Source organism: Hypanus sabinus, chromosome 2 (genome assembly GCF_030144855.1).
Source record: "Hypanus sabinus isolate sHypSab1 chromosome 2, sHypSab1.hap1, whole genome shotgun sequence".
In the NCBI taxonomy this organism is placed as follows: Eukaryota; Metazoa; Chordata; class Chondrichthyes; order Myliobatiformes; family Dasyatidae; genus Hypanus; species Hypanus sabinus.
In genome coordinates, this window is record NC_082707.1 from 14,891,569 (window position 1) to 14,963,657 (window position 72,089).

At 43.5% G+C, this 72,089-nt stretch overlaps 2 protein-coding genes and 1 pseudogene across 2 annotated transcripts in view; 1 reads left to right on the forward strand and 2 right to left on the reverse strand.

Annotated features, from left to right (window-relative positions):
* Positions 1–3,185, forward strand: part of LOC132404255 (extracellular calcium-sensing receptor-like) — a 16,745-nt gene extending 13,560 nt beyond the window's left edge. The window contains exons 3-6 of the mRNA XM_059988379.1: positions 185–1,018; positions 1,125–1,352; positions 2,076–2,199; positions 2,281–3,185. Coding sequence (XP_059844362.1) covers positions 185–1,018; positions 1,125–1,352; positions 2,076–2,199; positions 2,281–3,185 — 2,091 coding nt within the window. The remainder of the gene's footprint in view (positions 1–184; positions 1,019–1,124; positions 1,353–2,075; positions 2,200–2,280) is intronic.
* A 16,397-nt stretch (positions 3,186–19,582) lies between these two features.
* On the reverse strand, positions 19,583–37,533 carry LOC132405870 (extracellular calcium-sensing receptor-like; annotated as a pseudogene).
* Positions 37,534–65,206: 27,673 nt separating this feature from the next.
* The window catches only part of LOC132404260 (extracellular calcium-sensing receptor-like), a 21,480-nt gene continuing 14,597 nt past the window's right edge, over positions 65,207–72,089 (reverse strand). The window contains exons 3-6 of the mRNA XM_059988393.1: positions 67,337–68,167; positions 67,015–67,242; positions 66,200–66,323; positions 65,207–66,111 (exon numbers count right to left, since the gene is read on the reverse strand). Coding sequence (XP_059844376.1) covers positions 65,207–66,111; positions 66,200–66,323; positions 67,015–67,242; positions 67,337–68,167 — 2,088 coding nt within the window. The remainder of the gene's footprint in view (positions 66,112–66,199; positions 66,324–67,014; positions 67,243–67,336; positions 68,168–72,089) is intronic.

Consider the following 72,089-nt stretch of genomic DNA (forward strand, 5'->3'; position numbering starts at 1 on the left):
ATGTTGCTTGTCATGAAGGTTACGGCCGAAAGGCCTGTAGCTGCACAGTGCAACACTATGACTGTTACTATATCGAATAAGCCAGTTGTGGCACTCGTTAGTTGTTGGACCTCGCCTGGCCATTTTCCCACCGAGCCCAAACTAATTTCGCTGTTCTTCTATTTCCCTTGTGCTTTCTGACCAGGTTAGCTATTTCTCCACTTGTGCCTGTCTCAGCAATCGGCGAGAATTTCCTTCTTTCTTTCGAACGATCCCAAGCGATTACTTTCAGACCAAAGCACTGGCGCAACTTGTCAAGCGTTTTGGATGGACATGGATTGGAACGGTCAGAAGCGACAACGATTACGGAAACTTTGGGATGCAGGCCTTCACTGAGACGGTTCAGGAGCTTGGGGTTTGCATTGCCTTCTCCGAGTCTTTCCACAGGAGGTATTCAAGAGAAAGGTTACTTCATATTATCCGCGTTATTCGGAGAGCATCCACGAAAGTCGTGGTGGCCTTTCTCACTCAGGCGGATATGGCAGCTTTATTGAACGAAATTGCTCGACAAAACATTTCTGGTATCCAGTGGGTGGGCACTGAAGCGTGGATCGCTACTTCGCTTCTGTCTCCAGAGGAGAACAAAAGGTTTGTAACTGGGGCCATCGGGGTTGCCGTGCGTAATGTGAATATCCCAGGGTTCAAAGATTTTTTAACGAGTCTTCATCCGTCTGCCTATCCCGGTAATCCTTTAGTTGAAGAATTTTGGGAAAAGACCTTCGGCTGCAGCCTGAAACGAATAGGCAACACGGCAAACACAACGGCCACCTTTCAGCCTCGTCAATGTACAGGAACCGAGAGTCTAAGAACTGTGTCTAACACCTACACGGACACATCGCAGCTGCGGGTGACAAATAAAGTTTATGAGGCGACTTATGCTATAGCTCATGCACTTCACAATATGTTTTTGTGTAAAAGTGGCGAAGGTCCATTTGTCAATCAGTCATGCGCAAACATGTCAAATATTCAGCCATGGCAGGTACGTAGAACAGACAAAGTAATTCAAACACAGTCCAATCGTTTTTTCTATGTAAATTATTGATTGATCAATGTCATGTTCCATCGTCTGTGTCTTCCTCTGGTAGGTTTTGCATTACATGCAGTCGCTAAATTTCACAACGAAGTCGGGGGAAAGGGTAAATTTCGACAAAAACGGGGACTCGTTGGCTATGTACGACATTGTGAACTGGCAGGTGAATAGCGAGGGGAATGCAACTGTATTGATAGTCGGAAATTATGACGGATCAGCGCCTTCAGGTGAACAAGTCATTATAAATGAAGAATCGATTGTTTGGACTGGTGGCCACAGACAGGTAATGTATGAAAGTGTGGCTGTAGTGTGAACAAAATAACTTCGAAATTAAGTGCCAACCTTCTTTCGGTAAGCTACTCACATTGTTGATAAAGTAAGTGAACGACAGAACTAAAGCTGGTTTCTATCTTATATTAAATTTCCAACGTATACATCTTCGTTTTAAGAACTAGTTCACTCTCTCTGTCTCTCTTTATTTTGTCTCTTTCTCTCTTGCACACACAGACACAGACCCACTCTCTGCCTATCAATATATCTATCTCTCTTCCTCTCCGCTTTTAGAACCTCCTGTTGTCAGTCATGTGTTTTCGATGCCATGTTCTATTCTCAACGATGCTGTTATACATTTATACGTTTCCTGAATTACTGGCGGAAGCATGAAGACACGTGCGTTACTGATTTCTCTGGATACCGCCGTCAATGCACAATCAGCCAAGGTAGAGAACTTCAGAGACCTAGAGTCGGACAATAGCGACCGAACAAAGATTTGACCCACAAATCCGAGCCCTTTCCGCATAACAGACGTATGGAACTATCTATTAAATGTTGTTATTCCAACTGCCGCAACCACTTCCACCGAAAGCTTGTCCAATATACCCACCACTTCGATAAGGAGAGTTGCCCATCTGGTCTTTTTATAAATCTTTCCTTTCTCGACTTTCTGAACTCTCAGCTCAACTATGCCCTTTAGTTTTTACAGTGATATTTCTTTGTCTGCGACAAGGTCCCTCTGGCCGTTTGTTCCAACAGCTGTTTTCCTGGAACAAGAAAAGCAGCTCGCAAAGGACAGCCTATTTGTTGCTTTGATTGCATCCCATGCGCCCAAGGGGCGATCAGTAACACCACAGGTATGGAGGAATAATAACTTAATTGTTCAAGTATTCGCAGGTGTCTCCGGTCCGCTTATTAAATCAACTTTACCTTTGAAGATTCAATTGTATGTATTAGGTGCCCAAGCGATTCCTGGCCCAACGAGCGACAGGACCTATGCATACAGAAGAAGGTTGACTTTCTCTCGTTTGCCGAGATGATGGGGACTGCTCTCACCACGTTAGCGTTGATCGGAAGTTGCATCACTGCCACGATAGGCTGCGTTTTCTTTCTTCACAAAGACACCCCGATCGTGAAGGCCAACAATTCGGAACTCAGCTTCCTTCTTCTCCTCGCACTGAGCCTTTGCTTCCTCTGTTCAATCACATTCATTGGCGAGCCATCTGCGTGGTCCTGTATGCTGCGCCACACCATGTTTGGCGTTACTTTTGTCCTCTGCGTCTCCTGTGTTTTGGGCAAGACTATTGTTGTGGTGCTGGCATTTCAGGCAACACGACCCGGCAATAATGTAGTCAAATGTTTTGGGCCCCTACAACAACGCCTGATCGTCTTTCTTCTTACACTGCTGCAGTGCTTAATATGTACCGTCTGGCTCATCAAATCCCCACCACGCCCTGTCAAAAACATGGACTATTCGAACGAAGTGATCCTTCTGAAATGTGATGTGGGATCTGAAGTGGCATTTTACTGCGTCCTGGGTTATATAAGCTGCCTGTCATTGGTTTGTTTTGCCGTTGCCTTTTTGGCACGGAATTTGCCGGGCAATTTCAACGAAGCGAAGTACATTACATTTAGCATGATAATTTTTTGTGCTGTTTGGATATCGTTCATTCCAGCTTATGTCAGTTCTCCCGGGAAATTCACTGTGGCGGTGGAAGTGTTTGCCATTTTGGTTTCCAGCTTTGGCTTACTGTTCTGTATATTTGCGCCTAAATGTTACATCATATTGTTAAAGCCGGAAAGAAATTCAAAGAAGCATATGATGGGGAAAGTATATTCTTAAAAAAATCATGTTGTGTTTTAATTGGTTTATTATTGCCATATACGTCGAGTTACAATGAAAAGCTTGACTTGCATGCTGTTCATACAGACCAAATCATTGAGGTAGGAAAATTTAACACAACACAAATGGAGAATAAAGTGTAAAAGTAATATAAAAAACGGCAGTGTTGTTAACCAATGAAGTTCAAGTTCATAAAGTGGTTAATGAAAAGTCTGTGCCGCACATTTTTTTTGATAAAGAAAACTTCGAACATAAAATCTTGTCCACTATAGCTACTTTGTTCTCCTTTATGGAAGCTCCTGCCATCGAGGAGTGTAATCAGGAAATACTGATGATCTACTTTGAATGAACTGGTGGTGTGACTGTGTAATAACTATGTTTCAACTCGTCCCGAATTAAAAGAAGCCCTATGTTTCCTTCTTGAAGCATGGACCCGTGGTTCAAACGTTGAGAATATAATGTTTTGAACGAAGGGGTAAGTGATGCTCATCGAAGAGTATTTCTCGAATTATCTTACATTTATTATGGTACCGAAAAAAAATACACGGTCCTGCATGACAACCAATGCAAACAGATCTCTCCCGCAAAGGGCAGGAATAACATGTACCATCTGTGGCTATGCAGCGGTGATAAAGGCTGTAAAAATGGACTGTTGAACTCAGAATCTACTTCATTTAGATCTTTCACCGTATTGTCTACCTGCATTGCACTTTCTCTGTAGCTGCTGCACTTTGTTCTACATTCTGTTATTGCTTTAATAATGACAAAGAGAGACTTTGAGGAAAGAGAAGCAGAATAAGGGGTGTAAAGGTATTAAGGTAGAAAGGCTAAAGGGTGTGTACTTCAATGCAAGAAGCATCAGGAAAAAAGGTGATGAACTGAGAGCTTGGATACATACACGGAATTATGATGTAGTGGCCACTACAGATACTTGGCTGGCACCAGGGCAGGAATGGATTCTCAATTTTCCTGGATTTCAGTGCTTTATAAGGGATAGAGAGGGGGAGAAAGGGGAGGAGGGGTGGCATTACTGGTCAGGGATACTATTACAGCTACAGAAAGGGTGGGTAATGTAGCAGGATCCTCTTTTGAGTCAGTATGGGTAGAAGTCAGGAACAAGAAGGGAGCAGTTACTCTATTGGGGGTATTCTATAGGCCCTCTGGTTGCAGCAAAGATACCGAGAAGCAGATTGGGAGGCAGATTTTGGAAAGCTGCAAAAATAACAGGGTTGTTATCATGGGTGACTTTACCTTCCCTAATATTGATTGGCACATGATTAGTTCCAGTGGTTTAGACGGTACAGAGTTTGTTAAGTGTGTCCAGGACGGATTCCTGTCACAGTATGTTGACAGGCCAATTAGTGGAAATGCCATACTGGATCTAGTATTAGGTAACGAACCGGGTCAGGTCAGAGATCTCTCAGTGGGTGAGCTTCTGGGGGACAGCGATCACCGTTCCCTGGCCTTTAGCATTATCATAGAAAAGGATAGAAACAGAGAAGACAGGAACATTTTTAATTGGGGAAGGACAAAATATGAGGCTATAAGGCTAGAATTTGAGGGCATGAATTGGGATGATGTTTTTGTAGGAAAATGTACTGCGAACATGTGGTCAATGTTTAAGGATCTCTTGCAGGATGTTAGGGATAAATTTGTCCCGGCGAGGAAGATAAGGAAGGAACAATGGTTGACAAGTGAGATGGAAAACCAAGTCAGGTGGCAGCATACATGAGGTTTAGGAAACAAGCATCAGATGGGTCTATTGAGGAATATAGGGTAGCAAGAAAGGAGCTTAAGAAGGGGCAGAGAAGAGCAAGAAGGGGACATGAGAAGGCCTTAGCGAGTAGGGTAAAGGAAAACCCCTAGGCATTCTTCAATTATGTGAAGAACAAAAGGATGACAGGATTGAAGGTAGGACCGATTACAGATAAAAGTGGGAAGATGTGCCCGGAGGCTGTGGAAGTGAGCGAGGTTTTCAATGAATACTTCTCTTCGGTATTCACCAATGAGAGGGAACTTGATGACGGTGAGAACCATATGACAACAGACAATAGACAATAGACTATAGGTGCCGAAGTAGACGATTCGGCCCTTCGAGCCTGCACCGCCATTTTGAGATCATGGCTGATCACCTACTATCAATACCCGGTTCCTGCCTTGTTCCCATATCCCTTGATTCCCCTATCCATAAGTTACCTATTTAGCTCCTTCTTGAAAGCATCCAGAGAATTGGCCTCCATTGCCTTCCGAGGCAGTGCATTCCAGACCCCCACAACTCTCTGGGAGAAGAAGTTTTCCCTTAACTTTGTCCTAAATGACCTACCCCTTATTCTCAAACCATGCCCTCTGGTACTGGACTCTCCCATCATCTGGAACATATTTTCTGCCTCTATCTTGTCCAATCCCTTAATAATCTTATATGTTGCAATCAGGTCCACTCTCAATCTCCTTAATTCCAGCGTGTACAAGCCCAGTATCTCTAACCTCTCTGCGTAAGACAGTCCGGACATCCCAGGAATATGAGTGAGGATGATGTTCTGGAGCATGTTGATGTTAAGGGAGAGGAGGTGTTGGAGTTGTTAAAATACACTAGGAAGGATAAGACCACGGAGCCTGACCGAATATTCCCCAGGTTGCTCCACGAGGCGAGGGAAGAGATTGCAGAGACTCTGGATGGAATCTTTATGTCCTCGTTGTCCACTTGAATGGTACCGGAGGACTGGAGAGAGACGAATGTTGTCCCCTTGTTCAAAAAAGCTAGTAGGTATAGTTCGGCTAATGATAGACCTGTTAGTCCTACATCTGTGGTGGGAAAGATGTGGGAGAAGATTCTTAGTGATAGGATCTATAGGCATTTAGAGAATCATGGTCTGATCAGGGACAGTCAGCATGGCTTTATGAAGAGCATATCGTGTCTAACAAGCCTGATAGAGTTCCTTGAGGAGGTGAGCAGGCATATAGATGAGGCTAGTGCAGTGGATGTGATCTACATGGATTTTAGTAAGGCATTTGACAAGGTTCCACACAGTAGGCTTATTCAGAAAGTCAGAAGGCATGGGATCCGGGGAAGTTTGGCCAGGCGGATTCAGAATTGGCTTGCCTGCAGAAGGCAGAGGGTCGTGGTGGGGGGAATACATTCAGATTGGAGGGTTGTGACTAGTGGTGTCCCACAAGGATCTGTTCTGGGACCTCTACGTTTCGTGATTTTATTGACAATTTTTATTGACGGGGTAGAAGGGTGGGTTGGCAAGTTTGCGGACGACACAAAAGTTGGTGGTGTTGTACATAGTGTAGAGGAGTGTCGAAGATTGCAGAGAGATATTGATAGGATGCAGAAGAGGGCTGAGAAATGGCATATGGAGTTCAAAACGGAGAAGTGTGACGTGGTACATTTTGAAAGGACAAACTCCAAGGCAGAGTGCAAAGTAAATGGCAGGATACTTGGTAGTGTGGAGGAACAGAGGGACCTCGGGGTACATGTCCACAGATCCCTGAAAGTTGCCTCACAGGTAGTTAGGGTAGTTAAGAAAGCTTATGGGGTCTTAGCTTTCAGAAGTCGAGGGATAGAGTTTAAGAGTCGCGGTGTAATGATGCAGTACTATAAAACTCTAGTTAGGCCACACTTGGAGTGCTGTGACCAGTTCTGGTCGCCTCACTATAGGAAGGATGTGGAAGCATTGGAAAGGGTACAAAAGAGATTTACCAGGATGCTGCATGGTTAGAGTGTATGGATTATGATCAGAGATTAAGGGAGCTTGGGCTTTATTCTCTGGAGAGAAGGAGGATGTGAGGAATTATGATAGAAGTGTACAAGATATTAAGAGGAATAGATAGAGTGGATAGCCAGCGCCTCTTCCCCAGGGCACAATTGCTCAGTACAAAAGGTCAGGGCTTTAGCGTAAGGGGAGGGAAGTTCAAGGGGGATATTAGAGGAAGGTTTTTTACTCAGAGAATGGTTGGTGCGTGGAATGCACTGCCTGAGTCAGTTAGAAGGCAGATACACTAGTGGAGTTTAATAGACTATTAGACAGGTATATGGAGGAATTTAAGGAGGGTTATTATATGGGCGGCAGGGTTTTACGGTCGGCACAACACTGAGGGCCGAAGGTCCTGTAATCTGCTGTACTATTCTATGTTCTAGTTCTATGTTTAGCTTAAATGCAGAGGTCTTGGTCTTGTCTGGAACCTCCCCTTGACATTACCACCATTTGTAACCTTACCAGTGTCTATGTTCCGGACGGCATCGTTCTCGGGATCTCAGGATGTCACCAGCCAACCTATCATGACAAGATGCGACATTTCGCAGAAGAATGCTGGAAATGTTTTGCACTATATGTGTGACAATAAAAATCCAATTCCAATTATCATGTAAATGCTATTGAATATTTTCTAAGCGACTCGACTGACATCACGCTGTTTCTGATATATAGTATCTGGAACTGTGTGCTGTACTCTGTAATGTGTTTCAGGTCTGCTATGTTCTCTCTTCTCTTAACTTCTTTAGAACAACCAATCAAAGAGATTTTACCATGTACCTAATTTACTATTTATTACCTTTTCTATTTTTAAACATTTTCGGAATCTTCAATGTATCCCCTTCCCATCCACACAATTCACAATAATCCGACATATAGTACACCTGACAGGAAGAACTCCGGCCCAGCAATAGCGTATATACAGCGTGTCGCTCTACATCTTCATATGTAAGATTAGGGTTTAATACACCCTCCCATCCCGCTATCTGTAATGATGTATATTCTCCCCGTGACTGCCTGGATTTCCTCTGGGTGTTTCCGCAAAGACGTTTTAGTTAAGGTTAATAATTGAGGGCATGCTATGTTGGTGCCGGAAACGTGACGAGACTTGCGGCCTCTCCCGAGCATATATTGCACATAAATGATGCAGTTCACCGCATATTTCCGTGTCACAAATAAACATAATTCTAAATCTTTAAAATACTAGAAGTACTGTCTTGCAGGTCCACGTCAATCCGTAATGCCACTTCATCCGTCATTTGGACAGACAAGTCCCAGTTTAATAGTTGAAAAAGCGGAGAGTCATCCGATAGGAGACCCGACCAATATATAGCCCACATCAAACAAGCAAAGCCTAAAAAGCTTCTGGAAATTCTCTAATACACTGAGGGATTTAAATTCATCTCTTCACATCTGGTTGTAATCACATTGCTTTCTATGAGAGATTACTGTCTGCAAGTGAGTCTCAGTTTTCTGCACTAGAATGGTAACTGTACAACAAGTGCAGTTATAACGAGTTTGGAGCATCCAGTGGACATGAGATGCATTCAAAGTACCTAAGTATTTTCTAAATGATTTTCAAAATAGCAAAGTAGGAAGTGAATAGATCACTTGTTAAAGTAAGATATATTTTATTTCTCTTCATGTTATTGTCCATATAACGCCGGCAAATTAATGATGTAGATGATTTTATTTCAGCTGTCTATTCTTCTATGCACCTCCAAGTGTGTCCTGGCCAAATGAAATGTAGTATTTACTGTGGACGAAGGAACCTGGGTACCAAGCACCCACAGGAGGTAATTCTATGACGGCAGATTCTGTTAGTTCGTGTTCAGCAAATCGACAAATTTCCTGCCTGAGAGTTCATGGTACGCTAATAGCAGGTGCTTAACTTTCTTGTCGGAACTGTCAAAAATGTTTAATTTATGATTTACTAGCGAAGCTTGTGTATAAGGCGCAATGTGCATGTGATGTAAGGTTTTCACTGTACCTGTACGTACATGGTACTTATGCAGATGATTATATTGACTTTGACGCGCGAAAAGAGGAACAGAGTGAATAGCAGATGAAGTCTGGGTGACAGATTCAACCCTGCCAGGAAAAGAAAGCAAGGTAATTATCTGAAGGGACAAAGGATAAGGGCTTTGGACAGAGGGTGGCTGAGAGGGACGAACTCGAACTCATTTGCTCAGAGTCCGTATAGACTCATTAGATGGATCCCATCCTTTATGATATTCCCATTCTGAGACAATCAGAACCCTGCTGCGCCACATTACTTCTTGCACTAATCAGCAAAAATGCCAGAGTTCGTCAAATCAGCTTGTATTCTCAAACGTTGAATCACAGCGAATCACTGAAGCAGTCTACCAGACGATGTGTTACTTCGCCGTTTAATCCAGCTCAGCTCAGAGCCTGGTCACAATGGTCCCCAATCCCAGATCTCGCCCTACAGCCGCACAGAAACCCAATACCCATTAATGATTTCAAACCTTCCTCAGTCCTGTCCCAGGGTGCTAACTGTGATAGTCGATAACCAGGAATAATGTTGATAGTAAGGGGGTATTCATGATAATTTGTGTGTTTAGCTGATAGCTTGTGATCTTGATCATGTAGGTGAATGGACTGAAAAATGGCAGCAAGCTTTCGAATTTGATGGGTATGAAGTGCTGTACGTCGGACACTCACAAGACTATATTGTGAATGGGACGGCATTGACAAGTTTTGTGGATTAGAGGGCTTTTGCAGTGCAAGTGCACAATAGGGGCTACGCAAGGTTGGCCGGGTGGCAAAGAAGTTCAAGGTTAATTGTCAGTCAATAATCCGTCTGGACAAAATGTGCTAAATATAATGCACGTAGCACACGAAGTAAACATAGCGCATACATGAACAAAATAATATTCGCAGAAGCTGAGTAGCATGCCCTGAAGATTGATAGTTCTGCAGACATGATTCTGGAAGAACAAATACGCAACAGTTTCTCAGTAGCGCTGGGTCAGTCGCAGAGCATGGTAATATAGCTTGTCTTCCTGAGGACGAACAATGGAGAGCAGCACCAATGGAAGAGCTGGCCAACAGGAGCCAGCTCCAACCCACTATGGATTCCAGCGCGTCGGCCGGAACTGTGTTCTTTCCTACACAACCCCAGTGCCACCTTTGCCCAGTCATTATAACAGGAGGCACCGCAGCATGAGAGCCTATCCCGCGCATCAACCGTGCTCACGCATGACCCCCGTCGTCTTTCTCGCCTTTAAACGAATTAAAATGACATGCACTAATTGTATTACCAGACCATCAGTGTCTTGCGATCATGAGGAAATCATGGCCGAGAGGTTGTGGAGAATCAACGGCAAGGAAGCATCGGCAAAATTAGAGGAAAATGCTTTCAAGTTTGACCTCCATATGATAATGGGTTTGGCGTTCCCTCTTTGGTCACCAGCCCTCGCGTTCCCCCCCCCCCCTCCGTCTCCCCCACTGGGCGAACTGTATTTGCTGACCCCCAAACAGAACACAGAATGAAAAACAAAAGGGCCGTCCAGTCTTCAAAAATCTGAAGTGGCAACGAAGCGAGAGTAAAACGGAACGGTGTATCAATAACAGAGAGGAGCGTACAACAGACCAAGGGACAAAGGGCCAGCTTAGTTGAGAACTAATCATCATCCAGGACTGTTGGCGATCAATCAAGTGTCTTAGATGATGAAGGGAGAGGAAGAGAAGAGAAAAATCCTGGACTGGCATGAGCAAAGAGAACATTCCCCATGAACTTCATGAGGCTGAGATTTAGTAATCTGACCGATTTTCGGTCTTTAACCGACCAAAACATCAATCTAGTTCTGGAATACCCTTGTTCACTTCCTGACCGTTCATCCCCTGCTTTTATGAGAAGATGGCTTTTGTGCATAACACTCATTTTGATCAGTTTTTCCCGGTACCTCCCCTCACCCTGAGGTCCAGCAGTATGACGAATATGTTGGATTAGAGATTTCTTTACTTAGGAACAGCTCGTCTTCAAATGTGAGATGATTGGGCGTTGTCTTGTGGGCTTCTAGGATGGCCCGGCAGTATTGATACATCAATAATGTATGAGGAGGAGGGTTTGTGAGGCCAGGAGACGGCTAACGCAAACCAGTATCTGCTGCAGTTTTCAGCAGCACCTTGGAGATCAGATAACCCGAACTGCAGACCGTGCAGTCACCGTCTCATCCGCTGTAAACGGTGGTTGGTCCGATAATCCATAAAACCATAAGATGATAAGACGTCGGAGATGAATCAGATCACTCAGATAATTGAATCTACTATACCACTCCATCATGGCGGATCTATCTCTCTCTCAAGCCGTTCTTCTGTCATATCCCCATGACCTTTGACGTCCCGACCAATCAAGAGACTATCAACTTCCGCCTTAAATAAACCAATTGACCTGGTCTCTGCGGGCGCATATGGCAACTAATTCCACAGATTCACTACCCACTGGCTAAAGAAATACCTTCTTATCTCTGTTCGAACAGAACTTCCCTGTGTTCTCAGGATGTGCAGGTTGGTTTAGACTCCGCCACTACAGGAAACATCTCTCCATATACACTATATTAGATCTTTAAACATTCGTTTGGTTTCAAGGATATTAACATTCTTTTAAACTCCAGCGAGTAAAGGTACAGGTCCATCAATCGCTCCTCATATGCCTTTCATTCCGGGAATCATTCTCATAAACTTCCTCTGAAATCTCTCCAATGTCAGCACATCCGTTGTTAAATAAGGGGCAGAGGATCTCTCGCAATACCCCAAATGAGACCTTACCATTGTCTTCTAAAGCCTGAGCATTACATCCTTGCTTTATATTTCAGTCCCTTAAAAATGGATGCCAACGTTGTATTTGCCTTCATCAACACCGTCTCAACCTGCAAATTGACTTTTATGGAATCCTGCAGGAGATCCGCCGAGGATGTTGAATTTCTCTTCGTTTTGAAACTAGTCTATGCTTTTCTTCCTTCTACCAAAGTGCATGACCTTATAATTCCCGACACTCTATTCCAGTTGCCACTTCTTTGTCCATTCTCCCAATCTGTCTGAGTCCTTCTCGAGCTTCCTTGCTTCCAAAACACTACGGACACACTCCCAGCGATCGCAGTGCTGTCTATATACGTGGACACCACGGTATAATTTGGGTCATCCAAATCATTGACGTACAATATAAAAAAAGGACATTCCAAAAATGACCCCTTGAAGACAGTAATAGTCACCGGCATCCAATTAGAAAAGGCTCTCTTTTTCACTACTCTTTGTTTCCTGCTAACCGGCCAATGTTCTATCAATGCTAGTGTATTGCCACTAATATATGCGTCCTTATTTTGTTAGGCAAGCTGACATGCAGCATTTTGTGAAAGGCCGTTTTAAAATTCAAGTATACAACATTCACCGATTCCATTTCGTCTATCCTGCTTGTTATTTCCTCAAGGAATTCCAACAGATTTATCAGGCAAGAATTTCTCTTAAAGAAATAATGCCGGCTTTGGCCTATTTTTTCATGTGCCTCCGTACCCCGAAACCACATCCTTAACAATCGACTCCAAAGTCTCACCAATACTGAAGTCAGGCTAACTAGCCTATAGTTTCGTTTCGTCTCCCGTCCTGCAGACTGGAGTGACAAATGCAAATCCTCGTCCTCCGAAACCATAGCACAATCTACAATTGTGGAATAAACTTTATTAATGCCTCCATATTGTCCTCAGCTAGGTTTTGTTTTTCAGAACGCTTGACTGTGCTCCATCCGGTCCCGATAATATTTAGCTTCAGAGCTTTCAGTGTCCCAAGGATCTTCTCTCTAGAAACAGCAACTGCACTTACCTTTCCACCCTGACACCTTCGAACTTCTGGCAAACAGTTAAAGTCTTCCAGAGAGGCAAAATGCTTATTCAGCTCGTTTGCCATTGCCTTTGCTCCATTACTACTGCTTCAGCTTCTCTCCTCCCATTTACTCTTTATATATCTGAAGAAAGTTTTGGTATCCTCTGTGATATTGTTACCTAGATTGCTTTCATATGGCATCTTTTCACCGCTTGTTGCTATCTTTTGGTTTCTAAAAATTCCCAGTCCATAGAAACATAAAAAACCTACAGCAAAATGCAGGCCCTTCGGCCCACAAAGTTGTGCCGAACATGTCCCTACCTTAGAACTTACTAGGCTTACCTATAGCCCTCTATTTTACTAAGCTCCATGTACCTATCTATAAGCTAACTAAAATACCCTACCGTATTCGCCTCCACCACCGTTGACGGCAGCACATTCTACACACTAGCCACTCTCTGAGTGAAAAACCTACCCCTGACATCTCCTCTGTACCTACACCCCAGCACATTAAACCTGTGTCCTCTTGTTGAAACCATTTCAAACCTGGGAAAGGGCCTCTGACGATCCATAGGATCAATGCCTATCATCATCTTGTACACCTCTATCAGGTCACCTCTCAAGCTCCTTCGCTCCAAGGAGAAAAGGCCGATTTCACTCAAACTATTCTCATAAGACATGTTACCCAATCCAGGCAAAATCTGTGTAAATCTCCTTTGCACCCTTTCTATGACTTCCACATCATTCTTACAGTGAGGCGACCAGAACTGAGGGCAGTACTCCAAGTGGGATCTGACTAGGATCTTATATAGGTACAACATTACCTCTCGGCTCCTAAGTCAATTCCACGTTTCACGAAGGCCAATACACCTTACGCCTTCAAAACCACAGAGTCAGCTTGCGCAGCTGCTTTGAGCATCCTACGGATTCGGACCCCAAGATCCCTCTGACCCTCCTCGCTGCCAAGAATCTTACCATTAATACTATATTATGCCATTATATTTGACCTGCCAAAATGAAGCACTTCACACTTATCTGGGCTGAACTCCATCTGCCACTTCTCAGCCCATGATTTGCATCCAATCAATGTCCCGCTGTAAACTCTCACAGCCCTCCAAACTATCCAGAGGTGTTACATAGAGGTGTTCTCTATCCTTTGTACCATCAGCAAACTTGCTAACCCATCCCTCCACTTCCTCATCCGGGTCATTTATATAAATCACGAGGAGTAAGGGTCCCAGAGCAGATATCCTAGGCCCTCCACTGGTGACCGAACTCCATGCTGAATATTACCCGACTACAACCACTCTTTGCCTTGGAAGACAAGCCAGCTCTGGATTCACAAATCAATGCCCCCTTGGATCCAAGACCTTCTTACTTTCTCAGTAAGCCTTGCATGGGGTACCTTATCGAATGCCTTGCTGAAATCCATATACACTACATCTACTGCTCTTCCTTCATCAATGTGTTTTGTAACATCCTCAATCAGGCTCGTAAGGCACGACCTTCCCTTTACAAAACTAGGCTGACTACTCCTAATCATATTATTACTCTCCAAATATTCATAAATCCTGCCTCTCAGGGTCTTCTCCATCAACTTACCAACCATTGAGGCAAAATTCACTGGCTTATAGTTTTCTGGGTTAACGTTACTCCCTTTTTTGAATAAAAGATCAGCATTCTCAACCCTCCAATCCCTCGGAACCTCTCCCGTCCCCATCGATAATACAAAGATCATCGCCAGAGGCTCAGCTATCCCCCTCTTGCCTTCCACAGTAATTTGGGCATATTTTGTCCGGATCCGGCAAGTGATCCAACTTGATGTTTTCCAAGAGCTCCAGCACACCCTCTTTCTTAATATCTACATGCTCAAGCTTTTTAGTCTGCTGCAAGTCATCACTATAATCACTAAGATAATTTTCTATTTTACTGAAGTAAAATATTCATGTATTACTCCTGCTATTTCCTCCGGTTCCGTTAACAATTTCACACAGTCACACATGATAGGTTATTTTCTTTCACGTCTTATCCACTTGCTCGTCACATAGTTGTAAAATGCCTTAGCGTTTTCCTTAATCCCGCCCGCCAAGGCCTTCTCATGGCCCTTTCTGGCTCTCCTGATTTACTTCTTTATTTCCTTCTTAGGCTCCTTCTTAGTAGCCTTAGAATCTTCTAGATCTCTTTCATTAACTAGCTCTCTGAACTTTTTGTAAGCTTTTCTTTTCTTCTTGACTAGATTTATTACAGACTTTGCTTACCACGGTTCCTGTAACCTACCGTAACTTCCCTGTCTCACTGGAACGTACATATACAGAACCCCTGAATATACCCTGAATATTTGCAACATTTTCCCGTACTTTTCCCTGAGAATAGCTGTTTTCAATTTAAGCCCACAATTTCCTGCCTGGTAGCCTGACCGTCGCCTTTGCTCCAATTAAGCTCTTTCTAACCTGTCTGTTCCTTTCTTTCTGCAATGCTAATCTAAAAGAGATAGAATTATGATCACTATCTCCAGTATGCTCTCCCACTAAGTGACCTGACACCTGACCTGGTTCTTTTCCCAATACAAAATCAAGTACAGCCTCTCTTCTTGTAGGCTTATCTGCATACTGTGTCAAGAAACCTTTCTAAATGCACCGAACAAACACAACCCATCTAACCCATTCTCTTTCGGGAGATTCCTGTCGATATTTGGGAAATTAAAATCTCCCATCACGACAACTCTGTTACTATTACATCCTCCAGGATTCGTTTCCTTATCTGCTCCTCGATATCCCTGCTAGTAGTTGGCGGTCTAAAAAAAACACCCGGTAATGTTAGTGACCTCTTATTGTTCCTAACCTCCAACCACAGAGACTCCGTATACAATCCCTGCATGGCGTCCGCCTTTTCTGCAGCCGTGACATTATCTCTGATGAACAGTGCCACGCCCCCACCTCTTTCCCCTCCCGCCCTGTCCTTTCTGAAACATCTAAAACCCAGCAACTGAAATAAGCAATCCTGTCCCTGAGCCATTCAAGTCTCTGTAATGGCAACCACATCGTATCTCCAAGTACTGATCCACGCTCTAAACTCATCCGATTTGTTCACAACACTCCTTGCATTAATTTAGACAGATCTCAATCCTTCAGTCTGAGAACGAACCTTCTCGCCAGCGGCCGGTTACCCCCTCTTGCACTCTTTGGAATCTTTCTCTATTTGTGAGCTGACCTCCTCTTCCCAAGTCTCTTCAGTTCGGTTCCTACCCTCCGACTATTCCAGTTTAAACTCTCCCCAGTAGACTTCGCAAACCTCCCCGCCAGGATATTGGTCCCCCTGGGATTTAGGTGCAACCCGTCCTTTTTGTACAGATCACAATTGCCCCAAAAGATGTCCCAATGATCCAGAAATCTGAATCGCTGCGCCTTGCTCTAAACCTTCAGTCACGCATTTATCCTCCACCTCATCCTATTTGTATTCTTACTGTCGCGTGCCACAGGCTGTAATCTCGAGATTACTACCTTTGCAGACCTGCTGCTCAACTGCCTTCCTAACTCTCTGTAGTCTTTAATCAGGACTTATTTCCTTTTCCTACCTATGTCATTGATACTAAAATGTACCACGACCCCTGGCTGTTCTCTCTCGCACCGCAGGATATCTTGGACACGATCGGAAACATCCCGGACCATGACACCTGGGAGGCAAACTACCATCGACTTTCTTTCCAGCATCCACAAAATCGGCCGTCTGACCCCCTAACTATAGAGTCCTATATCACTACTGCCTTCCTTACCTTTCTGAGCATACAGGGCCAGCGTCTGTGCCAAAGGTATGATCACTGCCGTTTTCCCCAGGTAGGCTGCACCCCGCCCCCAACAGTTATTGTCAAAGAGAACAGCCACAGGGGTAGTCTCTAGTACCTGGCTCATTGACTTCCCCCTCCTGACTACGACCCACCTGTCTGTCGCCTGTGGCCCCGTCATGACCATCTGCGTGTAAGACCTCTCTATCACCTTCTCGCTCTCCCTGACGAGGCGAAGTTCATCGAGCTGCATCTCCAGTTCCCTAACTGGATTCTTCAGGATTTGCAGCTCGAAACACCTGGTGCCGATTTGTCCATCCTGAAGGCTGGGAGTCTCCAGAACCCCCACATCTGACACTGAACACAGAAAACTGGCCTCACACGCATACTTCCTACCTCGCCTCGTCCCGTTACAGCCTAGGCCCGTTGAGCCAAAGCCCTACCACGCTGCTGCCTCTCACTCCGCTGCCCACTGGATATGGCGGCCTTCCTTTAAACCTTCAGCTCTCTACAGGCCGACGTCACGCGCCTGCACAGTCTCGCCTCTCTTTAACCCGAGTAGTAAAAGAACTCCCTCCTTCAGAAAAATCAGCAGTTCACATGCAGCCTTCTTGCTCCGGATCCTGTGACTACCCATTAATCTTTACTCGATTTTATGCCACCTCTTTTCCTTTTATGTTGGTTATGACTTCACTTGTCATCCACGTCTCTGGGATGCAGCGATCATGCGGCTTCCTAATTGCCCCCGGAATGTGCAGCAACTGCTGCTCAATAGTCATCCCTGCTAGTGCCCACTTGTAATCAAGTTTAGCCACTTCCCCTCTGATGAACTTCTAATTCCCTTCACTCCACTGTAATGTATTTACACTCGACTTCAGCTTCTCCTTCTGAAACAGCTGAGTTAATTCTATCATGTTACTATTACTGCTTCTGAAGCGTTCTTTTACCTTGAGGTCCGCAAATAAAATTCTGGTTATTACAGAACAGATGATTCCCCAGCAGGCTCAAACAGCTGTTGCTCTGAAAAATAAACATCATGTAGGCATTTTACAATTCCCCTTTCTTGGGATTGAGCACCCACCTGATTTCCCCAACCAATATGCAAATTCAAATCCCCCAAGACTATCGCAACATTGCCTTTCTGATATGCCTTTTTTTAACGTCCCGTTATAGTTTGTAGCCCACATCCCGGCTAGTATTCTGAGGCCTCTATATAACGCCCTTCAGTTTCTAACCCATTGCAGTTTCTAACCCATTGCAGTTTCTAACCCATTGCAGTTTCTTAACTCTACCCATTACGGCTTCCGATCTTGTCTCCTCTTTCTAAGGATTTAATTACATTTTTTTCCCCAGCAGAATCACGCCAATCTCTCTGCCAACTTGCCTGTCCTTTCGATAGAATGCGTATCCTTGAATGCTAAGCTCTCAGCTATGAACTTTCCTTCAACCCCGGCTCAGTAAAGCCCACAGCGTCGTACCAGACAATCTATAGCCGTGCAACAAGGTCGTTAAGGAAGAAGGGCCAAACTCGTTCTGGCTGACAGAAAGACGACAGTACCTCAGATAGCAGAATACGTGCGTGTGTTCATCATAGTGCACCGCATTGACCGGAAAATCTTTGGTCATATCACATATGCACATTCATCCTGATATCTTTATATTTCAAATGTCCAGAATGCCCTATACTTTTAAAACAAATAGCCCTGCCAATATCAATAAGCAATTCACTTCTACCTATGATCTCACTGATCTACCCCTTTTACCACTGACCCCACGCAGCAACCTAGCTCCTTTCTCCTCGCAAAATCACATAACGTCATAGAAACAGAATTTTCAAGAGAATATACTAATATAAAATTTAGAAGAAAATTCAGTGAGAACAAAGAAATAAAGAAGTCCATTTTGCTGTAAGATCATCAAAGCGACCACAGTGTTGGTAACCTGTTGTGGTTGGGGTTGTGCCGTTTGGTTCCAAACCGAAGGTTTTATAATTGACCTGGCAGTGTGGGACCGCAGGCATGATGGCACGTGCGGGTAGTTTGCATGACCATGCTGGTCATATAGCAGCGAGATGAGAAAACCTTTTGTCCTGTGTGGGCCTGTGGTGACTCACGGTTGAATGAAGCTGCTGCGCTTATTTAATATTCTCCTAAGCCAAAGCAACGCATTATCAAATGCTGCATTTAGAGGAAATTTGTTCTGTATCTATTATCACTTTAATGTTGCAGATGGAGGGGAAAATATGCCAAGGACGCAATTTTCGTTCAAATCTCCTTTGGTAACGAATATGCACGTTGTTCATTATACAATGAAGTCACTTTGGTGAGCTGTGAAATAAAGAAAGAAGATGGTGGTTGGTGTGTGGTTCTGTTCTCTAAAAGAAAAATTACAGACCCGGTGGAATCTGTCCCATTGTGACTGACCTTTAAAATATCAATTTTGTCCCGTCGTCTATTTGGTAAAATGATAATGCTAGTAAGTTTCCAATATAGCTGCTCACTATAAATCTATTGCCTTTCAGCCAATGCATTATCTTCTCAATATTTGATTCGCAGATCTACCCCCTAATAAATAAATCGAGTACGCTTTTTGATTGGGAACGAATTAAATAGATACTCTTTGCACTGTAACAAAATGAATGCCGGCAAAGTACAGAATCAATGTTCACTACTTACAATCCTCAATGGAAGCTACTTTGAAGAAGAGTAGGTTCACTAAACGGACAGGCTTTTACAGAGGAAGCGGTTGTATCAGAAGTACTCTGTATCAGCAAATTTACTCCGGAACCAAATATTCACAACGCTATGAATTTGTGCTTTAATGTTTACCTGCAATGCATTTCATCTGTCGCTTTTAAACTTTATTTGCATTGTCATTGCTTTATCTTGTTCTACCTCAATGCAATGTGTCGTGACGTGATTCGTATGAAGAGTATGCAAGACCAGCTTCAAATGTATTGAGGTACTTGTGACAATAATAAATAAGCACCAGATAATTAACATTAATGCCACTTGAAGCCTTCACGAAGACACATTCCCCATCAAATGTTTCTTCGTATTTCTCTCCGGCTTTAACAATATGATGTAACATTTAGGTGCAAAAATACAGAAAAGTAAGCCGAAACTGGAAGCCAAAATTGCGAACACTTCCACTGCCACAGTTAATTTCCCTGGAGAACTGACGTAAGCTGGAATGAAAGATATCCAAACAGCGCAGAATATCAGCATGCTAAATGTGATGTGAAATACACATCGTTGAAATTATCTGGCAAATTTCGTGCCAAAAAGGCAACGGTAAAGCAAACCAATGACAGGCAGCCAATGCAACTCAGGACTCAGTAAAATGCTACTTCGGACCCAATGTCACATTCGAAGAGAATCACTTCATTCGAATAAACCATGTTTTTGACAGGGAGAGGTGGGGATTTGATCAGCCAGACGGTACATATTAAACATTGTAGCAGTGTAAGAAGAAACACAGTCAGGCGCTGTTGTTGGGGACCAAACCACTTGGCCACATTATTACTGGGTAGCTTTGCCTGAAATGCCATCACCACAACAATGGTCTTGCCCAAAACACAGGAGACACAAAGGACGAAAGTAATACCAAACATGGTGTGGCGTAACATACAGGACCACGCGGACGGCTTGCCAATGAATGTGATTGAACAGAGCAAGCACAGGCTCAGTGCGAGGAGAAGAAGGAAGCTGAGTTCCGAATTGTTGGCCTTCACGATCGGAGTATTTTTGTGAAGTAAGAAAATGATGCCTATCGTAGTAGTGATGCAACTTCCGATCAGCGCCAGCGTGGTCAATACAATCCCCATCACCTCGGAAAATGAGAGAAAGTCAACCTGCTTCTGTATGCATTGGTCTTGCAGTTCGTTGGGCCAGAAATCGCTGGGGCACCTCATGCATTCAATTGAATCTTGAAGGAAGAAAGGGAAAGCTGATTTATAAGCGGTCTGGTGACGCCTGCGGCCACATGAACAATACATAAGTTATTTGTCCATACTTGTGGCGTTACAGATCTTACCTTCGGCGCACGGAATGCAATCAAAGCAACAAATAGGTTGTCCCTTGCGAGCTGCTTTTCTTGTTCCGGGGTAACAGTTGTTGGAACAAACTGCCCGGGGAACCTCGTAGCAAAGAACAAAAATGTATTAAAGTTTTTTTTTCTGAAAGAACATATCACTCGGTAGGACGGAAATCCTACTGGGTTTAATGTGTAGCGTCGACAAATTTAAAAGGAACCTGAAGGGCATTTTTTTCAATCAGAGAAAATATCTGTACCACTACCGGAACAGGTTTAATATGAGTTTCAACACAGAGTTTAATTGACTTGAGAGGCATTTACTTCATCCTGAGGTTTGCAGGTATTTGGTAACACTGGCAGAGGTAGAGGTTTAGGCTGGTGCAATAAAACTGTTTAGACGCTTGGATGGGTACATGGATTCACAGGATTATAGGGATGTGGACCGTGCGAGCAAATAAGTGAGCACCTTAGTCGGCACGGATGAGTGAGATCGAAGAGTCTATTTCTCTTATATATAACTGAATGGCTCGAAATATCAGTACGTTGTTAGATCTTACTCACTTTTGTATGCAGAGAATAAATCATCAGCAGACTCGTCGTGCATTTTGCTGGGTGTAATTCGTCCAAATTGTACGCGCATTTTTCCAATATTTCTCAACTAGGAAATATATGGACCCCCAGGTAATGACAGTGCTTCTGTATCACCGCATGCGCTATTGAACTGAATAGCATCAAATTATTGTAATTACTAACAGTGGAGAAATAAAGAAACAGAAATAAATCGAGAGAGCGAGAGAGAGAGAGAGAGAGAGAGAGAGAGAGAGAGAGAGAGAGAGAGAGAGAGAGAGAGAGAGAGAGGAGAGAGAGAGAGATGGAGAGAGGAGAGACAGACAGGGAGGGAGAGAGAGATAGAGAGAGGGAGATAGAGGTGGGGGTGCAGAAAGAGCGAAAGAGAGAGGCAGTGAGAGAGCCTGAGAGAGAGGGACAGAGAGTGAGAAAAGAAAGAGAGAGATAGAGAAAGGGAGCGAGAGAGAGGAAGAAGGACATAGAGAGAGCGTGAGTGAGTGCGTGCGAGAGAGCGAGAGAGGGAGAGCGAGGGAGATAGAGATAGATAGATAGATAGAGATAGAGAGAGAGAGAGAGAGAGAGAGAGAGAGAGAGAGAGAGAGGGAGAGAGAGAGAGGGAGAGAGGAGAGAGAGAGATGGAGAGAGGAGAGACAGACAGGGAGGGAGAGAGAGATAGAGAGAGGGAGATAGAGGTGGGGGTGCAGAAAGAGCGAAAGATAGAGGCAGTGAGAGAGCCTGAGAGAGACAGAGAGTGAGAAAAGAAAGCGAGAGATAGAGAAAGGGAGCGAGAGAGAGGAAGAAGGACATAGAGAGAGCGTGAGTGAGAGTGCGTGCGAGAGAGCGAGAGAGGGAGAGCGAGGGAGATAGAGATAGATAGATAGATAGATAGAGATAGAGAGAGAGAGAGAGAGAGAGAGAGAGAGAGAGAGAGAGAGAGAGAGAGAGAGAGAGAGAGAGAGAGAGAGAGACTGACTGGCGGACAGACTGAGGTAACGCGGAAAAACATAGTGCGCCCTCTGTCGGGATGAAGTCGTGAATGTACGGTGAGTTTTGAACTTAATTATGTTATGGACCTCGTTGTTAAGTAGAGCTATCTTGAACTTGGCCTTTCGTAACCTGGGGACCGCCTGTAGTTCAGCTGTATTGTGACATCACCAATCTCAGTCATGATGATATGTTACAGAAAGGAATTTAGCTGCTAAAAGCTAAAATTATATAGTGAAAATAGGAAACTCATTTTTACGTTTACCTCTGCGCGACCACCAGTCCACACTATTGATCCTTCATTTATTCTGAGTTGTTCAGCCGAAGGTGCAGATCCGTCATAATGTCCAACTATCGAGACTGCGTCATTCTGCTCGCTATTCAACTGCCAGTTCACAACATCGTACGTAGGCACCGAATCTCCGTTTCTGTTGAAATGTACCCTTTCCCCGACATTAGTTGTGAAATTTAGCGATTGCATGTAGTGCAAAACCTACTAGAGGTAGACACAGACGATAGAACATGACATTGGTCACCATTATTTTGCATAAACGTCGAATTTTAATTCGACTTCCTGAATAACTTGGTGAATTCTAGGTACCTGCCATGGTTGAAAATTTGAAATGTTTGCACAAGACTGATTGACAAATGGACCTTTTCCACTTTTACACGAAAACATATTATGAAGTGCATGAGCTATAGCATGTGTAGCCTCGTAAACTTTGTTGGTCACCCGCAGCTGAGATGCGTCCGTGTAGGTGTTAGACACAGTCTTCAGGGTCTCCGTTCCTGTGCATTGACGAGGCTGAGCGGAGGCCGTTGCGCCCCCTGTGTTATTGTATATTCTTTTAAGGCTACAGCCGAAGGTCTTTTCCCAAAATTCTTCAACTAAAAGATTACCGGGATAGACAGACGGGTGAAAATCCGTTAGGAAGTATTTGAAACCCGGGATATTCACTTTACGAATGGCGATTCGGATGGATCCAGTAACGAACCTTTTGTTCTCCTCTGGAAATAGAAGCGAAGTTGCTATCCACGCTTCACTGCCCACCCACTGGATGCCAGAAACGTTTTGTCGAACAATTTCATGCAATAAATTGTCCATGTCCGTTCGAGTGAGAAAAGTCACTACTACTTTCGTGGACGCTGTCCGAATAACGCGAGTAACATGAAGTAACCTTTCTCTCGAGTCCGATCTGGTGAAAGACTCGGAGAAGGCAATGCAAACCCTGAGCCGCTGAACCGTCTCAGTGAAGGCCTGCATCCCAAAGTTGCCGTAATCGTTGTCGCTCCTTACCGTTCCAATCCAAGTCCATCCAAACCGCCTGACGAGTTCGGCCAATGCTTTGGCTTGGAAGTAATCGCTTGGGATCGTTCGAAAGAAGGAGGGGAACTTTCGCCTGTTGCTGAAACAGGCACACGTGGCGAAATAACTAACCTGGTTAGAAACCACAAGGGAGGCAGAGAGAAAAAAGACAGCAACATTATTTCGGTGTCGGGGAATGATCCTCCTGCGAAGATCTGTAACTATGTTTACAGTGCTACACTGTAAAATCCATATTATTATAGTATATCATGGATACAGAATTGCCCTATACTAACCTATATGCCCATTAAGCTTTTCCCATTTACCTCTATTTGACCTATATCCCTCTCAGCTGTTCTATATAGGTACACAGTCATAGTGTGGTGCAGTATAGACACAGATCTTTCGGTCTAACAGCTTTATACTAACCTATATGACTTCTACCCTGCTGTTATTTACCTGCATTTGGCATACATGCCTTTAAACCATTTCAGTTTATGTACCTGTCCAGTTTCCTTTTAACATTTTTAATTGTACCTGAATCAAGCGCTTGATTCAGCTCATTCCAAACACCAGTTGTCCTACGTGTGAAATGGCTGCGCTCACGTTCCTTTGCAATATTTCTGTCTTATATTAAATCAATGCCTTCTAGACATTCATTTCTATACTCTGGGGAAATGGTGTGCAGTTACCCTATTTATGAGATTTAGCTTTTATACGGAGAATGTTGGAGATAATGTAAGACATTCAGAGAAAGATTTCGAGTTGACTTCTGGATCAATAAACGATAATCATATTTGCACGGCCGCTGTCAGTATTTGCTATTTTCAATTTTGAGTTTTCCTTTATCGAAAATAATTTGAAACATAGAACATAGACCTACAAAAACCTACAACAGACGGTAGGCCCTTTGTCTCAACGTGTACTTACTTCAGAAATTACCCATAGTCCTCTATTTTTCTGAGGTCCATGTACCTATACAGTAGCCTCTTAAAAGAACCTATTGCATCCGCATCCACCACCGTCGCCGGCAGCCAATTCCAGGCGCTCACCACTCTCCGTGCATACCCCTTGCAGTGCTCTGTAGCTACTTCCAAGCATCGTAAAACTGTGTCCTCTCGTGTTAGACATTTCAGCCCTGGGCAAAACCCTCTGACTACTCAAAAGATTAATGACTCTAATCATTTTATATATCTCTATCAGGTGACCTTTCATCCTCCACCGCTCCAAGGAGAAAAGCCAAGTTCATTCAGCCTATTTTCATGAGGCATGTTCACATTTCCAGGCAACATCCTTGTAAATCTTCTCTGCACCCTTTCAATGGTTTCTACATTCTTCCTGTAGTGAAGTGACCAGAAATAGACACAGTACTTCAACTGTATTCTGAGCAGGGTCCGACACAGCCTGTAACATTAACTCTCGGCTCTGAAGCTCAATCCCACTGTTGAGAAGGCCAAAGCACCGTATGTCTTCTCAACCACAGAGTCATCCTGCACAACAACTTTGAGTGTCTTATTGAGCAGGACCCCAAGATCCCTCCGATCCTCTATACTGCCAAGAGAATTGACATTAACGCTGCATTCGTCCATCAAATTTTATGTAGCACAATGAACCACCTCACGTATTTCTGGGTTAAACTCCATCTGCCTCTTCTCAGCCCAGATTTGCATCCTATCGATGTCTCCCTGACAGCCCTCTACACAACCCACAACATCCCCCAACTTTGTGTCAGCAGAAAATATACTAACCATCCCTGCACTACCTCATCCAGGTCACTTATAAAAATCAGGAGTAGAAGGGATTCCAGAACAGATTCCTAAGGCAGACCAACGGTCGCCAGATTCCTTGCAGAATATAACACGTCTACAACCAGTCTTTGCCTTTTATTTACAAGGCATTTCTGGATCCACCCCGTAATGTTCCCTTGGATCCCATGCCTCCTTACATTCTAAACAAGCCTTGCATGGGGTATCTTATGGAGTACCTAACCTTATCATTTGGGTTATAATTTAATTGTCTTTCGGAAACTGAGTAAAGTTCAAGTTTAATTTCAATTTCAAATCCTCCCGTTCCAGGTGCACTATAGATTACATACAATGCACACATAGCACATAAAATAATGTTACCACAAATACATTAACAAATAATTCGGTGCATTCATGATCCAAGTTTAAAAAAATGATTCAGTTACTGGTAGCCAGCCAGTGGTGGCATCAGCACTGGACTTCGAGGGTACGAATCCGTCCAACTCCCTGCACGGTTTAAATCCGTGCTGGCTTGAGCGTCCAACCAGCAACGCAGCCTCGTAAAAAAATACAAATGCTCAGTAAACGGCAAAAGTTCCGCCGGACGTACAACAAGGGGCGACAAGGAACAAAAACAATAAGGCTACTGGCGCCTCATGTCGATGAGAATTCGGTGGTTGCAGAATGTGCAATGAGAAGAAGCTTTTTCCCACCCTATCATTCATTTACTTAATGCTGCGGCATTTCCTGCCTGATGGTACGGTGACAAAGAGATGGAAGAGCAGATAGGAGCGTTCACTGATAAGACCGTAATCTTCCCACCAACTTCCCCGCACCTAAACCTCTTCTACTCATTCACCCAGCCCCCAGTGGCGTACATATTTGGAAGACACGGAAAGATAACACAGTCCAGCATCCTCCGCTCCCCAAGCAAAATACCATCGATCTTTCTCTGAAGCTAAGGAAAGCTAGATCACTAAGTGAAAGATTTCACCCAATACTCCACTATCCACCTGATGGCAACCCAAACTGAGGGAGTGTGGTGGCGGTGGAGAAACAAACACACACACACACACACACACACACACACACACACACACACACACACACACACACACACACACACACACACACATCCACACACACGTTTATAAGTTGATGCATACGTTTATTTGTATATGTATACAAATCATACATACGCATACACATATATAATGCACCAAGCTCCAACATCAGTAAATGTATGACGTTGGATTCTAATAATAATGTGGATCGACGGATAAAAGTTGGCCAGCAAACCGACAGCTTTCCTCCTTGAATCAGTTTATATCACATGAAGAGCAGATGCTTAACATTCTTGTAGGAATTCAGTATAAATTCTTTAATTTATGTTTCTCCTGTGAATGGTATTTATCAAGTGCTATGTGCTTATGATGTTGCTGAAGGTTTCCACTGAAGCTGTACGTACATGTACTTCTGTAGATGACAATAAAGATATGACACTGGCTTTGACGGTCGATTGTTATGGAGGAAGATTTATTTTCAGTAGTTGCTGCCCAACTAATTCATCAATACATAAGATCTTCTCTATAGCTTTTCCCAAAGGCAATGTTAAAGGAAACATGAGGGAACAGGAAACATGGTTCTGGGAATTAAGAATTAACTCCTTGAAGTTGGTGCAGGATAGTAAGACTGGCAGTGCATGTACCTTAGGTATTTATTATAGAATATAACACACAGGCTAGCCATTCAACTATTGAATCACTCGGAAGTAATAAACTAATATCTTGTATTGAAAAGCAATGTCGACGTTTCGTGCCGAGACCCTTCGTCAGACCTGACGAAGGGTCTCGGCCCGAAACGTCGACAGTGCTTCTCCTTATAGATGCTGCCTGGCCTGCTGTGCTCCACCTGCATTTTGTGTGTGTTGTTTGAATTTCCAGCACCTGCAGGTTTCCACGTGTTTGCTCTTGTATTGAAAATCGTGAAAAAGTTATTCACCACGATAAAATAAGAGTACCATGTTTTGAATCTAGAGCCGCTGTCCTACCTCTGGAGATTACCTATGACGGTTTGAGAAGAGAATAATAACAGTTAAGAATTGTCTTACCATGGGGACTCTGAAAGGACCTACTGACGCCGCAACCGCCAGGGACTGTGAGGATCCCGATTCCGCTACGATGGCAGGGACGGGTGAGCGTGGGGGACAGGACTGCTGCGTGCATGCTGCGTCCTGTCCGTTGAACAATTCGAAAGCCGCTTTCACTGAGAGGCGAGGTAGATCGCATGAATCATAAATTCTGTACCCCAGCGTAATATTTGGAAGTAGAACGGGACTCCTGTTTATTTCTTCAATCGCAAATATCATCGCCTGAAGAAAGCGGAATGGGCGAAATTCAAAACTGCAGAATAGAGATAAATGGCAAATTTTTGAATTGGGGAAAGGGTTTATCATTGTCACATGTGCATAGAAAGTATATTGGAGGCATGCAATAAGGTGTAAAGCCATGACGAGGTAACTGTGAGGTCAAGATTCCATTTTATTGTTCAATAGTCTCAGAACAGTGGTGAAGAAGTTGTCCTTGATGCTGGCGTTTCATGTTTTCGGACTTTTGAACTTCTGTCAGTTGCAAAATGAGAGAAGCGAATACATCTAGGTTCTATGTGGTCTTTGATTATATTGGTTATTGTACTGTGTAGACAGATTATATCGTATGGCTTTATGGTTTATTTTGAATGCTTTACGATTAGGACTAATGAACATCGATTAATTCTCTGCGGTGTTTTGTTTTTCAAGCAGACGTACTCGCCCAATGTACTAGGTGGACGATTTGTGGAATTAATAGAAGTTTGACAATCGAAAACAGCACTCTGAAAGCACATGCATTATTTTTCCCTCGGAAAATACCAGTTTGAAGCCAAAGCTGAACTGCCTCGTGAACAGCGAGTCAGCAGCATCTGTAGGGGGAAGCGGACATTCGATGTCTGGGGAGAAACCCTTAGATAGACTGTGTGGATTGTGTGGACTGCTACCGTTGTGGCCACAAACTCCCATGGTACGGCTCGTAAACAAACGTTTACATTTCGCCATGTAGCCTCATTCAACAGGTATTTAGCAAATTTGTAACATGAATTCAGTTTTATTTTCTAACATTTGTATCAATACTGTCAGGTTTTCAGACTACATCCATGGGTGATACAGCCCTGAGTTCTGCTCCTAAGCCACTAAAACAACAAATGTTTCAAACTCCAGTCAAAAACCTTTCAATTGTGATGTCAGGGAGCTGAAACACTCCATTTGGACACTGCAATCAAAACAAAGACTGCCTGATCGTTTAGTAAATTTAATTTGTAAAACTAATGTGAAATTCCACAGCTGGGTCAATACTGCTGGAAATATTAGCATTGACGATAGACATTTAGCAATGTTTTCCTGTCAGAAGATAAATTTATGTTGTCCTGTAATGCGATTTATTCAATTGCTATAACGAATCATTTTTACAATGACTCGGCACTAATCTTCGACTGTTTATTTTCGTTCATTAATGTTGTCTGACCAGCTGATTTCCTGCAGAATTTTGTGCGTCATGCTGAAGAATCGGTGTTGTTATTTTGAAATTAAGGATGAGGTGATTAGTTAGAAATATAATTTACTCGATTTGCCAAAATACCCCCAGAATGTAAAAGAGAACTTCCATCGTAGAACATATATTGACACTATATCTTTGAAGGATACATTTTTATGTTTCCTTATGTTATCATCACAATAAATACCATTATGGCCAGAATCTCTCCTAGGGGCCTAGGGGAATTAATAAGTTGAATCTAAATGGTAAACGATACATGGTCAATACGTGATTGAATCCTGGACTATAATGTTATAGGTAGTGAGCAACAGGCAGGCTACCTATAACATTATAGCAGAACACTATAACACGATAACAGAAACTGAATTTGATTGTGTCGCCTGAAATGCTATGCCTCTCCTGTCCTCCAACTGCTAAACTCAATAACAAAACTCAAAACTCCTATCCTCCAACTCAGTCACAAATCTGATAATGTTCGAAACGCTCAGTATCTGTGAAAGTGAATTTTGGTTAAAGTTACAGGGCGAAGGTCCTTCAATAGAACATTAAACAAAAGAAAATGAAAGCAGCTTTAACTTTTAAAGAAGTGATAAATCCGTTGCTCCACTCATGAAACTGACCTTTCACAATTGACAGCTCTCGGTCTGGTTTCAAATGAAAGATCCTTTATCGCTGTACGGGAGTGTAGACCAAAAATACCGCCGATATCGATGTCGCCTTCCTTTGATAAACTATACATATCAAACATTTCTCTTTTTTTACATAGCAGGCTGCCAGTTGACACCGCAACAGGTAACAATAAACCCCAAAACACCATGCAGCTCATATTTGGTTTCTTTCTGACACTTGCTGACAAAGGACAGCGCAATTTTATATTGGAACTCATGCTTGGGCAAGCAATGTTGTTTCTCCTGATTAGAGAAATGATGATCAGCGGGGAATAAATTGACACGTTATTGGAATTGGGGAAATAGAAAAAGACACGGTGTCACGCTATATGGTTGCAAATAGGAAAACATGATTACGACCCTGTTGATATTTTGGTAAAAGTAAATAAAAAGCAGTCGGAAGCAGCTGCAATCTGTTATTCATAGGGATGATAATAACCTTATCTCTTTGTTTACTTCTTCCTCCGCGCTGCGGGTGAACACAATGACCTCTATTAAAGGGAGCGAAACGATCGCTGATTCAGTTAAAAACTCAGAATAATGTTGTCGTGGTTAATGTGCATTCTGCAGAAATATGACGGATAGCACCTTAGTTGAAAGTATTTGTGGCGAATTCATGTTAATCATATATTTTTTGCTGGATTAAATGCGAAATTGATCCACAAGATTTTATTGTTTCCCTCAGAACTTTAACATCAATTCTCGACAGAAATTAAGAAGTCTGACCATCTGTAACTCTTTATTGGCTCCAAATATCACCTTCCAGCCTCTAACACCAACCAAATTTCTGTGTCCCCCATCACAGTACCAGGAGCCTAGCAAATGGATTGCCTTATCCCCTCCTATCTCCTGTCATTATTCCCACTTTTTCCTCGGCCATCTACTTATAATACCCTCCTCAACTGCCAACAGTTGCTCCACACATTAGTTTTCATTTCATCATGCTTGGAAATGTCTCCTCTATCTTTCTGTCCAGATGCAAAGTCGGGACCTGAAAAGTGGACTGTCTACTTCCCTGAGCAGGTACTGCCTGACCTGATGAGTTCGTTCAGTCTTTGTGTTGTTGCTTTAATCCACGGTATAGTTCCACGTGGCTGGGAGAAGCACGAATAGTGGACGGCGATATGTGTCTGAATCCCAGAAGATGCTGGACCCTTGTCTTTAAAGAGCGGCAGTGAACTACACTGAAAAAAAAACAACTGGAGCTTGAAGTGGAATTGAGAAAACACAGAGCAGTTGGGCTCACACAGGAATGGCATCTGACCAGCCTGTTTGGGGAAAGATAAAGAGTCCAACTCGACTTTTCTTTGACATAATTTGCGAGAGTTATATTCCTCAATAAAATATTAAGTCCCTCACTGGACGTGATCGATAACCGAACTCCACATCTGAAAGAACATATAAAACAGTATTACCAGTCACTTTTGCACAATTATAAATCGTCGGAGAGGTGACCAAAGTGAAATTGTAAAGAGCATCAAATTGTATTAAAAGCCCACGTTCAAGATTTCTTCCTATTTACTCCTGAAAAATTTTCCATGGATGTGCTGGCCGCAAGGCACCGGTGTTTTCATATCAGCGTTTTCTTTCTCTAGGCTGATTAGCGTCTTCTGCCCGAAGCAACTGGTTATGAGGCGCCAGTGGTCCCCATTTGCCCCTTCTCTTGTCAGGGGAAACAGTTCCGCTGGGCCTTGTAGCTAAGCCACACGTGAAGGCCAAGAGTTGGACTTGGTTACTAGAGGCTATTCGTGACGCTTCCCGTTTGGGGCACTCTATTTACCCACTATTACCTCCGGCTTTGATAACCTCGGGAACCTCCCAACCACTGAGCTCAGGCTAACTGGCCTATAGTTTCTCTTCTTCTGCCTCTTCCCCTTCTTGAAGAGCAAAGTGGTATTTGATTTTTTCCAGTCTTCCAGAACCATTTAAAATCTACTGACTATTGAAGACCATTACCAATACCTCCACGATCTGTTCAGCCACATCTTTCAGATTTCTGGGATGCACTGTACATATTTATGCAGTTAAACGAAAAAGCGGGGCTTGACTCTAACCTCAATCATAACCGTAACCCAACCCCTAAAGCTAATATTGCGAAATAATATTAGCGTAGTCCTTCAGTGGCAAGACGTACAGATTGATGGTGTATGGGATGTTGTCCTACAGCCAAATTTCTGGAGTACACGCACAAAGCTGTTCCGCCACGAATGCTGGGTCAGCCGCAGACGAATGGTGCCCAGTTTGTCTCAAAGGAAGCGGTTGACAGACGACCCAGCAAGAACTGCAGAGCTGGGCTGCTGGAGACAGCCCTTAACCCACTGCGGATTCCTATACGCTCGCCGTGTGTCTATTCTCCACCACTCCGCCTCTGGCGCAACCTCCAGTAGATAGCTGTATAGTCGATACTTCAGTAATAGGAACAGGTCCGAGCAGAAACCGAGGTTACGCATCTCCCCTGTTGTTCTGGCCAATACACCAATGAAACGGAGTTGCAGGATTTAAATTAACAAAGTCCAACAGGGCCTTCCGATCCTAGGTAAACGTGATATCTGGCGCGTCATCAGTTGGGTATGTGCTCCCATAGACTGGTGGCTGGGATGGAGTGGGAAGGAAAGCACCGGCATAGTTTGGGTAAAACAATCTGCATATTTCAAGAGCAAACACGAGGAAATATGCAGATGCTGGAAATTCAAACTACAACGCACACAAAATGCTGGTAGAACACATCAGGCTAGGCAGCATCTATAGGGAGAAGCGCTGTCGACGTTGCAGGCCGAGATCTTTCGTCAGGACTAACCGAAAGGAAAGAAAGTAAGAGACTTGAAAGTAGTGGGGGAGGGGGAAATACGAAATGATAGAAGAAGACCGGAGGGGGTGGGATGAAGCTAAAAGCTGGGAAGGTGATTGGCGAAAGTGATACCGAGCTGGAGAAGGGGAAGGATCATGGGACGGTAGACCTCAGGAGAAAGAAAGGCGGGTGGGAATATAAAATGTAACTCCATATTACAAGGGGTTTTGGCGGTCTTTCTTTGAAGACTACACCTTCGTGTTTGCCCCCTCCCTCTCCGTCTCTCCTGCTGGTCCGACTGTGCGCATGGGCTAGAATTTAGCTTGTTGACATCGAAAGGCAATCCAAAAGGAGAGGCAAATGGGCCCACCACTCTCCCCGAAACTCAAGGAGACAACCAGGTGAGTAGAAAACTGTGCAGTAGTTGAAGCATCAATAGCAGCGTACAAGGGGAGAGGAAACCAACGATCAGGCTAGAAGGGAACTGATTATCAATCCGGACATTCTCCATACACTGCTAGATAATAACCAACTATCCGAGAGGAGGAGGAGGAGGGATGAGTGGTTCCGCTGGGAAGAGAACTTTAACTGTTCTGGAATGACAAGATCAAAGGAAGCATTCCTCATGATAGTCACATGGGAGAGTTTATTTATTAATTAGAAGCTCGTTCTGTCTTAGAACGGACAGAGCATCAGACGGGAGCCGAGACATTGGGTATCACGTCATGATTGCTCAGCTCCTGTTTGTGTGCGGAAACGACGGAAAAATTCAAGTTGACCAATTTGTCCCGGGAACAGAACTATGTTCCCTGACAAGGTCGGCTGTGCTCACTCTGAGGTCCTGTTAGACGGTGTCCAACAGTGTGATAAATATACTGGATTAAGGAGATTACCTATAAAAGTTCAGATGGTTCTCAAAATAGACTCCGAAGATGTCGGAAAGTATCGAAACATAAGGAGGACGGATCCTGAAGCGAGGAGCGGAGGGCTAACCCGAACTACTGTCCGCTGCAGATCTCGGTAGCATCCTGGAGATCAGATAATGCGATAACAGGACTTGAAAAATGACGGCGAGCTGGGGTGTCCCCGTCACGTCCAGTCCGGCGTCCAGGAAGGATTCCGTTCTGTCTGCCTGTGGATCATCCGATTGTTAGGGTAAAGCTTAGAGCAGCTGAGGTAGCCGGCTGCTGCATTGTCCGACCCGGACAGCCGTGGCCAAGAGTGTAACACCGTCGATCAAACGCCAGTGGGTTCCCTAAAATGAGTGTGCGTGTGTGTGTGTGTGTGTGTGTGTGTGTGTGTGTGTGTGTGTGTGTGTGTGTGTGTGTGTGTGTGTGTGTGTGTGTGTGTGTGTGTGTGTGTGTGTGTGTGTGTGCGTGTGTGTGTGTTCTCCTACCTATATACGGACTCTGGCCAAAGTCTGTCTGTAAACTCAGTGAACAGGCAGCACCGAGTGATACCCTTGATATCAGCTGCCAGTGTGTCTAACATTCGAAGATATGATTCAGGGCCAAAATAACCCATCTTGTAATGTACTTTGGGGTTGTGAGCACGAAAACAGAGTTTCCGCACTTACCGGGTTTCCTAGTCCCCAGCACTTGGTAAAGCTTCCACTTCTGATTACTGACAATGGCCCACTCAGCCTGCACTGTGGATACCTATCAGGTACAATCAGTGTTTGGAAAGGTGGAGTTGAACAAGGTTTCGCAGGTTACTTGTTGGAAAAGCTGCTTGATCTCATCTCCTAACAGAGAATCGCAGGCCACGTTTGAACACGTGTCATTGACATTCTTATTTAGCCTGAGAGAGGCTGGTGGTGCAGAGGGGAAGGAGGATTAAAACTACAAATGAGCCGATACCCGCCTCTTACGTGCCACTGAGGAATGAGTTAATGGTTTGGGTGCCGCAGCACATGAACTGGAGGAAGCCTGAGGTGGATGGAGATTGAAATGTTTATGTCAGTTGATATGTAGAGAGATCTTGCTCCTTCACGCAGCCTCTCACATCGGGCTGCCTCAGAGTCACTTTTGGAATGCAGATCCAGTCTTATCCCACAGCATAAACACGTGGGTTTCTGTAGATGCTAGAAAGCTGGAGGATCTCAGCAGTTCAGGGAGCATCTATGAAAAGGAATAAAGAGACGGCGTTTCGGGTCAAGAACCTTTATCAAGATTGAAAGAGAAAGGTAGACAGAAGAATCGGTAGGTGGCCATGCAAATAGACAGAGAGATAAAAAAGATGAACGGCATGTTTAACCACATGCCCTGGGCTGTTTGGTCAGGACTGAGACGAGATAACTCACGGCATGTCGGAGCCGGTGGGAACTCGGCGGTTGAATAAAACAACAGGGTACTTTAACCAGCCAAACACAATATCAAATGGCGCATCGAGAGAAAGCTGGTATGTAGCCGAGCTTACTCAAATGTCGCGAGTGGAGCAGAAAATTGCAAAGGACTCGTTTAATGTATATTCCCATTGATAGATAATATAAGTATTGTTCATTATGCAATGAAAATACTTAGTAAACTGTGAACTAAAAAAAGTTGGGGATGGTGGGGTTCTTTAATTTGAAAACGATGAGACAGCTTTACGTAGATTGTTCTGACTGTCCTTTGAAAATTCTATTTGGTCCCACTCCCTTAAAAAAAGGCTTTTTGTTTGGTCCATTGATAAAGTTAATATGTTTCCGAAATGGTTGCTCACGTTAAACCTACCGCCTTTCAGACAATGTATTGCGTTCTCTATACCTGAATCATGGATTCATCTGTTAATAAAGAAGTCGAGGTCCCTTTCAGATAGACAGTTTTTTACTCAGAGAGTAGTGAATACGTGGAATGGTCTGCCGACAACGATAGTTGAGGCGGATATGATAGCGTCTTTTATGAGGCTTTTAGATAAGTATATGGAGCTCAGTAAAATAGAGGGCTATAGGTAAGCCTAACAATTTCTAAGGTAGGGACATGTTCGACACAGCTATGTCGGCCGAGGTGCCTGTATTTTCCGTAGGTTTTCTATGTTTCTATGTTTTTACACATTCTATGTAGCTTTTAAACTTTATTGTGCAAAGTTATTGCTTTACATTGTTCTACCTTAATGTGCTAAGTAATGATATGATCCGTATAAACACGATGCAAGACTGGTTTTGTACTGTATATCGGTGCATTTGACATTAAAAAAAACAATAAATAGAAATGGCAGTAAAATATCAATGCTACTTAATGCTTTTACTAAGGTTCTTCCCCATCAAATGTTTCTTTGTATTTCTCCCCGTCTTTAACAATATGATGTAACAGCATGATGTCACATTCGAACAGAATCACTTCGTTCGGATAGGCCATGTTTTTGACAGGGTGAAAAGGGGATTTGATAAGCCAGACGTTACATATTAAACATTGTAGCAGTGTAGGAAGAAACACAGTGAGGCGTTGTTGTAGGGGACCAAACCAGTGGCCACGTCATTGCTGGGTAGTTTTGCTTGAAATGCCATCACCACAACAATATTCTTTCCCAAAACACAGGAGACTCAAAGGACGAAAGTAACAACATGGTGTGGCGTAACGTACAGGACCATGCAGTCGGCTCTCCAATGAATCTGATTGAACAGAGGAAGCAAACGCTCAGTGCAAGGAGAAGGAAGCTGAGCTCAGCCTTGTTTGCTTTTACGATCGGAGTGTCTTTGTGAAACAGGATAATACCACCTATCGTAGCAGTGAAGCAAGTCCTGATCAATCCAGCGTCGTCAGAACAACCGGCATCGTGTCAGCAAATGAGAGAAACGCAACATGTTTCTGCATGCATTGGTCTTGCAGGTCGTTGGGCCAGGAATCGCTGGGGCACTTCATGCACTCAATTGAATCTTGAAGGAGGAAAGGGAAAGTTTAAGCGGACTGCTGACCCCTGCGGCTACATGGGCAGTATATATGTTGCTTGTCCATACATGTGTCGTTATTTATCATACCTTCGGCGCACAGTCAAAGCAACAAATAGGCTGTCCCTTGCGAGCTGTTTTTGCTTGTTCCAGGATTACAGTTGGGACAAACTGCCCGGGGGATCTCGTAGCAAATAACCAAAACGTATCAATGTTTTTTTTTCCTGAAGAGATCGGTTAGACGGAAAAGCTACTGGGTTTAAGGTGTCGTGTCGGCAAATTTAAAAAGGGACCTGAGGGGCCATTTCTTCATGCAGAGAAAATATCACTACTGGAATACGTTAAATGTGAGTTGCAACACCGAGTTTAATTGACTCGAGAGGCGTTTACCTCCTCTAGAGGTTTGTAGGTACCCGGAAACACTGGCAGAGGAAGCAGTTTAGGCAGGGGCAATAACATCGTTTAGATGCTGAGAAGGGCACATGGATGACACAGGTTTATAGGGATGTGAGCCGTGCGAGCAAATAGGTGTGCACCTTGATCAGCACAGGTGAGTTAGAACGACGAGTCTGTTTCTCTAATATATAACTCTATGGTTCGAAATATCAGTACGTTGATTGATCTTACTTAGTTTTGCATGTAGAGAATAAATCATCAGCAAACACATCGTGCATCTTTCTGGTTGTAATGCGTCCAATTTGTAAACGCATAGAATCCTTTTCCAATATCTTGCAACTAGTAAATTTATCCAGCCCTAGTAATTACAGGGTGCCTATAGGACCGCATGCGTTTCTTATCCAACGAACAGCATGTCTGCCAGAATATTAGACCCTCGGCTAGATGCTTTATTTCCAAGATCTTTCCAGTTTCTTGAGTGCGGGGGTGGGGGGGGGGCTGTGGAGAGAGAGTGGGGGAGAGAGGTGGGGGTACAGTAAGAGAGATAGAGAAACAGGCAGAGAAAGAGAGAGGCAGAGAGAATTGTGAAAGAGACAGAAACAGAGAGAGATAGAGAGAAAGAGAGCGAGAGGGAGGGAAAGGAACAGAAAGGGAATGTGTGTGCGAGAGAGATAGAACGAGAGAGAAAGAGAGAGAGAGAGAGAGAGAGAGAGAGAGGGAGAGAGAGAGAGAGGGGGGGGGGGGGAGGGAGAGAGAGTGAGTGAGCGAGAGGAAGAAGGACACAGACGGAGCGTGAGAGAGAGTGAGAGTGAGTGAAATCAAAAGTGAGACTGACGGACAGACTGAGGTAACTCGAAAAAACTCGGTCTGCCCCTTGTCGGAATGAAGTCGTGCAGGTACGGCGGGCTTTTGAACTTAATACCGTTATGGACCTCGTTGTTAAGTAGAGCTGTCTTGAACTCGCCGTTTCGTAACCTGGGGACCGCCTGTAGTTCAGCTGTATTGTGACATCATCAAACTCAATCATGATGCCATGTTACAGAAAGAAAGTTGGCTTTTAAAAGCTAAAACTATGCGGTGGAAAAATGATACACAGCGTGTCCAGTGATGTCATTGTCCAGAATGGCAGCCTAAGTCAATAGCTCTTCCGGAAAAACGAATATTTTACCCCGTTGTTACGTACCCCGTAACTGGGAGTCAGACCAGCAGAGAAAGGAATATCCGTTGGAGTCAGGTGGTACAATATTCAAAGGTGTTTATTAGTAAAACAAGCAAAATAATACCAATAATGCAAATATACATATAACACCGGTTAGCAATAATAAACCTAAAAGTGTAGGAATAATAATGAGCAATAATAAACAAGCTCTATCGATGTCTAGGGGTAAATGAATTGTCATAGAAAAGTATAAAGTTCAGTTCAGTTCATGAGTGCTGAGGTAGTTATGGTTGTGTTGTAATCGTTGGAGAGAGAGTGAGAGAGCGAGCGAGATGTAACAGTTGCAGCAGGCAAACTTTCCGTTGCTTTCTTATTCCGTCGTACCGTTGTGGTCATTCAGCTATGACCCCCTCCGTTCTTCAGCTAGACCGTTCTTCTGTGGTGGACTCGTCACTCTGGCATGAGTGGACACATGCACAAGTCCCCACCGGCCTTGCCGTTACACTGAGAGCTTTATTGACCGATATCCTGATTCAGTCTCCGAAGCCCCCACCTTCCTTGTGGATTCACACCACTCAGTCAGTGTCCACTGGTGTGTCTGAGGGGTGTCTCCCCAGATCTGTCTTTTATCCCTACTAACGGGGTCTTAGCTATCCATCAATTCTGAACGACAGTGCCCATCAAATCAGGCCACTCCTGCTGTCTTCTGAGGAATGTTAACGAGCAAAATGATGTCCCTGAAGCGAAAGGTAAATAATCTAGGAAGAGTCAAAATACAATAAATCAACAGTCTCTCTCTTCCTCTTATCTGTAGCAGATGTTCTTGCCTGTGTTTGATCTCTCTCTCTCATGCGCAGCATAGCAACAGCAATAGTTCGTGGTTCTCGGGGGTGGGGGGGGGGGAATGGTCCATCATCCCATTGTCCATCAGGTATGTTCATCACTCATAGCACCATTAATCCATCAACTATAAGATCGTTGGAGAATATCTGAATTGATAAGGGGGACAAGAATGGGAAATAAGAACGGAGATTAAAAACAAAACACCACCTGCTGAGCCTGTTTACGAGAGGCGTGCAGCTCTCATACCCGAACGCGTGGTAGCGGGGCTGACGATGGGCCTCGTTCGGGCGAAGCGGCAAATATGATAAAAATTCTGGAAGAGATACGGAATTTTCAAAAAGATATAAAAAGCAACTAAATGATATCAAGTCAGAGCTCGCCAACGTCAATCAAAATAGAGCGGTGGCAGAGACACGAATTGAGAAGGTGGAAGATGGCGTGCAAAACGTGGAGCAGATATTAAGTAAGACGGTAAAAAATATTATATCAACAAGAAAGTTAACTGATTCACCTGGAGGGAAGATCACGGCCGGAAAATATCAGGATATACAATTTTCCAGAAGGAGCGGAGGGTTTGACTATGACGGAGATTGTACGAAAATTGCTGCGGGACACGCTGCAGCTTCCCGCGACTATGGAGCTTGAGATTCAGAGGGCGCATCACGCGCTCGCACCGCAGCCTACTGGAGACACAGAAGATAAGCCACGCTCAGTAGTAATTAGATTCATTCCTTACAATACCAAGGCGGAGATTCCACGAAGAGCCTGGGGTAAGAAGAGGATGTTTTTGGACGGTAAATTAATATATTTCGATCAAGATTACCCCCCACCCCAAACGGCGGTCCTACAGAGACGTAAAGAATACTCTGAAGTAAAGCGAATATTAAGCAACGAAAGATTAGATGACAAACCCCGTACCCTGCTAAACTGCAGGTGTTTTATGACGATGGGATCAAACTGTATAAGACAGTGGAAGAGGCGACTACAGACATGAAGGCCAGAGGGTTGCCCGTCAGCATAATCAAACCGAGGGAAAGAATGGCTGTGCAGCTATCCCACTCTGCTTGGGAAATAGTGCGAGAATTGAGAAATCAGTGGACAGGAGGAGGGCAAAAAGAAGTCTATTAGAAATAGACTGCGAGTTTTCCCCAAGACAGCCCCACCCCCTCCAGAAGAACAATAAGGTTTGGCTAACTTTGAAAGTGTTGAGAACCTAAACGAAAGCAAAAATAGACGGTGATATACCTATCTCGAGGAATACCTATTATAATATGGATTTTATATTTCTCAATTATTCTTTTTAATTCATTCATTTACTCCTTTCCCCCCTCTAAATGAGAATATGTATATGGAAGGAATACATTAGGATATATTTTCTGTGTAATGGATATAGATCTGTTTACTTACTTTTATGGGTACTGTACTGGGGGCCCACAACTCACAGGTAGGAGGGGCTATCCCCCACAGCTAGATGTTTCCTCTAGCTTAACCCAGGGTCATCTACTAGAGACCTCAGCCTTGGAATCGCACATTCGTTGCCTTTTATTATTATTATTCGCGTTTCTTGGTTATTAATTGTTCAGCGAGTAGATCGATTAAGCATTAATCTACTAATTTCAATGCTATATTGACAGATAAATGCACATGGCTTAAGGGCAAAGTAAAATTCATTCCTTTTAATTTCAATCGGCTGTTAAATCCAATCAAACGTAGCAGAACTCTATCCAAAATGAAAAGCTGACAAATCATATAGAATATTTACAGGAGATTCACTTAAGTGAAAATGAGCAAGGAAAACCAAAGAGAATGGGTTTCACTAATTTGTTTTTCTCCTCATATGAATCAGGACATGGAAAGGAGTTGCTATTCTTGACTCAAGCAAGCAAAATTTTGAAAAAAGTATTCGGAACGGGAGCTAGGGAGGGCAAATATATTCTGGTAAGGGGGAATATAAACGGAAATTCAGTTACTCTATTGAATATATACGTACTGCCAGGAAGTGATATTGGTTTCTTTCGGGAAATTACTAATATAATGGCAACGGAAACAGGAGGTCTCCTGACAGGTGCGGGCGGATTAAATTTACAATTACAAACAAAGTTAGACTCTTGCAATAGAAAAACATATGAAACAAAATCCTTACATAAGAAAGATAATACACAGTTTGAGGATTCTAATCAAATTGATATATCGAGAGACCTTTTCCCCAACAGAAGGGATTATCCTCACTTTGTATATACAAAAATCGACCATCTCACAACATTTGGAAAAGACCGACAAAATAAACACCTGTGGAATTGGGACAACGGATGTAAATGACCATGCACCTATATATTTATCTGTTGATTTTGACCTACAACCATAGAATACTATTTGGAAAATAAATTCAAGTCTATTCACTGATCCCTACTTTAAGGAACAAATTAAAAAAGAGATTGGTCTTTATTTTGAATTCAATGACAGTGGAGAGGTTTCACCTCCCATTCTATGGGATACTCTGAAGGCTGTTTAAGAGGGAAAATTATAGCGATATCTTCATATAAGAAAAAGATAACGAATACAACAGTACAGGAATTACAAAATAGGCTGAAAGAATTAGAATAAAACCAGAAATTGAATTTTGCACGGGATACATTGTAGGAAATTTTTTTAAAAATAGGAATTAATTTGATAGTTTAGCTGTGTAAGAAATCAGGAAAAATCTCAAGTTTCTGAAATAGAGACATTATGAAAGTGGATCTAACTATGAAAATACTAGCTTGGAAACTGAAAAAAAAAGAGATAGGAGAAAATGCAATACATAGAATTAGGAATCCAAGAACAAAAATGATAAAAAATAAGCTAAGTGAAATTCAAGGAGCTTTTGAAGCGTTTTACAAAACTCTATATTCCGAAGTTCCAAGGGGAACCATAACCCTTCCTGAATTCTCCAGATTTACCCACTTAAAGTGAAGAATAAAATAGAACGATGACTGCTGACATAACTGAAGTTGAACTAAAAGCTGCAATTAGAGGGCTTAAATTGAGCAAATCACCAGGATCAGATGAGGATACACAGTCATTCAGGAGTGATGGATAGCCGAGTCCCCGTGAGTAGGAAGAAAAAGACAGGTCTGGAGAGACACCCTCCAGGTACACCAGTGGACACTGATTGAGTGTTGGAACCCACAAGAAAGGTGGGGGCTTCGGAGACCGAACCAGGAGATCGGTCAGTAAAGCTCGCAGAGTTACAGCAGGGCCGGTGGGGACTTGTGTGTGTGTCCACTCATGCCAGAGTGACGAGTGCACCACAGAAGAACGGTCTAGCAGAAGGACGGAGAGGTCATAACTGAATGACCACACCGATACGACGGATTAAGAAAGCAAAGAAAGGTTTGCCTGACTTTTTTCTGTTACATCTCGCTCGCTCTCTCTCTCTCCAACGATTACAATGCAACAACTAAAACTACATCAGCACTCATGAACTGAACTGAACTTTATACTTTTCTATGACAATTTATTTACCCCTAGACATCGATAGAGCTTGTTTATTATTGATTATTATTATTCCTACACTTTTAGGTTTATTACTGCTAACTTGTTTTATATGTATATTTGCATTATTGATATGGTTTTGCTTATTTTTATAATAAACACCTTTAGTATAGTATCACCAGACTCCAACGAATTATTCTTTCTCTGCTGGTTAGACACCCAGTTACGGGGTACGTAACAAATGCTGCTTCGGACCCCACGTCATATCCGAGAAGGAGCACTTCATTCGAAAAGGCCATGTTTTTTACAGGGAGGGGTGGGGATTTGATGAGTCAGACGGTATTTATCAGGCACTGTAGCAGTGTAAGAAGAAACTCAGTGAGGCGTTGTTGGAGGGGACCAACCCACTTGCCCACATTATTGCTGGCTACTTTCGACTGAAATGCCATCACCACAACAATCGTCTTGCTCTAAACACAGGAGACACAGAGGACAAAACTAACTCAAACATGGCGTGGCGTAACATACAGGACCTCGCTGACGGCTTGCCAATGAATGTGATTGAACAGAGGAAGCAAAGGCTCAGTGCGAGGAGGAGAAGGAAGCTGAGTTCCGAATTGTTGGTCTTCACGATCGGAGTGTCTTTGTGAAGTAAGAAAATGACACCTATCCTGACTGTGAAACAGCTTGCGATCAGCGCCAGCGTGGTCAGAACAATCCCCTTCACCTTGGCTAATGAGAGAAAGACAAGCTGTTTCTGCATGCATTGCTCTTGCCGATCGTTGGACCTGGAATCGCTGGGGGACTTCATTCATTCAGGAATAATGACACATTATATTCAATAAGCAGAATGGAAAAGCCCGTGAATACTTGAAAAATGACATTATTTCTTGTCAATACCTGTGGTGTCTGTGATCGACACTTCGGCGCATGCATTGCAGTAAAAGCACCAAATAGGCTGTCCCTTACGCGCTGCTTTTTTTTTTGTTCCAGGGGTGCAAGTGTTTGAACAAACTGCCCGGGGCTCCTCGTGGCAAAGAACGATAACGTGTTAATGTCTTATTTTTGAAAGAAATGGTATCCGGAGGGAAGGAATCGCTACTGCACTAAAGGTGCAGTGTCTCACATATGAAAGGGGCCCAAGGTACTCCTTTGCACAGAGGAAATATCACTCGGAGGGAAGGAAGCACTATCTGAAAAAGTTGAAGGAGAGGTGTAGAACAGATCAAAATGGACGAGAGGCATTTTGTTTACGCAGATGGTGGTGGGTATATGAAAAAAGCTGCCAGAGGAACTGGTTTAGACAGACGGAATAACAACATTTTCACTCTCGGAGAGGTATATTGGTGTCCAAGGTTTATAAGGATGTCGGAATTGCGGTGAAAAATATAGGCATCTTAGTTAGCACGTGCGATTTGTGTCGTAGAGCATGTGCGGTATAAATCTATAGCTCTGAATGCCAGTAACCTCGCTGATTGTACAAAAACTGTATGCAGAAAATAAATCACCAGCTCATTTGTCGTGTAATTCGGTGAAGATGTAAGCGCATATAATCACTCCGAGGAAATAGCTGTCGCCCTGGGGATTGCAGTTTTCCCACAGCATTGCGCGCGCGCGCTTACGCGCGCGCACACACACACACACACACACACACACACAAAAACACACATACTATATGGACGGCACTTCCCGGGTCAAGCGCCTAAGGTAGGTGTCTATTCACATACAGTCCTCGGGTAACAAAGAGATTCAGTTTTGACAGAAACCCTTATAGTCGAAAGACACACGGGAACACGCGCCGTGCCTGCCGCACGTCCACACTATTGCACTGAATAGCATGAACTTACACAAGTCCGATAATACGTCATAATTACTAAAAGTGGTGAGGGATAGAGAGACGGGGTGGGGGGGGGGAAGAGAGGGAGAGAGAGAAGGAGGAAGGGAAAGAGAAATATATAGAGCGAGGTGAAGAGAGAGAATAAGGACGACGGTGTGGGGCAGTGGGGTACGGGAAGAAGCCAGTGTGCAAGAGAAACATCCGGGAAGAGGGGAGGCAGAGGAAGAAAAGGAAGAGGGGCTGGAGGGGGGTGAGAGGTAACTCGTCAGAGCATCCGTAGGAGTAAAAGCGTGAGATACGGAGGGCTTATAATCTTAGTAATGGTATGGTAGCTCGTAATTAAGTAACACTGCCTGTAACTCAGCCATGCCTAACCGGGGACCTCCGGTAATCCAACTGTTCAATTCCATCACGAATCTCAATCAGTCCAAGCAATCGATGCTCTTTTTATCATGACCTGATGAGCGGATCCGTCATAATGTCCAACTATCAAAACACCGGCATTCCCCTCGCTATTCACTTGCTAGTTTACCCTATCGTACGCAGAACGGTGTCTCCGTTTTGATCGACATTTATGTTTTTTCCCGATCTTCGTTGTGAAATTTAGCGATTGCATGTAATGCAAAACCTACCCGAGGAAGACGCGGACGATGGAGCATGGCATTAGACACGCAACGGTTAACGTCAGCGAAGAATTTTAATTCGACTGTGTTTCAGTAACTTGATCTGTTCTACATATCTGCCACAGCAGAAAATCTGAAATGTTTGTACAAGACTGATTGACCTTCGCCACTTTTGCAGGAAAATATATTGTGAAGTGCGAGTGCCCTCGCAAACTTTGTTTGTCACCCTCAGTGGAGACGTTTCCGTGTAGGTATTGGACACAGTCTTTTTACTCTCCGTTCCTCTGGATTGACGACGCTGTGCTGCAAGTGTTGTGCTACCTGTATCATTGTCTGTACTGCTCTGGCTGCAGCTGAAAGTCTTTTCCCAAAATTGTTTAACTAAAATATTTCCGGGATAGGCAGACGAATGAAGGTTAATTAAGAAGTCTTTGAATCCCTGGATAGTTACGCTAAGAATGGCGACTCCGATGGTCCCAACAACAAATCTTTTGGTCACCTCTGCAGATAGACGCGAACTTGCGATGCACGCCTCACTGCCCACCCACTGGCTGCTAGAAATGTTTTGTCGAGCGATTTTGTTAAATAAACTGGCCACGTTCGCTTGAGTGAGAAAAGCTACCACAACATTCGTAGATGCTGTCCGAATAACGCGAGTAACATGAAGTAACATTTCTCATCTGATACCTCCTGTAAAAAGACTGGGAGAAAGCAATGCAAACCCCAAGCTGCTGAACCGTCTCAGTGAAGGCCTGCATCCCAAAGTTGCCGTAATCGGTGTTGCTGTTCACCCTTCCAATACAAGTCCAACCAAACCACTTGACAAGTTGGGCCAATGATTTGGCCTAGAAATAATCGCTTGGGATCGTTCGAAAAAAGAAGGGACATTTTCTCCTGTTTCTGAGACAGGCACACGTGCCGAAATAGCTAATCCGGTCAGAAATCACAAGAGAAACAGAGAAAAAAAAAACGACATTATTTCGATGTCGGGGAATAAAGTTCGTGCGAAGACCGGTATCTACGTTCACAGTGCCACAACTGGCGTATTCCATAGAAATATAGTACAGCTTGGAGCAGATCTTTCGCTCCAGCTCCTCTCTGTCAACCAATATGACCATAAGACCATAAGAGCATAAGACATAGGGTAACAGCTATGTCATTCAGCCCATCGAATCTGCTCCGCCATTCCATTATAGGTATCTCCGATCAATCTCAATCCCTGCATTCTCGCCATATCTTTTGATGTCCTGACCAATCATGAAACGATCAACTTCCGTCAAAAGCATACAGACCGACGGCCTCCGCCATGTTCCACAGTTACCACTCTCCGGCTAAAAATAAATACCTTCTTACCTTTGTTCTAAAACGTCGCCCATCAGTTTTGAGGCTGCGCCCTTTAGTGTTGTGTACTGCCACCATAGGAAGCATTCCCTCTACATCCGCTCTATTTAGTCCTTTCAATTTTTTTTCAATATTCGGTGGGATTCAATGAAATCGCCCAGTATTTTTTTTTCTAAATTTCAGTGACTATAGGCCGCAAGCTTACAAACTCTCCTTATATTTTAATTCCTTCATCCTCGTAAAGCTCAGCTGGACTCTCTACAATGACAATACATCCTTTCTGAGATATGGGGCCCAAGACTGTTGTCAACACTCCAAACGTGGCCTGACTAATGTCTTATCAACGTTCAGCGTTATCTCCTTGCTTTTGTATACCATACCCCTTGAAATAAATGCTAATATTGTATTTGCTTTCCTTACAACGGACTCAACGTGTAAAGTAACCTTCTGGGAGTCTTGCAAGATGACAGCTAAGACCGTGTGCAACTGCAATGTTTGAAATTTCTCTCCAGTTAGATAAAAATCTAGTGTTCCTTTTAAATAAAAGTATCATCACACAAACTTGGGGAACTACAAACTTCGATCTTGGTATGCAAATCCACAATTCCACGAAACTGTTCGATAGAGGGGTGAGTGATGAAGTGTGTTTAAATAAGGTGATTATCATATAACACGAAGATCATAAGGCATCAGAGAAGAAATAGGCCTTTGGCCTATCGCGCCTTCTCCGCCATTCAATCATGGCTGATCCTTTTTGTCCCTCCTCAATCCCATTTCTCGGCCTTCTGCCCGTAACATTTTATCCCGTATCCCATGAAGAGCGGATCACTTTCTGCCTGGTAGACACCCAACGACCTCTTGCACACCTTGTACACATTTGGCTAAAGAAATTCCTCCACACTTCTGTTTTAAATGGATGCCCCTGTATCCTGAGGCTCCGTCATCTGTTGCTCCACGTGTTGTATCTTGAGTCGGTGTTTTACGCCTGTAGATCAACAGCGACTGATTGAAAAGAGAATAATGAAACCATAGCAGTAAAAGACTTGTCTTACCATGAGGACTTTGAAAGGACCAATTGACGCTGCAACTGCCAGGGACTGCGCGGATCCCGATTCCACTACGATAGCAGGGACCGCTGAGCGTGGTGGACAGGTTTGCTGTTGGGACGTTGCGTCCCGTCGGTTGAAGAATTCGAAAGCTGCTTTCACTGAGAAGCAAGGCAGATAGGATGAATCATAAATTCTTTAGCCCAGTGTAATATTTGGAATCAGAGCTTGACTTCGGTTTCTCTCTTCAAGTGCAAATATCATTCCCCGAACGAAGCGGAATGAACGAAATTCAAAACTGCAGGACAAAAATATAAGGTAAATTAATGAACTGGAGAATCTATTTATTATTGTTACTTCTGCAGTGGGAGTGCTTTCGAGGCAGGCAATCAGGTGGAGGCCCATAACGAGGGAACTATTGACCATTCTGTCGTAGTTTGAGTCAATAGTCTTATTACAGCGGTGCAGAAGCTGACCTTGAGCCTCGTATTTCATGTTCTCAGTTTTTTTAAACCTACGGACTGATTGGAGAAGAGGCAATGTTCTCGTTGCGTAGAGTCTTCGATTATGCTGGCTATTTTGCCGAAGCAGGGAAAAGCGTAAACAGATTATTCCTGCTCCGACGTCTTATGGCCTTAGATTTCTATTGGATTGCTTCAAGATGAGGACAAACGAACACCGATTATTTCTCTGCAGTGTCATTTTTGAAGTAACGTCCTCTTCCGATGTATAACGTAGTGAGTTTATGGAAACAGAAGACGGAGAATACTCGTAAACGCACTCTGAAAGCATATTCATGATCTGTTGAAAGCGAAAGAGTTAACACTGTAGTTCGAAGACATTTCATGAGAGAAAAGGCAAATGAGCCGTATTCAGCATTTACGGTTATTGCTTAATTTCCCAGCATTGTTGGTTCAGTATTACATGTTTCCGTGACATAAAGGCACTTTCAATGGCTTCAGCACGATATCTAAAAAAAAACCAACACTGGTATGGAGCAAAAGATGAGCTGCCTCGGGAACTCAGCGAGTCAGCAACATCTGCGGAGGGAAACAAACAGTTCACGCTTGGGGTTGAACCTTTCGGTGGGTTGTATATACCGCTGCCATTGTGGACTACCCGCGTCCACCATGCAGATCTGAAACAAGTACTTATTTTTCGCCATTTAACCTCATTCAACACGTATTTAACAAATGTGTACAAGGTAAAATCTGAAGTAAATGTAATCATATTTCAGCTATTTGTATCAATCCTGTCTGGTTTTAAGACAACAAGCACGAGTTTTCATACAGTGTTCGGTTTGCAAACAATCGAAACTGAAAAATCCAGTCAAAAACTGTTCAGTCGGTGAGCTGAAACACAGGGCTATCTGGTCGTTTAGTTAAATTCATTGCTCAAAATAAAACTGAAATTTCACTGCTGGGTCAGTACTTCAAAACTGTTCGCATTGGCGATAGACATTAAATCGTGCTCACCCGTCAGAAGGTCAATTCTTTCTGTTTTATAATGAGATCCATTAAGTTCCTATCAAAAATCATTTTCACAAGGTTTTGACACTAATCTTGAACTGTTTATTTCCCTCCATAGGTATAGTCTGACCGGCTGAGTTCTTCCAGCATTTGTGCGTATTATTCAGAGGGCGGTTTTGTTCCTTTTAAATTAAGAATGCAGGTATCTAATCGGAAGTGCAATAACATGATTTCCTCAAAAATTCCCAGTTTCAAAGAGGATGTTGTTTGTTGAATGAGTATTAACACATTATCATATTTATTTTGGATACCACTTTATGTGTCCTTTACTTTAAGGACCATCATTGCCAGTATTACACTTGTTAAAGGGATCTGCGGGAGAATTAATTGGTGACCAAAGGGTATTGACTCTGAACGATAAACGATACATGCGCAATGTTGGATGATACTGTTATAGGTAGCGAGCAGCAGGCATACAGACAAAAGTTGAACTTGAAACTAGAAAAAAAATCTGTAGATGCTGGAAATACTTGAACTTGATTGTGTTTTCCGCGATGTTACGCCTCTGTTGTCCGCCAACTAGTAACCTGAATCACAACCCTTGAAAATGCTAGAAACATAACAGCAGATCAGGAGAATTTGTGAAATGTGAATCCGGTTTAACGTTTCCTGGCAAAAGCTCTTCACCAGATAATGAAAAGAAAGAAAATCAAAGTAATGTTTTTTATCACAGAAAATGTGACAAACACATCACTCGGCTCATTAAACTGACCTTTCACATTTCACAGCTCTCCGTCTGGTTTCAAATGAAAAATACTTTATCTCTGTTCGTGAGTGCAGACCAAAAATTCCGCCGATGTCGATGTCTCCTTCTTTTGATAAACTAAATAAATCGAACCTTTATCTACATTTACATATCTGGATGCTAGTTGACACTACAAAAGGAAACAACAACCCTCAAATCACCACACAACACATATTTGCTTTCGGTATGACTCTTGCTGGTAAAGTACCATGTACTTTTATACTGAAGCTTATGCTTGGGCAGGCAATGTTGCTTCTCCTGATTAAAGAAATGAGGTTCAGGAAGGAATACATATACACTTTAATCTAATCTAAAACATGGATAAAGAAACTGAGTCACGCTATACGAAGCTCTCGACTAATGAAACATAAATATATCCATGTTGATCTTTATAGAAAAGGAAAGGGAACCCATTAGTTATAGCCACAGAACGGTATTTACTTTAATCATAATCTCTCCCTGTATTGCATTATTTTTTTCTGCCCTGCGGATGACAAAATTGTATGCTGAAAAACTATGATCATTGTTCATGGGAGCAATCACAAAGCCAGACATTGCTAAAAGTTACCCCTGTTGCTCTGAAATAAACTAGATAACATTCAGTTGGAGACTTTGTAGACCGAATCGCTCTTATTATGTATTTCCTGTTAGTTTATCAAAAATGAAGCACAACATATAAATGTTTCCAACTGAACTGTCAGCCATCATGAAGAAGAGAAATCTATACACCGAACATCCACGGCCCATCCTCGTTTCTATTACCTCTGTGTCTCTGTCGTTATTTTGTCTCTCACGTCTTACTTCTGCTTTTTACTCTGTTTGACACTGAAAGACATTCGTGGTGGAGTGTGTCCCCACCAAGTTATCCAGAGTGTTTCCCAACCAGAAGCCTTGCATGAATCAAAAGATTCACAATCCACTGAGTGCTGGATGGGTGGCGTTCAAGGTTGCCGATCCAGAAATGTACGGGAAGTCCAGATCTGAACTGCCAAAATCCCTCTTCTGTGAAAAATAGCAACTTTAGACTAAACCTGAATCACAGAACGATGATCGACAGCTGTGGCCCAAGTGCCATCAGCTCCTAATGGCGGAAAGAATAAAATGCAGACAAATATAAGGTGTTAAACTTTGGGAGGAATTATACCGTGAGGGGTAGGATAATGAGGAGTGTGATAGAACAGAGGGACCTGTAAATACAGATCTAAATGCCTCGAAATTTCCGTCACTAATAGACAGCGTCTGACGAAAGCTTTTGGCATAATTGCCTTCATAAGTCAAAGTGGAGGGTACATGGTTTGGGATGATATGTTCAATTTGTATAAGACTTGATTAAGCCTAATTTAGTGTATAGTGTCCAATGTTGGCCACGTACCTACGTGAAGTCCATCAATAAGATGAAACACTGCACCATAATTTTTCCAGGACTTCAGCAATTGAGGTATAAGGAATGTTTGAATAGGTGACGCTGGTGAGGGTGAGGAACGAAATGCCAGCCGATGTGGTAGATGTGGGTTGAATTTCAGCATTGAAGATAAAATTGGATAGGTGCATGGATAGGAGGGATATGGAGGGATTTGATCCAGAATCACGTCGATCTATGGGACCAGGCAGATTAAGAGTTTGGCAATATGGGCCGAAATGCCTTTTTCTGTGCTGTAGTGTTGTATACTTTTACTCAATCAACATAAATGACAACGGTTCGTTCCAAGATGAGCTCAATGCCTTTCGTGCTCGCTTTGATGGACAGAACATAGAAGCAAACTTTACAAACCATAATAGCACCCAATGACCATGTTAGGAAAAGAGAACGGCCAGGTGACAAAGTACTGCGGGGGAGCATTTTGAATCGATTGAATCTAGAAGAAAATCACTGGAAAATCTCGGCTTCGATAGACTAATATACAATTAGATGCTCGATTTCCTCGCTTTCAGACCCCAGTTAGTAAAGGTTAGCAAGAGTAAACCCTCTCCAATCAGCATTAGCACAAGGGCACTGTAAGGCCGCGTGCTTAGTTCCATGCTCGGCTCTCGCTCTAACTATGATTGTGTGGCTATGCCATTTCCGATACTATATTCAAATTTGAAGATGACACCACTGTGGACTATTCAAAGATAGTGACGAATGGGTATATAAATGCAAAAATTACAAAACTGGTTGGATGGTGTCTCAACAGCTAGCTCTCAGTCAATGTCAGAAAAACCAAAGAGCTGATTTTCAACGACAGGCGGAAGAATTCGGCGGTCTCTGAGATTGTCCTCTTTCAGGAATCCGACGTAAAGAGTGTTAGTAATTTCACATTACTTGGCGTTATCATATCAGATGATCTTTCCTCGGACTAATTTTTCCTCGCAAAAATGCCCCCACAAAGAATGCACGACAACGCCTCTACATTTTTCAGATGTTTGCGTAGATTTGGCATGTCATCGAAATCTTTCACAAACTTCTAAAGATGCACAGTGGAGAATATCGTAACTGGATACATCACGGTATGGTATGGAAACACCAACGTTAAGAATTGGAAACGCCTTTTTTTCGGAAGCAAGGGAACAGATTACTGCATTTTTGGCGAAGATCTTTGCGCCTTTGTTGGCCATGGGAGAAGAACCTGATGTTTAAAGGACGGAAACTGCTATTCTTCCGTTCAGGAAAGGCAGCAGTGATATCGACAGGAATTGTAGACCAATGACTTCTACTTCAATGTTTGACAAATTATTGGAGATGATTTTTCGAGCCATGAATTGCCAGCATTTGGAGAATCATACTCTAAATAGGAATAGTGAGCATAGCTGTGAGAGGCAGATCACAAATCACAATGGTGAAAATAGTACAGTGGATGTGGTGTATACTTATTTTAATACGGCATTTGACAAGGTTTCCGATTCGTAAAATCGGGTGACAAGGTATACAGGGAAAGTTTGCTGTTTGGATTCAGAATGGGCTTGACTTTGGTAGGCAGAAGGTGGTTGCAGATGGACAGTGTTCTACCTGGACATCGATCACGAAAGTTGTTGCATGGGGAACTGCTCTGGAACCCCGTTCTTTATGAAATTTATAAAGTAATTGGTTGAGGAAATTGAAGGGTCAGTTTATAACTTCGTAGATCTCACGAAGTTTGGTGGATGCTATGGCAAAATGGCAATGTTATGGTAGTCATGGGAGATTTTACCATGCAGTTCGATTGCGAAAATCAGGTTGGTAATGGATCTCAAGAGAGTGAAATTGTAGTACGCCTAAGGTATAGCTTTTCAATGCAGTTGGTCGCTGAGCTGATTAACTGTACTGGATTGCGTGCTATGTAATGAACCGAAGGCTATTAGGGAACTTCAGGTAAAAGAACCCTTTGGAAATTGTGATCACATTAGGTTTGAGGTAATCTTGAAACTTGATAGGGAGAATGTAAAGTTTGACGTAGCAGTATTTCGGTGCAATAAGAGAAATTACAGTGGTATGAGGGAGAGGTTGGCCAGAGTAAATTAGAAAGAGCTGTAGGGAGGGATGTCAGCAGAGCAGCGATGGCGTGCGTTTCTGGAGAAAAATTAGGAAAATGCTGCACACATATTTTCCCTAAGTGAAGAAATACTCAAAGAGTAGAATAGTACAACCATGCTGACAACGGAATTCAAAGCCACTGTAAAAGCAAAAGAAAGGGCATACAACAAAGCAAAAATTAGTGGGAAGTCAGAGGATTCGCAAGTTTTTAAAACCTGCAAAGAACAACTAAAATCATTATAAGGAAAAGATGAAATAAGAAAGCATCTAGCAAAAATATGAAAGAGGGTAGTAAAATTTTTTCAAGCATGTTAAAAATAAAAGAGAAATGAGAGTTGATATAAGACCGTTAGCAAGTTAGGCAGGGGAAACAATAACGGAGGCATGGAGATGGCTGAGAAACTAAATAAGTATTTTGCATCAGTTTTCACTGTGGAACACACTAACAGTATGCCTGATGTTGCAGTGTGTGACGGAAGACAAGCGGGTGCAGTTTCTATTACAAGAGAGATGGTGCTCATAAAGCTGAAAGACCTAAAGGTACATAGGTCACACGGGGCAGATGTACCGCACGCTAGTGTTTTGAAAGAGGTAGCGTTAGAGATTGTGGTGGCATTAGAAATGATCTTTCAAAAATCTTTGGACTCTGGCATGGTGTCAGAGGCCTAGAAAATTACAAATGTCATTCCGCTCTTTCAGAAACGATGAAGGCAGCAGAAAGCAGATTATAGACCCGATAGCCTGACTGCAGTGGTTGGGAAGCTGTTAGAGTCAATTGTTAAGGATGAGGTGATGCAGTGCTTGATGACACAGGGAAATATAGTATAATGTCAGTTTTCCTTCAACGAAAGTCCTGCTTGACGACCTGCTGGATTCCTTTGAGGAGATTACAAGTAGCATAGACAAAGGGGATGTAGTGGATGTGGCATATTTGGATTTTGGAAGGCGTTTCACAAGGTGCCACATACAGAGCTACTTACCAAGCTAAGACCCCATGGTATTACAGAAAAGTTACCAGCATTGGCTGATTGGTTGGAGGCATCGAGTAGGAATAAAATGATCCTTTTCTGGTTGCCTGCCAGTGACCAGTGGTGTTAGCAGGGATCGGTGTTGGGAGCACTTTTTAATGCTGTATATCAATGATTGAGATGATGGAATAGATGGCTTTGTTGCCGATTTTGCAGATTGTAAGAAGATTGATGGAGCGGGAGGTAGTGTTGAGGAAACGAGTAGGGTGCAGAAGGACTTAGACAGATCTGACAGATTAAAGGGCAAGAAAGTGGCAAATGAAATACAATGTTTGAAAATGCATGGTCATACACTCTGGTAGTAGAAATATATGTGCAGACGTATTTCTAAATCGGGAAAAATTCAGAACACTGACATGCAAAGGGACTTGGGAGTCTAAGTGCGGAATATCCTAAAGGTGAACTTGAAGGTCGAGTCGGTGGTGAGAAATGCAATTGCCATGTTATTTCAAGAGCTCTAGAATAGTAAAGCATGGATGTGATGCAGAGGCTTTATCAGGCATTGGTGAGGACACACCTTGAGCATTGTGAATAGTTCTGTGAACCGATGTGCTGGCATCGAAGAATGTCCACCGGATTTTCACAATGATTCCTAGAATTAAATGATTATTATACGAGGAACGTTTGAAGTTTCTGTGTCTGTACTCGCTGGCATTCAGAAAGATGAAGGGGATCTCATTGAAACATTTCGAATGATCTTGAAAGGTCTAGACAGAGTAGATGCGGAGAGGACGTTTCCCATGGGTGGAGTGTCTAGGGCAAGAGGAGAGAGCCTCAGGATAGAGGAGCGCCCTTTCTAAACAGAAATGCGGAGGAATTTCTTTAACTAAAGAGTGGTGAATTCGTGGAATTCGTTGCCACAAGTAGATGTCGAGGCCAGGCCGTTGGGAGTATTTCAGGCAGAAATTGATAGGTTCTTGATTGGACATAGATTCAAAGGTCCAATAGGGGAGAAGACCTGGAACTGGGGTTGAGGAGTAGAAAAATAAAGGAAACCTTAATTGAATGACGGAGCAGATTTGAAGGGCCAGATGGCCTAATTCTCCCCATGCGTCTTGTCTTATGACCTTACGATGGAATTGTGGATAGTGTAGAGAGTTTTTGCAGGATGCAGTAGGAAATTGCTAGGGTGCAGGGCTGGGCAGAAATGTGACAGACTTAGATCAAACCAGAAAAATGTGAAGACATTCACTTTGTAAGATTGTATTTACAGAGGTAATGGCAGGATTCTTGGTAGTGTTGAGGAACAGATAGAACTTGGTGCCTAAGTCCCTAGGTCTTTAAAAGTTGTTGTGCATGTTGTTAGGATGTGTGGGCCTTCATTAAAAATAACCCATGGGAAGACCATACTCGGAATACTGCCTTCAGTTTTAGTCGCCTCATTGTCAGAAAGATGTGTAAGCTCTCGACAAGGTGCAGAGGAGACTTACCTGAATGCTGTCAGGATGCGAGGGCATGTCTTATGAAAGTAGATTGAGTGAGCTCGGGCATTTCCATCTGGAGCGAAGGATGATGAGAGGTGACTTGATTGACGGGTATAACATGACATGAGGCATAGATCAAATGGACAGTTATAGGCTTTCATTCCCCAGGGAGGAAATGGCTAGTACAAAGGGATATAGTTTTAGGATAAGTGAAGGTAAGTACAGAGGGTCTCAGGGATTTCAGCGGGAAGGTACTTACACAGAGAGTGGTGTGGCTGAAATGCTCTACCAGATGTTTTGCAGAGGCAAATGCATGAGGGACATTTAGGATGATAGCAAACTGAGGTGTAAGTAGCAGAACAAACACGAGGATATCTGCAGATGCTGGAAATTCAAACAACACACACAAAATGCTGGTAGAACGCAGCAGGTCAGGTAACATCTATAGGGAGAAGCGCTGTCGTCGTTTCGGGCCGAGACCCTTCGACAGCGCTTCTCCCTATGGATCCTGCCTCATCTGCTGCGTTCCACCAGCATTTTGTGTGTGCTGCTTATAAGTAGCAGGAAAATGTTTGAGTAATCTTTGAGTAGGTTAAAAAAGATCGACACAACATCGTGGGCTGTAGAACTTGGTTTGTTTCAAACAATTATGTGCTCTATTTTCTAAACCTAATGGTGGATTCAGCCCATTCCTCACAGTCAAAGACGTCCTCACCACGAAGCACATTGACAATGAGAGCTGCCACAAGTAAATAAATTTATCTTGACTTTCCCAATAACTTCTTACTGAACCCACATGTCAACTGATTGCTTCTGGTGTACCTTTCCCCTCACGTCTTTCAATTGCCTATTCTTGCTCCTTTATCTTTCAGTTCAAATGAAGTGTTTTAATCTGAGAGATTAACTGTGCATTTCTCTCGACAGTTGTCCGCCTGCGTTGCATTATCTCTGCAGTTGTTCTACTTTATCTACATTCAGTTATTATTTTTCCCTTGAACCGCCACCATGTACCGGTGTGATGAAATGATCGGTGTAGATGGCAGGCTACGTTTTTCACTGTACCTCGGTAAATGTGAAATACTACACAAACTTCATAATTTACCAATTCGACATACCATGAACAGACAAGCAGCTTCCAGATTCTATGCTGAACGAATCAGCGAAAACCTTTTTTACTGTGAGTGATTCTGTGTGATAAAAGACATCTATTCACCATACCAGTTCTTTGCGAAGCAAATATGAAACTGGCAGTATAAGCGACATGGAGTCATGGTAGGCAGATGCGGAACGAGGGAATGTGCATAACGCCAGAAGTTGAGAGTTTATAGCTGGGTGTAACACCAGGCTGAGGAAGACAGAATCAGGCAGGAGAGGAAGGTGGAACATAATTTCAAGGAGATCGGTGGGAAACGCAGATGGGAACAGTGGGGGAAAGTGTTGAGTGTGTGCGTGATGGACAGGCGGAGATGGCGGATGAGAGGAACGAGACACAGTAATCGGTGTTGGATAGACTAGAAGGAACAGAGTATTAACTCTTTACCAGAACGTGGATGATCTAATGTTAATGCGTTTCGCTAGAATATAAAGTGCTGTTCCTCTCGTATAGCCACATTTTGGCAGTAGATGAAGCCGTGGACATACATGACTATGTGGGATTTAGATAGTTACAATAGTTGGCAGAAGACAGATTCAGCGTGCCACAGTGGATGGAGCTCAAGTAATTTTTGAGGTGGTCACGCATGTGTGGCCAGTTTCACTTATGTATAAAAGACCGCAGAGAGGGCATATGATGCCAAGGAACAGGCATGCGTATGGTGGCCACACCTGAAGGACTGTTCAGGACCCTGAATGATGGCGAGGAAGAGAGTGTAGGGACAGGTATCACACCTTTTGATTTCACATGGGATGGCGCATCGGGAGGCAGGCAGATGCATGCAAAGGAATAAATGCACCAGAGAAAGAGGGAGAGGTTGCATCAGGAAGTGGGCCGCTGGGACCAAGTGTAGATGGAAGTGATGGCTGGTGTATGTTTCAAAGCATAACATACAGATTGTAAAGTCTGTTGGGCCGATGGATGGGAACAGGGCAAACTCTGTCCTTGTTCCTGTCTGGGGATTCAAGAATCGAGTCAGGTTAGAAATGCTGGAAATCGAGACGTCATGAAGAGAATATTACTAGCAGTGAGAAGGACACGGTTTATTAAATAGAAAGACATATTTGATGGCGTGGACGCATCCATGTAGAAAACAGACGCGTAGCTAAATCTGGCTTAGTGGTGTCATGACAGCAAACTCTTATTCAACGTCAGCAAGACCAAGGAGCTGACTATTATCTTCGAAAGAAGGAAACAAGAAATCCTCATCGGAAGATCAGAGGTGGAGACGGTCAGACGTTTTCAATTCCTCAGTTTCGGAGGACCTATGCAGGTCCTAACACGTAAGTGCAAAGAGGAAGAAAGCACGGCAGCGCTTATGAGTTTGCGAAGATTTGGAATGACCTTTAATACGTTGAAGTATTCTCTGTATGTGTGCAGTGGAGACTATATTGATTAACTGCATCACAGCCTGGTATGAAAATAGAAATCGCATTGAAAGGTAAATCCTACGAAAGGTGAAGCTTTCGGCTCAGTCCATGCCGGTTAAAATCCTCTACACTATTGAACACATTCACACGAAGTATTTTCGCAGGAATGCAGCATCAGTCATCAGGGACCCCCATCAAACAGAACATGGTCTCATGTCTCTTCTGCCATCAGGAAGAAGGTACAGATGCCTCAGAACTCACACCATTAGGTTCAAGGACAGTTATTACCCCTCAGCCAAAGGCTCTTGAACCGAAGGGCATAACTTCACGGACCCTCACTTGCACCGTCATCGAAATGTTCTCAAAGCCTATGTATTCACATGCAAGGACTCTTTAACTAATGTTATGCATATTTATTGTCTATTTATTATTACTATTATTTTATTTCTTTTTTATATTTGCACAGTTTGTTGTCTTTTGAAAATGTTTCAACAGCCAAGCTAGTACAATGAATCTTTCGTTTATTCAGTTATGGTTATTATCCTGTGGATTTAGTGGATATGTCCGAAAGGCAATGTTTCACGGGGTTTCAGATGGCGAATTTTATGTAATCTGATAATAAATTTGCTTTGAACTTTGAGCTCTGGTCATGGAGAAACTAAGGCAAAGGAGTTATCCCTTACAGCTGATAGGGAGAATGAGATTTAGGCGATCTCTCAATGAGAGACCGTGGGTTTTTGTTGCATGTCAGCAGATAATATGTTTGCTCAGATGGACACGGACGGAGGACAGAGGGAAGAGACTTCAGATATAGACCCAGAAAATTCGTGGGCGGGTTAAAGTAGGTAGCAAAGATGATGCAATTGATGGGCTTGGCACAGGCACAGGAGGTGGCACTGATTTTATTGTCAAAGTTGAAAAGAGTTGGGGTTCCGCACCTGGGTAGAATTGAGATACAGATCATTCCACGAATCGAATGAAACAACAGCATTCCAGGGTTTATGTTAGTTGTTAGCCGTTTGCGTAGATTCGGCTTGTTGTTGAGCATCGTTGAGCGTTATTGAGGGTAAGGACAAGTTGAACAAGCCATAGTAGGGCGTTCGCAGAGGGGATCAGGATAGCTCTGTTCTGGAAAGAAGCAGAAATTCATGGGAGCTTTCCGATGGAGAAATAGAAGTGTACTGGACGTTCATGGTGAAATTAAGCGATGTGCGATTGGGGAATTGAGTAGTTGTCGAAACGGCTGTGAAAATGCGGGGTTCGAATTTCAAAGTGCAAAGCAACTTTATTTTCATAATGCGTACATGCACCATATGCTGCACTGAGATTTTGTTATGGTCCGGTCCGGTCCGGAGCCCACATTCCGGGTCTTGATGTGGTCCACAGACTCCGGATTCCGGGTCTTGTAGCCGTCCCGCCTTTCGCCCTTGAGCCCAATTAGTCACACCTGTGGATCATCGTGGCTTTTTGCGGCTCAAAGAGGCGCACCTGATGCCCATCGGCTGTCGGTGTATATAGGGGGGCTCGGGGACTGAGTGAAGTTGGGGTGTTGTCCTGCTCCTCCGGTTGCCCTGGCTTGGAGTTCCCCTTGTTAAAGACGAGTTCTTCGAGTAAGTCTGGCAGTCACCCCTGGACCTAGTTCCCTTCCTATCCCTTGCCTCCATTGGGCAAGCCTAGCCTGCCTGCCGTTGCCCGGCGGGGGACTACGCCCCTTTCCATCCCTCGCTGCCGATGGGTTGTGCCCCACAGCCTACCCAGGTGCCCCGCGACCTGCTCAGGCTCCTGTGTTCCTGCCTGGGATGTCCGGGCCCTGCCTAGGAGTTCTGCGGCCCGCCCAGAGGTCTCTGCCCCTACCTATCTCTCGTTGTCGACGGGCTGTGCCCCGCTACCTTCCCAGGTGTCCCGTGACCTGCCCAGGCCCCCGTGTTCTTGTTGGGAGGTCCGGGCCTTGCCCAGTGAACTCCGAGATCGTGCCTTGCCTGAACTCTAAGACCCTCTCGAGACCCCAGCATCACCTTGAACGTCACGTCCCTCACGCAACCACGGTCACCACATCTTGTCTATTGTTTAGTTGTTACCGTCCTGCCCCTAGTACTTCAGTGCCTGCGTCCTGCACTTGCGTCCAGCGTCCTGTCCTCTTATGACAGATTTATTTTCTGGCAGGCATTTAATAGGAAACTATAAATATGCAATAGGATATATGAAAACTTATACATAAGTAAAGATTGAGAAACAACCAATTTTATTTGATTATCCTGGAGGAAGAATCAGTTGAGTCTGAAAAATGGCAAAATGGGCGTGGGATGTGGGGCTGGGCCACAAAGACAACTGTTTTGTCTGCATCCACTTCGTTAGACTTTATTTTCTTCTGGGCAACGATATCTACAGAAGTTGGGGTCAAAGGTTTAGGCGGAGTGATGAATCTACGCATCCCTCTACGAACGTAGAGATGCTATCATGTCTTTTTTGAATGTTCTGTGTTCCTCAGTTGAAATACACTTACGGCAAGGAGTCTAAAGTTACTGATGTGGGACATATGGACAGGATCTGCGGGTGAAGAAAGAAGTTTGGCAAGAAGAGCTCAGGGGGATATGAACGAAGGGAAACAATGGGTATACAGGGGTTGTAATGTAGGAGTTTAAAAAAAAACTGGCGGTGGGGGAAGAAGTGTGTGGGGTGAGGAACAGTCAACTTGGCGACGATGGAGTCAAAAATTACAGAAGTGATGCTGTGGGATATAATAGTCAGATGTTAGTGGGCGGGCTATTAGTTCAGGTATGCGAATGGGTGACTAAGAGCTGTCGCTGGCCTTAGTAAGGTAGAGGCCCGTCATCCCCAAGACAGCATTTTCCCGCTTGTCTGAAGGTTTGATGGTGACTTCGAGATTTCTTTGGGGAGAGTGGAGGCGAGTGCGTTCAGAGTTGGTAGTCCTAGAGCGGAGGAGGTCTGAGGGTGAAAGAATCTGACGGTGAGGAGACTTTTCATTCTCACGGTGGAGGACTCTGCGGCACCAGCCAGACAAGATGTATCCAGTGATGGTATGGAACCGCCGGTAATTGAAACTGAAAATAAAGATTCTATAATTCTAACGAGGGCGGAAAGTTACGCGAATTGTAGATAGTTAGGTCGGTCTATTAACTCAGGTGTCAGTTCCTGGGGCACATTTTGACTAGTTTACCACTTGCTATATCTTCCATTTTAACTAACTATTTTCTTCCGAAATCTGCTTTAAACACAGGTGTGTGTGTGTGGTGTCCGGGCGGGTGGTCAACTATTTGTCCGTTTTGCTTATTTTTCGAAGATTTGATTATCTTACACAAGTTTTGTTCAAATTTCAAACTGGAACGTGATCTACTGCTCTATCCATTATAAGCAACATTTAAAAAATAAGTTTGAAGTTCCTTATACCAACTACCAAATTGTTGCTTGGAGTAATTGAGTGGACTATCATAATGCAATACTCACTTATTAGAGTGCGGTAAGCCTTGGGGCTAAATTGCGGTTTATGTTTACACGGACGCTGAAACTACTGTGTAACCTCTCGGTCATTTTTTCGTGATAATTCTGCTCCTCCGCCCCCCCCCCCCCCACCACCGACTTTGATTCTCTCGGAACCCATGTCAAATTTTCCAGTCATTTCCTTTAATAATTTCTAGACAAACTTTTGCGGTCAGCTTTTCTGTTTATTACGATTTATTTTTTCTTGTGTTCTATTGTGCTATCTAGTCAGTATCCTAAATTTCATACATTGAATTCTGACCTTTTCAGGCTTTTAGAATTCAAAAATCTTTTCTTTTGTTCGATTGCCAGGCTTTAGCTGAAAGCCGTTGATAAAACAATGAAGATTTGAACAGCACCGACTCAGCTGAAAGCATGCTGATGGGGCAATCGAGGTCAGGTGACAAAGTAGTTTGAAAAGCTCAAACAAATGAATAGAGGGGTAGCTCAAGCGGAGCGGTCTGTGGAAAGCAGCCAGTGAGTGAGTGGACCACTGAAGGAGTGAAGCTCTGAGGCTTTGACTCGAGAGATTCTGGCAGTTTTGGCAGTTGGAGTGTGCAATTAAGTCAATCAAGATTTGACTAGCTCAGCAGAAAGTCGTTGATTAGACAATCGAGACTTGAATAGCTCAGACTCAACAGAAAACATCTGATTGGGCAATCGAGGTCAGAAGGCAAAGCGTGGTTGTACACCGTGCATATTCTGCTTTACCACTGATGTGCTTCAGGAAGCAGTTATGGGACCCCTTCTCTTCTTGGTTTTTTTTAAATGACCTGAATGAGGAAGTGGAGGGTTGGGTTAGTAAAGTTGCTGATGACACAAAGTTTGGGGTTCTTGTGGATAAGCTAAAGGCTGTCAGAGATTCCAGCGGGACATCGAGAGGATGCAAAAATGGGCTGATGGAATTTATCCAGATGAGTAGGTGAAATATGATGGCAGATTGCCACCACCCTCCACCTGGCCCTAACCCACCTTGACAAAAAAGACACATAAGTTCGGATGTTGTTAATAGAATTCAGTTCAGCATTCAACACAATCATCCCTCAGAAACTGATTGGAAAGCTGAGCCGACCGTGCCTGAACACCTCCCTCTGCAGCTGGATCCGAGACATCCTGATTGGGAGAGCTCAGTCAGTCCGGATCTGGAACAGCAATTCCAACACCATCATACTGCGCACGGGGCTCCCCAGGGCTGCGTGTTCAGTCCACTGTTGTTCACTCTGCTGACCCACGACTGCTGCAACACACAGCTCGAACAATATCATCAAGTTCGCCGATGGCACGACCTTGGTGGGTCTCAGCAGCAAGAACGACGAGTCAGCTTGCAGAAAGGAGGTGCAGCGGCTAAGGATTGGCGCAGAGCCAACAACTTGTCTCTTAATGTGAAGAAAACAAAAGAGATTGTTTTTGACTTCAGGAGGGCACGGAGCGACCAGTCCACGCTGAACATCGACGGATCCTCGGTAGAGATCGCAAAGAGTACCAAATTTCTTGGTGTTTACCTGACGGAGCATCTCAACTGGAAACTCAACATCAGCTCCATAGCAAAGAAAATCCAGCGGCGTCTCTATTTTCTGCGAAGTCCATCTCCCACCCCCCATCCTCATCACATTCTACAGGGGTTGTATTGAGAGCATTCTGAGCAGCTGCATCACTGCCTGCTTCGGAAATTGCAGCATCTCGGATCGCAGGACCATGCAGCGGATAGTGAGGTCAGCTGAGAAGATCATCGGGGTATCTCTTCCCGCTTGCACGGACATTTACACTACACGCTGCATCTGCAAAGGAAACAGCATTATGAAGGATCCCATGCATCCCATCATACCGTCTCGTCTCCCTGCTACCGTCTGGGAAAAGGCTCCGAAGCATTCAGGCTCTCTCAAACAGACTATGTAACAGTTTCTTCCCCCAGGCTGTCAGATTCCTCAATACCCGAAGCCTGGACTGACACCTTGCCCCATTGTCCTGTTTATAATTTATTGTAATGCCTGCACTATTTTTGTGCAGTTTATGTAGTTCTGTGTAGGTCTGTGGTCTAGTGTAGCTTTCTCTGTGTTGTTTTTTTATTACGTAGATCAGTGTAGTTTTTGTACTGTGTCATGTAACCCATGGTCCTGAAAAACGGTGTCTCATTTGTACTATTCATTGTACCAGCAGTTATGGTCGAAATGACAATAAAAGTTGACTTGACTTGACAAATGGATTAATGATTATTACAGTATATCTCGACAGTGTTTCCAACTCCCTCCTCTCTCCCTTCCCCTTTTTTCCAACTATGATTCTCCTCTCCCAGTCCCTTTCCCACTCTCAGTCCAGAGTAGGGACCCATATCCGAATCAGATTTACCAGCACTCACAGCAGCGGTACAGAAAATTACTACAGTACTGCCTTAGTCACTCTAAAAATACATGTGCCAAAGATTTTTGTGCATAACCATAATCAGAAACAATTTAGTGGGTGTCATCAGCAGGAAAGACGAGTCAGCTTACAGAGAGGAGGTGCAGCGGCTAACGGACTGGTGCAGTGCCAACAACCTGTCTCTTAATGTGAACAAAACAAAAGAGATGATTGTTGACTTCAGGAGGGCACAGAGCGACCACTCCCTGCTGAACATCGACGGCTCCTCGGTAGAGATCGTAAAAGCATCAAATATAGTGGTGTTCACCTGACGGAGAATCTCAACTGGTCCCTCAACACCAGCTCCATAGCAAAGAAAGCCCAGCAGCGTCTCTACTTCTTGTGAAGGCTGAGGAAAGTCCATCTCCTACCCCTACATCCTCATCACATTCTACAGGGGTTGTATTGAGAGCATCCTGACCAGCTGCATCACTGCCTGGTTCGGAAATTGTACCATCTCGGATCGCAAGACCCTGCAGCTGATAGTGAGATCAGCTGAGAAGACCATCGGGCTGCCTCTTCTCGCCATCACGGACATTTACACTACACGCTGCATTCGCAAAGGAAACAGCATTATGAAGGACTCCGTGCACCCGTCATACAATCTCTTCTACCTCCTGCTGTCTGGGAAAATGCTCCAAAGCATTCGGGCTCTCACGACCAGACTATGTAACAGTTTCTTCCCCTAAGCTATCCGACTCCTCACTACCCGAAGCCTGGACTGACACCTTGCCCTATTGTCCTGTTTATTATTTATTGTAATGCCTGCACTGTTTTTATGCACTTTATGCAGTCCTCTGTAGGTCTGTAGTCCAGTGTAGATTTCCGTGTTGTTTTCTTTTTTACGTAGTTCAGTCTAGTTGTTGTATGTGTCTTGTAACAGCATGGTCCTGAAAAATGTTGTCTCATTTTTACTATGTACCGTACCAGCAGTTATGGTCGAAATGACAATAAAAGTGACTTGACTTGACTTGACTTGAGAATATCGTATTAATGGTAAGAATCTTGGGCATGCTTCATGAGAATAGATTGAGTGAACACGGCGTTTTCTCCTCGGAGTGGCGGAGGATGAGAGGTGACCTGCTAGAGGTTTATAAAATGATGAAAGGCATTGACCTTCTCGTTAGCCAGAGGCTTTTTGTCGCAGCGCTGAAATGGCTAACACGGGAGGGCACAGTTTTAAGGTGCTTCAAAGTAGGTACAAAGGAACTGTGAGGTGTAAGTTTTTTACACAGGGGGTAGAGAGTGCCTGGTGGAGGTGGATACAATAGGGTCTTTTAAGAGTCTCCTGGAGAGCTACATGGAACTTAGAAAAATAAAGGGCCATGAGTTACCTCAGATATTTCTAAGTGAGTACTTACTCGGCGTTGCGTTCTGGGCTGGAGGGTCTGTATTGTGCTGTAGGTCTTCTATGTTTCTGTGTTTCAAATATTTCCCAATTACAATCTTCTATGGCAGTAACTTCTATGCAGAAGACCAAAATAACTAAAACGGTAAACATTGCATCCGATTTTCGTTTATCAAAAAAATGTATCTCAGAGACACCAAATCCACATATTTTTGATCTTGCACTTGATCACTGCATTTTTTTTCTGTAGCATTTACACTTCATTCTGCATTATTGTTGGATTAACTTGTTCGACCTTGAGGTTTGATCAGTATTAACTGCAGACAAAACCTGTTTTTGACTCTAACGCGGTATCTACGACAAGAATGAACAAAAACAAATGCTGCATAATGTTTTCATGAAGACGCTTTCCCCATCAAATATTTTTTTGAATTTCTCTCTGGCTTCAGCAATATAATGTAACATTTAGGCGCAAAAATACAAAAAAGTAAGCTAAAAGTGGAAACCAAAATTGCAAACACTTCCACGGCCACAGTGAATTTTCCGGGAGAACTGACATAAGCTGGAATGAACGATATCCAAACTGCGCAGAAAACTAGCATGCTAAATGTAATGTATTTCGCCTCGTTGAAATTGTCTGGCAAATTTCGTGCCAAAAAGGCAACGGCAAAACAAACCATTGAGAGGCAGCCAATGTAACCCAGCACGCAGTAAAATGCTACTTCGGATCCCACGTCACATTCCAGAAGAATGATTTCGTTCGAATAGGCCATGTTTTTGACAGGAAGAGGTGGAGATTTGATGAGCCAGACGGCACATGTCAAGCACTGTATTAGTGTAAGAAGAAATACGGTGAGACGTTGTTGTAGTGGACCAAACCACTTGGCCACATTATTGCTGGGTAGTTTTGCCTGAAATGCCATCACCACAACAATAGTCTTGCCCAAAACACAGGAGACACAAAGAACAAAACTAACACCAAACATGGTGTGGCGTAACATGCAGGACCATGCCGAAGGCTCCCCAATGAATGCGATTGAACAGAGGAAGCAAAGGCTCAGCGCGAGGAGAAGAAGGAAGCTGAGCTCCGCATTATTGGCCTTCACGATCGGAGTGTCTTTGTGAAGCACGAAAATGACACCTATCATGGCAGTGAAGGAAGTTCCGATCAATGCCAGTGAGGTCAGAACAGTCCCCATTATATCGGCAAATGAGAGGAAGTCAAGCTGCTTCTGTATGCATTGGTCTTGGCCCTTATTAGACCAAGAATCGCTGGGGCACTTCATGCACTCTGTTGAATCTGAAAGGAAGAAAATGGAAGTTGACTTATTAAGCAGTCTGCAATGGCCCGCAAACACTTGAGCAATAAAGATATTACTTGTGCATACCTGTGGTGTTACTGATCGTCCCATCAGCGCACGAAATGCAATCAAAACAGCAAATAGGTTGGCCCTTGCGAGCTGCTTTTCTTGTTCCAGGCGAGCAGCTTGTGGAACAAACTGCACGTGGAACCTCGACACAAAGTACGGTAACATGTTAGCTTCTTAGACTTTTCAAAGAAATATCACTGCCTGGCGGTGGCGGGAGGTGTTGGGAGAGGTGGTGAGAAAAACTGCAGGATGTAGTGTTAAGCTGAGAGGCGAAGGATTTATAAAAGGACCTGCTGGGAACATCTTCATCCCGAGACTGGTTGGTAAGTGAAACAAGCTTCCGGAGGAAGTGGTTGAAGCAGGTGAAAAAAACAACATTGAAAAGGTACCTTTTCAGGTTATGAGGAGAAAATTAAAGGTGCGTAGGTCGAATACGCAAAATGGGACAATATTTGATGTTTCGCATCACAGACACATTGGTCTGAAGGACATCATTTGATTCTGACTGTCTCTCGGACTCTGAATTTGTCTACCTTGGCTTTTCTTACTTAAACGTTGGTATCCAGAGCAAATAGTAGCGAGTAACGCGACCTAAATTTTCCGCCATTAATTCATGGAAATCATAAACCGATACCGGTATCATTGTGAACGGTGAATGACTTTGGAGAGCTATATCTGATTATTTTTGAAATTGGTGACATAGATGGCTAGACCGATATATCGATAATAGAGAATGACTACGTGTTTGTGTGTGGTGTGTGTTTGTCGTGTGCTGTGTGCAATGAAACATCACAATTATTTGATAACACTACAACCACGTTTTCATACATTACCTCTCTGAGACCAGAAGTCCAAACTATCGATCCTTCATTTATTATGACTTGTTCAGCTGAAGGCACGGATCCATCATAATACCCAACTATCGAAACAACGGCATTCCCTTTGCTATTCACTTGCCAGTTCACAATATCGTACATAGCCACTGAGTCTCCGTTTTCGTCGAAATTTACCCTTCCCCCAACATTAGTTGTGAAATTTACCAATTGCATATAATGCAAAACCTAACAGAGGAAGACAGAAATGTCAACAAACAGTTTATATAAACTAAGAGTTTTAATTGGATATCTTTCGAAATACTTAATCAGTTTTATATACCTGCCAAGGCTGAAAATTTGAAATGTTTGCACAAGACTGATTGACAAACGGACCTTCACCACTTTTACACGAAAACATATTGTGAAGTGCATGAGCTATAGCATAAGTAGCCTCATAAACTTTGTTGGTCACCCTCAGCTGAGATGTGTCCGTATAAGTGTTCAACACAGTCTTTAGGCTCTCCGTTCCTGTACATTGATGAGATTGTGCGGTAGTCATTCTTCTCCCTTTGTCTATTCCTTTAAGTCTGCAGTCGAAAGTCTTTTCCCAAAATTCTTTGACTAAAAGATTGCCAGGATAGGTGGACGGATGAAGACGCGTTAAGAAGTCTTTGAATCCCGGGATATTCACATTACGTAACGCAAGCCCGATGGCCCCAGTAACGAATCTTTTGTTCTCCTCCGGAGATAGAAGCGAAGTTGCGATCCACGCCTCACTGCCCACCCACTGGATGCCAGAAATGTTCTGCCGAACAATTTCCTTCAATAAACTGGACATGTCTGCTTGAGTGAGAAAAGCCACCACGACTTTCGTGGACGCTGTGCGAATAACACGTGTAACATGAAGTAACCTTTCTTTCGGGTACCACCTGTGGAAAGATTCGGAGAAGGCAATGCAAATGCCAAGTTCCTGAACCGACTCAGTGAAGGCCTGCATCGCAAAGTTTCCGTAATCGTTGTCGCTTCTCACCGTTCCAATCCAAGTCCATCCAAATCGCTTGATAAGTTGCACCAATGCTTTGATCTGGAAGTAGTCGCTTGGGATCGTTCGAAAAAACGAAGGGAATTTTCGCCGGTTGCTGAGACAGGCACATGTGGAGAAATAGCTAACCTGGTTAGAAACCACATTGGAAACAGAGAGAAAAAAAAACAACAGCGAAATTAGTCTTGTCTCGGGGAAATTGACAATGCGAACGTCAATATCTACGAAGTACTTTAATTGGCGTATTCTTTATAGATAGGGTCATATATTTGTACAGTACCGACATAGGCCTTTCGGCCTCACTCTTCCATGATTAGCATGTTGTCCATTAAGTTCGTGCTATCTGGCTGAACTTGCCCATATCCATCTAAACCTTCTTTGACTGTGTTTTCTAATCGTTGTAACTGTACCTGGCTCAAACATTTCTTCCATAAGCAGCTTAAATCTGCTCGTTGCCCTCCGTGTGAAGAGCCTGTCACTCAGATTCCTATTAAATCTTTCTCTTCTCATCTTAAAATGATGTCCTGTAGTTCTTAATTTCTACAACTCTGGGAAAAAAAAGACGTTTTGAATTTCGTCCCATGTATGATGTCACGATTTTGTATCGAGGTGGAAGGATAGTCAAAGATCGGGCAAACAGACAAAGAATCCATGACAGTGTTTTGAATTAATGCCATACATTTTTATCTTAGTGCTACCAGCATTCTTGGTTTTGACTTAATTTTTTTATTTCAAAATGTGCAAATGCAGAATTCTCGTAATTTAACAGTTAGTCAGCATTCTGACCACTTTTCCGCAATAAAGAGCTACTGGTGTCCTCTAATAGAAATACAAACTTGTCTCCTGCCTCACTGACCTGGAGAGCTCTTTTAGCTGCAGTCAGAGCTTCAGAACTTTACGCTTTGGATCTTGGTAGAGCCAGCCATGTTAAATATATCAAAGGGTAGACAAAGGCACGACAACGAAAGCCCGGAACACCAACAAACCAACACCAAAATTGGTCAAGGGGAGACAGAGATGTAAGATCGAGATGCTGCCTGAACTCTCGTTGCGTAACTGGCGGGAACTAAGGAAGTAAAATAACGAGTGTATAATCTGAGTTCATTTTATGTTTTATTTGCGAATACTGCTTACTTGATGATGAGTTCCCGTGACGATGCTGCAGGTACGTTTTTCACTGCAAATCTGCATGCTTACGCATATAACAGTAAACCTGTCTCTGTGGAGAGATTTTTTTTTTTTACGGAGACCTGTCGAGTTGCTGTTGTCTATGCTCCTAGTTATGGAGCTCCTAGCTCCTAGTCACAACACAACACAGTAATATGAAAATGGTCGTCACTCCCTCAACAGTAAGAACTTCATTTTGAGTACTGTTGTTGGGGGCAACATACCTGGGGAAAGCAACAGCGACCGTGCCTCTCGCACTGAGTCTAGCACTATGGCTCCAAAGGGTAGGGAACTGAAGAGCATGGCAATCGGGGACTCTGTAGTCGGTAGGCCAGATAGACGATTCAGTGGGCGCGAGAAAGAAACAAGGACGGTAGTTTGCTTCCTAGGTGCCAGTGCCAGCGTCAGAGATGTTTCTAGACATGCCCATAATATCCTGAAGAGGGATAGTGAGCAGCCAGCAGGGGCGAGGTACTGAAAAAACAATATAGGGAGTTAGGTAGGAAGCTGAGAAGCATGACTTCAAATGCACTAATCTTGTGATTCCCACGCGACAATGGGGATAGGAGCACAAAGAGGCGGCACATAAACACATGGCTGAAGAATTGGAACACTGGGAAAACTTCTGAATAACTTGTACTTCTTCTGGTGCAGGTGGGACCTGTACAAAAGGGGTTGCACTTGAATTCGAGGGGTGCAAAATTTCTTGTGGGAGGGGTTTAAAATAATATGACACGGGGGATGTGAACCAGTATGATAGAACAGAGGATGAGCAAGCAGGTTTACAAGTAGATGATGGGTGGATCATGAATATAAGGAAGGACAAAGCAAGGACTGTGTAAAAAAGCAAACAGAGCAAAACGTTGAATTGTATTCACAGAAGCAAAATTAAAAAGGGCGAAGAATGCAAGACTGAAGGTACTGTTTTTAAATGCGTGTAGAATTCAGAATAAGGTGAACATACATGTGCAATTAGAGGTTGACATGACTGATGCGTTACAGAAAGAAGGCCATAGTTGGGAGCTTAACATCAAAGTATATACTTTATATTGAAGGGACAGGCAGGCGGTGTTGTGGCTCTGTTAGTAAGAGATGGAATTAGATCTTTAGAAAGAGATGTCATAGGGTCAGATAATGTTCAATCGTTATGGGTGGAGTTAAAATATTGCAATGGGATAAATATATAGGAATCAAATATAGACCTCCAAATAGTAGCCAAAGTTGAGATTGCAAAAGGAGCTGGAAAAGGCATATAATAAGGGTAATGACACAACTGTAATGGGGGACTTCAAATGCAAGGGCATTGGGAAAATTAGGTTGCTGTTGGATCGCAAGAGAGGGAATTTGTTGAATGCTTCTTAGAGCAGTTTGTGCTTCAGTCTACTCGGGTAAAGGCTATCTTAGACATTGTTTTGTAATAAAGCAGATTGTATCAGGGAGTTTAAGGTACAGGAAACATCAGAGGCCGAGTTCATAATATGATTGAATTAACTCTGTAATTTGAGAGGGAGAAGCATAAGTCACAGGTATCAGTATCGTAATGGAATAAACGGAAAGAGTACAGAGGAAATTTACAAGGATATTCCTTGATTAGAGATCGTGCCTTCCGAGAATAGGTTGAGTGAATATGGCCTTTTCTCCTTGAAGCGACGGAGAGAGAGGTGTATAAGATGAGAGGCATTGATTGTGTGGCGAGCCAGAGGTTTTTTTTCCCTCGTGCTAAAATGGCCGACACGATGGTGTATAGTTTTAAGGAGCTTGGAAGTAGGTATAGAGTGGATGTCAGAGGTAGGTTTTTCACTCAGAGAGTGGTGGATGCGTGGAATGCAATGACAGCGACGGTCGATGAGTCGGATATAATAGGGTTTTTCAAGAGACTCCTAGATCATAGAAAAATAGAGGGCTATGTGGTAGGGTAATCTTCGGCAATTTCTAGAGTAAGTCACGCTGTCGGCACAACATTCATTTTCTATGTTTTACGTTGAAGAAAAGGACATGAAAAGTAGCAAAAGTGAATGAAAAGATGCATGATTGGGAAGAGTGTAAAATCCAACAAAAGTCAACTAAAACTCAACGAAGGGTAAAGATGAAATGTGAGAGCAGACTGATTAATAATATTAATCAGGATACCAAAAAAATTTCTTCAGTTATTGAAAGAGTAAACGGGAGCCGGGAGTTGATATTGGACTACTGGAAAATAGAAAAACAGAAAACCTACAGCACAGTGCAAGCCCTTCGGCCCACAGTGCTGTGCCGAACATGTACCGACCTTAGCGATGACCTAGGGTTAACCATAGCACTCTATTTTTCTAAGGTCTATTTACCTGTCCTTGAGTTTCTTAAAAGTCCCTATTGTATCTGCCTCCACAACCGTCGCCGGCAGCTCAATTCCACGCACTCACCACTTTCTGTGTAAAAAAAAACTTATCCCTGTCATCTCCTCTTTCCATACTCCCAAGCTCCTTAAAACTGTGCCCTCTCATGTTCGCAATTTCAGCCCTGGGAGAAAGCCTCTGACTATCCCTATTCATACAATCAATGCTTCTCATTATCTTTTCCATCCCTATCAGGACACCTCTCATCCTCCGTAGTTCAAAGGCAAAAAAGACGAATTCACTCAGCCTATTCTCATATGGCATGCTCCCCAATCCAGGCAACATCGTTGGAAGTCTCCTCTGCACCCTTTCTATGGCTTCCACATCCTTCCTTTGTGAGGCGACCAGAAGGTGACAAAAACGATGCTGGTAAGATATCAATGGGGGTCAAAGAAATGCCAGATGAGCGTAATCGGCACTTTGCATATTTCCTCACTGTGGAACACATTAGTAATGTGTCAGTGAGTGTCAGGGAACAAGAGTGAGTGCTATTGCTATTGAAATGGAAA